Source organism: Amyelois transitella, chromosome 11 (assembly GCF_032362555.1).
Source record: "Amyelois transitella isolate CPQ chromosome 11, ilAmyTran1.1, whole genome shotgun sequence".
Classification (NCBI taxonomy): Eukaryota; Metazoa; Arthropoda; class Insecta; order Lepidoptera; family Pyralidae; genus Amyelois; species Amyelois transitella.
In genome coordinates this window covers 2,470,088-2,542,176 of record NC_083514.1, presented here as the reverse complement: position 1 = coordinate 2,542,176, position 72,089 = coordinate 2,470,088, and the positions used below count along the sequence as shown (strand labels likewise).

Below are 72,089 nucleotides of genomic sequence, written 5' to 3'. Positions count from 1 at the left end.
TGATCAAACTAACAAATCATACACTGATCGTTTTCCTTCATGACTTCTTAGTTCCTAACGACTTTATCATACCCACTATAAATGTAATTATAAAATGCATATAATATGATGTCATTAGACTAGGTCTTTAAAAACAGACCCATTTTATTACTTAGTTTTAGAAAGTACTAAAAATAATAAAGATTTATATAAACCATCAAACTCGACCGTCAACGATCTAACATATGTCGCCAACACTGTAAAATCGTTTGAAAAATCTATAAATACGCAATGATTTAGAGTAGCCGCCATTTTGAAAACTGTAAAATCGTTTTTTAAAATGGCGGCCTCTGTAAATCATTACGAATTTATAGTTTTTTTCACTTTGAAGTTGCGGAGATATCATTCGGAATAAAAATGTTACCACAATTAATGTTATTCATAAGTTACAGATGCCAGTCTACCAAATAGTTTTGGTTTACCAACATTAGTAGATATTTATAATAGTAATAGAGAAATAGTTAATGCAAATGTAAAGGATATAGCTTGTGGATCCAGACATACAGCTATTATCCTAGAGGACAATAGTGTATGGACTTCAGGATGTAATAAATATGGTCAACTAGGTCTTGACCACAGATTATATCCAAAAGTTAGTTATTATAAAAATACTCTTAAAACTGAAGTTAACTGTAAATTAATGTGTGGACCGTGGACCACAGTGCTTCAGAGGTTGTCATTTTAAAGAGCTGTGGTCCATATTTCAGAACACCTTGGATCTGACAAATAATATTTTAATGAAATTTTTGTTTGGCAATTAATCATATACATATAAAAACATAATTGTATTAAAAAGTGCTGTGTGGTTCCCGGCACCAATACAAAAAAGAATAGGACCACTCCATCTCTTTCCCATGGATGTCGTAAAAGGCGATTAAGGGATAGGCTTACAAACTTGGGATTTTTTTAGGCGATGGGCTAGCAACCTGTCACAATTTGAATCTCAATTCTATCATTAAGCCAAATAGCTGAACGTGGCCATTCAGTCTTTTCAAGACTGTTGGCTCTGTCTACCCCGCAAGGGATATAGACGTGACCATATGTATGTATGTATGCATAAGTTACATTTTAATTATATTGTCGAGCATTGGTGGCAGACAAAGAAGTAAACGTATAGAATTTAAGTGAGGTACCAGATTGGATTCAAAATGACCCTGAAAAGGCACAATTGGAAGAATACGCCAGGATAAAAATGATGGCATTTTAATTAGTGTACCTATTTCATTAAGCCATCAAGCTAAACATGGTCTACGAGTCTTGTTACAGACATAATTTTGAAGGCTGGCCCCTGTCTAACAATACTTAACCCTTCATGTTCCCTTCATTAAGGGTTAAGTATTGTTAGACAGGCATTTTATGCATTGTTCAAAGGGCAACATTTAGGGACAATTCGGGTTTTAAGTAACATTTTCCGTCAGTTCATTTTTATTTTATGGATAGATCAAGGACATCAATCGATATGATATGAACTCTATTTTCAAATTTCACTTCTCACCGAACCGAAGCAGCAAAAAAGGCAAAACGTGACAGCGGTTATACTAATTACGAAGAATGCCGGTAGATGTCGTGCACAAGACGACAACAATAAAACGAAATGTCACACTATCTCGAATAGGCAATAAATAGTTATAACCAAAAGATAAATTGTCTTAATTAGCCACCGTTATCATCTTGTCGTTCAGTTATCAAGTAATTACCAGCGAGTTTTGATAAAAACATCTCCATTGGAGTTGTGCCACGTGTAAATAAGAATTCAATGACATTTTTGAACGTTTTCTACTTTATTAAGAATGTTAATAGCAAGGTGCCAATTTGGGATTATATAAAAAGTGGTCAAGTGCGAGTTTGCACCTTCGTGATAACGGTTCCGTGGCAGCAAGTTTTAAATTCCCTAAAACTTAGATAACAAACTATAAATTAATGTAACTATGACTTTTGTATATAAAACTATAATACAGATCGATTGAAATATTCGTAAACATTAATCGGATAGGTCAAACGATCTTTAAAATCTGATAGCGTGCCCAAAATGCTGGCCGCATTGCCCCTTTGAATGACTAAAAAGAAATGTCTTAAAACCAAGAGAAAGATATGTATACCTCTTTGAAACTAAAAACAGAGGAACCTAATCCATCTACCTTGGATATGATTACACATGCAGATGTCGGATCCTTACGATATTTTCTCGTTTGCTTTAGATTTTTTTTTAGTCGCCCAAAGCATTTCGGATATCAATTTGTGATAGGAGAATTTATGTTTTGTATGTTTAACTGCCATTTATTATTTTACAGGAACATGTCCAGTTTTTCGTAATACATTTTTTGGTTCCATGTGTTTTTTTATGATGTTTCAAATACTCATATGTTAAATTGTGGTGTTACCAATTTGCTAGCCTTATAGCTAATATAATACATATCGTGGAAAGTTTTTTAAGGGTTTTATCGTCAGATTAAGATTTTTTTATTATCAACTTATAAATAAATCCAAATTCAATACACTTGGCTCTTGACTGCCCCGTAAGGGATAAAGACGTGACTTTATGTATGTATACATGCATAAAATCACGTCTATATCCCCATTTATGTGTCAACAATTCTTTCCAATAAGACTCATCTACTTATTATATATTAAGATCTTATTGGATTAATTCTTGAAATTGATTAATACTTATTTATTTACATGCACACTTTCTAAACGATAAAATCATATTTAAATCAATCATGAGTCTACCAATCCATCATCCTTTTTTAAACTGTACTTAGTGGTTTCTCTGGTAGTGGCTGAGTCTTTTTGATGTGATTTACTTATATATAGATACTTTGACAGTAGTAAATAAATTCATTGGTTAGCAGTACGTACATTAATTAAAAAAATTCGGCAATACAAAACATCGCACACGTGCGTCACGAAACCCGCATGAGTTATCACAATAAAGATGAAAAAAATAATTGAAAATAAAAATTATTTGCATAAAAGAAAACGAAAGTCTACGCAGGGCGCCGAAACAATTAATCTTTTGTTCTTAAAAATGCTTTAGAACGTTTAAAACAAAAGATCTCAGTGTGCACCACTCTTTATTTTGAGTAGTTGCAGCCATGCGGGTTTCGTTTTGTTTTAACAATTTTTTTTGTCATTATAGGGTTAAGTTTTTTTAGTCATTATGCTATACAATTTAAAAAGTAACTTACAATAAAATAACTATGAAAGTTTCTGAGAATATGTGTGCTAGTTATTCTTTTACGCGATAACTATTGAACAAAAATGGATGAAACTTGCAGAAATATTGACGGCAAAAAATTCATATTATGCTACATTTATTTACGTAAGTGTAACCTAGTACAAATAGCCCAAAGATTTTGTTGTTTTATGGTTTTCAGAAGGTATTTCTATTCGCTTAAAAGCCTTCAACATTTTGAAATCATTATAAAAGCGTAGGTATGCTTTTCTCAAATAAATAAATAAATGCTTTATTGGAAGAGAAAATCTAATACGTTTATTATGAAAAAAAAAGCAAATTAGAAAGAAAAAACTACTTACTGTCGTTTAAATTGGAAATGTATTAAAAGTAATTGAACCCTAAATATAAATATAATCATAGGACAGATAAAAAAAAGTATTGTCAAATAATTACGTACTAAGTAAAATTATAAAGACATTCTGCTAAACATGACCTCTAAGTCAAGTTAAAATTAGTTGTACCTTTTAAGGGACAATGACGTTATGTGTGTGTGTTGAATATTAGTAGAACAACTCATAACATAACATTTAATCACGTTTATATCCTCTGCGGAGTAGACAGAGCCAACAGTCATCAAAGCACTGAAAGGCCACGTACAGCTGTTTGGCTTAATGATAGAATTGAGATTCTAACGTGACAGGTTATTAGAACAACTCATATTGAAATTAAATCAGCATAATATACACAAGAAATTTTCCAATATATTGAATACATTCAGAACCAGTTATATCATACGTTTCTTTGTTGGATATTATGAATACTAAGTATTTACCTACTAAACTTTGTACCTTTAGGTATGACTCAGTCCTATGACTTTTTATATCATAGCGCAAAAAAATTTATAGATGAATATGTATTTTCTCAATCTATTTAACATTTGTTTGCCCAGGGCTAGGCTACCGTGCGCTTTTTTTTTTTTAGGAAAAATGGTGTTGTGTACTTACGTAAGTATGTAATTTGAACTAATTTCCCCTCCGACAACAAAACAAAATTTCATCAGAGCAGACATACAGACATTTGTAATTATATGATGTTGTTATGGTTTTTTTTTTATTTTTTTTTTAAAACGCCCAGCGAGGTTTCTTGTAATGCAAGACATTCCTGTTCCATGGCCATGACTATCCTTGAATTTCTTCGATATACTCAACAAAATATTTACCTCTCACCATGAAGTTAAACTTGGATAAATTCTCAATTTTACGCAAATGTTTTTTACCATAAACAAGCCAGAGATACCATAACGCAAAAAACTTTTTAATTGGATGCAGCATGCAAAACGGTAACGGTTATGAAACCTCTTTGAAAAAAGAACGTGTGCTCAAATTCGACCCCAGTAACCCTCCGAACTTCGCTGCGTTTTTTTTTTAATAAAATATTTCATGCACGGATTCTTTTATCTTATTTGCATACGCACGCATTATTACATCCCACTTTTTTTTCTGGTTAGAACAGATGCAATAAGAAAAAAAAAACAAAACGCAGTGTTACCGTTTCTAAAATAGTATATAAAAAATTAGTTTTATAAAAAAAATTTGCAAAAAAAATGTGCCATCTGCTATTTTTTGCGGATTTATTTTTATTAGTTTATTATGTCCTGAGTATTTGGCGATTCAAGTTGTTAATTTGCATTTTGTTTATCGCATTATTATAATTATTTGAATGTTTAACGCATCTGCCTACCAAGATTTTTTTTCTAATTTTTTGCGTAGAACTCGATGGAAGTTTGTTTGTTTGTAATATCTTTATTGCATAGAAATTTACACAGTAACAAGAAAAAAGTACAAAGTTATAGAATAAACAAATCACTAGCAATGGCGGACTTATCCCATAAAGGGATCTCTTCCAGTCAACCGGTATTTAATTTACAAACAAAAACAAAGTATTTAATTTGATCTTGTACGGTTGACATAAATGGGTCATATTACGCATTATGGGAACGGACTTTTTAAGCACGAAGGGAAATTCGTGCTTAAAACGTCCTCATAACTGCGAGTTGCGATCACTGCTTCAATATAAAACATTCAACAACACATTATTTTTGGTTGCATAAAGATAATTAATAATATATACGCATGGAGATTGGCAAATAAACTATGTATATAACCTATTCTAATATAATATTCATTAAAATATATATTTTATTTTAACTTTACAAGTTTGGATAAAAAATGTTCATCGCATAACAGTTAACTATAAACGAAGCAAGTCGTGGCTATTAACTAGTTTCGTATGAATAATTCATATTTTTAAGAACGCAAGATACGGGCTAAGTCGATTCTTAATCAACATTTATTACCTCTACCGCATAGTGTAGCTATTACAATGCGTAGCATACCAGTTGGAACCGGTCCGACCAAACTTTATAGGTTCCCATCAACTTTATGAATTTTAGTAACCATTTTAGATTTAAATTATAGGTATGAAAAGCCTAAAGTGAGACGCGTTGAGTGATTTACGGGTTAAGATTTTAAAAAATGAATTAGAAAGTGTGGTACGCCTTTAAATTTATTAATATTGAGGTGCACTTTAATTTTTAATACTTAAGGTACCGTTCTGATTCAGAGGTCAGATTACTAGGAGTAAATTCAATAGGATAGGATAAGGAGTCTGATTTTGCTCGAAGGTCGAAGCTGCTGAAGTTATATGGTATTACAATTTACAAATAATGCATGGATACGCTAAGGAAGTACTTTTCCTTTAATTCCCTTTACTATAACATGCAGTTACTAAGCAAATAACAAGAAGTAATTAATGGATTACGAGTTTTTTAGGATCTTTGTGTTTAATCATGTAACAAATTTTTTATTCATATTTTTGCATCCGCGAATTACTAACTTTTCTCTCTGAAATCGGAATAGTACCTTAAAATAATTATAAAATATTAATAACCGTCATTGAAATTTCACAATAATAATAGCAGTTTAACGATTATTACGGCTTAATTATCAGGTAGTAATTTATTCATTTTAAAAGTATAACCATGGATTTATATAGAAGGTAGGTATACCATAGAGTTCGGAACAATATTAAGCGTCTATATCCCTCGCGGGGTTGACGGAGCCAACAGTTTTAAAGAACTCATAGGCCACGTTCATCTGTTTGGCTTAATTGCTAGTCTAAAGTAAAATTTTCAATTTCATTTTAATACTTATTAAAAATCTTTAGAAATATGAAACGGGGTTTGATGCTTTCTTACTATACTTTGCTTACTATATTAATTATTTTTGTACACAACAGGTACCTTCTTTCGCTACCTAAGATTTTCAAAATTATCGTAGTAGGTAGGTATATACTAAAACGGACATGACAAAACAAAAAGAATTCTCCTGCCATTTGCCTAAAAATGAATGCAAAATAAACATTTTCAAAATGAATAAATCTATTGATAGTAGCTTATAAAAAAGAAAAATATTAAAAAAAAATTGTGTTCCAAATTTGAATATCTTAGCTACCGGCGTTGTTCACACTGGGATTCGGTACAAAACGAGATTTGCATACGCCACAGGGACGTGGGAACTTTTGAACAACTGGTAGCGATGGGCTTAAGACGTCAGCAAAAATATATTCCAAATTCAATTGATTACTTGTATTTATGTAAATTTCCGTTATATCAATATTGTAATATATTCAGAATGCAAATACGTCGATACACATAGATTATTCAGAGTCTCTTGGGTTAAAATGTTTCTCTTGAGATGTCCCAAATTCTAGTGATTGTTGTTTGATTTGTGCTATACGTATGGTAATGTGGATTTCCAGTCGACGAATTATTGTAAAAGGCATGACATGTCGAGGAGAATACACCAAAAGGAAGGTCCACTTCTTTTTGTTATGAAGAATATCATGAGAAAAGCATGTCAGTTTATTATTTTTCAAACTGAAATGAAATAACAAATAGTTGCGATTTCTCTTTGTATAAAGGGAGAGAGTTAGTAAGATACAATAAAGTGTAGAATAAAAATCAATGTTTTTCAGATAATTATAGTGCAGTGTGGTTCCCGTCTCCAACAGAAAAAAGTATCCAAGACTACTGCATCTCTTTTCGATGGATGTCGTAAGAGGCGACTAAGGTATAGGTTTATAAACTTGGGATTCTTCTTTCAGGCGAAATGCTAGCGACATGTCACTATTTGAATAATCAATAAGCCAAACAGCTGAACTTGGCCTATCAGTCTTTTAAGACTGTTGGCTCTGTCTACCCCGCATGGGATATAGACGTGATTATATATATGTATGTTTGTATGTTTTTCAGACGACCCGAGTTTGAAATAAAAAATCAACAAAACTAGCTGTTTCCTGCCGTTCCACTTGCGAATATACTGACCGTAGTTTCTCTCTCTCTCTCTTGTCGCATAGGATAAAAATCATCAATTTTCTCAAAGTACAGTAGCATTAAGTGTCACAGCGAATACGCCATTACATTTTTCACCGTCTATCTAATGAAGAAGCATCATAAATCGTGGGTTCCAAGTAACAACGACATTAACACGTGGGAAACCTATCGCAGTGGCGTTTCAATCAGAGAAAGGTGTCCACAGCACAGATTCATATTTTATTCACTAACGGTAGCCGCGTGTGAACTCGCCCTTACCTGCGTGGGCGCGCGCGCAATGAACGCGGCGGCGGCCATTTTCTTTTATAACTGTCAAAATTCACAATTTACGATTTGAAACTTTATTGACAATAAAATAAGGACACGTCTAACTTTAATGAATATCAAAATGTTTTACATGATTGATTGAATAGAACGGATATAAGCTACTGTATGCATATACATATATATATATATTTGTATATTGTACATTGATACTCATTAGTTTTTTTATTGCGTCTGATAATGTTGTGTTGGGTAATTACAATGTTCATTTGTTATTGTTAATTTATTATTCAGTTGATTTAAAGGTCAATGTAATAGAGAAATTGAGTGTGTAGTAATGAATTGAAATAAAAGAGGTTAAAATAAAATAGATCTTATTTACACCACGTTACGTTATTAAGTCCTTTAAATTTATTTAATTTGCCGAATACATTCTATGCAGTAATGGGAAACCCATTTTGACAACAGACCTGTATATTTAAAAATAATACCTTGAACACTCTAATTACAATTTGAATCTCAAAACCACCATAAAGCCTTAGAACTCAACGTGGCCTTTCAGTCTTGCGAGACTGTTGGCTCTGTCTCCCCGTTAGGCATAAAGACGTGATTAAGAATAGAATAAAATAGATTTATTTCAATAATTTTTGTCAATTCCTTATGGAGAATACCTACATAAGAATTTACCTATGAAAAAAATCACATTAAATTCCTACTTGTTCCCCGCAAGTCCCACCCACAAAACATGACAAAAATTGCGAACGCGCCCCCATACGGGACCATTGCCAAATCACCCCATGCCAATCAATCGAGACATCGGCTTACGATTGGTTACCCTACACGTCAGAACATATAACCAACATAGCTCGACCCCTGAACTTATCACATACGGTTTCGATTAGAGCTCACGAAACAATGGACGTCTAACACGTATGACGTAATAAAAGTTTTATTTTCCCCCGATTTCCCCCGATTCGGGGATCCCGCGGGTATTCGGCCAATCAAATTAAACGTCGCGATTGACGTTCTGACATTCCAAATTCGAATTTCATTTTTTTAATGGTACTTACTTTTATTTTGGTAATGACAACTTATTTTTTTTAATGCAAAAGTAGCAATGCAAATATGCATTTTTGTTGCTGTTCACCTAAAAAACTCCTAAAAAGTATAGATTAAAATTTTGCAGAGAATCCAAATAACACCAGCCGCAGTAGAAAGCTAATGTTTCATACAAAACAGAGCTAACGTATTTTCTTCATTAAATATTCTTTACATAGGCCATTAGAGGTTTAACATGATATATTATTATTTTTATGGGTTCAAAGTCATCAAAGACAGAGCCAATAGTCTTCAAAAGACTGATAGGCCACGTTCAGCTGTTTGGCTTAATGATAGAATTGAGATTCAAATAGTGACGGGTTGCTAGCCCATCGCCTAAAAGAAGAAGAAGAAATGTCGCCCTTTACGACATCCATGGGAACAAGATGGAGTGGACCTATTCTTTTTTTTCATTGGTGCCCGGCACCACACGGCACGGTGCTAACTAGCACCATGTAATTTTTCTGTGAATTTATGCTTTTTTTTTTAAGTTTCTTTGTATAAAATTGTTCCACGCGGAAGTATTCTTTGTGAAGCTTCAAAGCTTCAAGTAATTTACGTTTGTACCTAAAAAAAATATTATTAGTATTACCATTTTATAATATTACAGTATACCTAATTTTAGAGAGCAACATACATACATATCACCACGTCTTTATATAACGGTGTAGACAGAGCCAACAATCTCGAACAGACTGAAAGGCCAAGTTCAGGCATTGAGATTCAGATAGCGACAACTTGCTAGCCCATCGCCTAAAAGAAGAATTACAAGTTCAAAGATTTCCCTTAATTGACTTTTACAGCTAGCACACACTATGTTTTTTCATCGCTACCATACCAACATGGAAACTTGCAACACCAACTTCTTTACCGGTCAAAACGGTCCGAAACTTAATAATAGCTGTTGAATTTGTAATTTAGAAATATAAAAAAGAACAATAGAGCAGATCACCTATGATCGCAAGGGGTTGCGCCCCCCATAACATCAAACGGAACCCTTTCGTTTCATTATTTCTAAAACTTATACTACGTGCGTCGGCATCCAACGCTGTTTTTTATTCAACTCCTATTATTTTATAGTGTGAGTGTGACGCGTTGTTTAGTGTAAGCGCGACGAGACCTACTTGAGTGTTGTATCAATTTGCTGATTCACAATTCTGTTGTTTTTTTTAAGTGGTTGGTCATTACAATTCTGATTTGCAAGCGCTACAATTTAGATTACCCTCAATAAAATAAAAATCAATGGAAAAAAGGACCACTCCATCTCTTTTTCAAAGGCGATTAAGGGATAGGCGTATAATCTTGGGATTCTTTTTTTAGGCAATAGGCTAGCAACCTGTCACTAATTCTATCATTGAGCCAAACAGCTGAAGGTGGTCTAGCGGTCTTTTCGAGGGATATAGACGTGATTAATATGTATTAATAAAATAAAAAATATCGTATTAAGTAATAGCCACACATATCCTTACTTAAGTATGATAAAATAGACTAGACCAGACTGAGTGACCTGAACCAGTTAATCATAAGCGTACGTGAAACAGGCCGATATAAAGACTAACCAAATTTTAAAATGCAGTGATATTTGCTTAGATAAAGTCCACCAAATAACAAAACCAATGCTGTATTCATATTAAATAGCAATTCCATTGGTTTCTGAACATTACCAAATAAACGTGGGTAAGTACAGTCTTAGGAGTTCGATTTCTTATAAATTTTATAATTTTATTTACCGGAAAGAATATCGTTACCTTTATGTTAATATGCTCTTTGTGATTTGGAATGCATAAAGTGAGCATTTTTCAATAAGAGAAACCCGATTTGTCATTATAACATCCTAAGTCCGCATTGCGTTCTCTCTTTCTTCTCTAAAGAAGGGATTTGGAGAGGAGTCTGAGATACTTAAGTATATCACCACGATCCTGGATAAGATAATGTAGGTTTTTTTCTATTACATTGTTACTAACAAGTATCGGTAAATAAGTCATCATCTAGAACTTAGGCTGATGAAATTTTGAAGCAATTCAACCAACGATCAACACCTTTCAGTCGCGCTACACAGCCCTTCACTGAGTCGGCCGCTTCCAGCATGACGTATCACCTTTGCATATTAATTCACCGTTTAATGCAGATAATAATAATACCACCTTTGTTTTAGTTCGTGGGCCGTCTGTACGTTTGTTTAAACTCAACGAACTTTTCTACCTTTACAAATTTAGAGCCGTGTGGTTTCCGATAGAGTAGATATAGAACCACAATAAATCTATCCATGCAAAGAAAAACTTAAACCAAATCATACAACAAAAGTCGGTAGGTAGATAACCTTTCTGGGATTTTTTTCGTGATAGTAGTTAAGAAGAAACCAAGAAGGATTCAAAGTTCAAAAACTAAAACTATTTTTACATGTCATCATGATTGACAGAAAAATTAATACAATATAACAAAATTTCAGAAAGATGCAACTAAAATTACCGTAGTTTAGAAAGAAAATACAAAAATGTAACGTACCGTATGCCGAACCTAAAATCAGTATAATTTTTTGACCTCAAGATGTGCGACAGTAAATCAGATTGCCTCAAAATGTATCAACCCATGTTAATTGAAGAACACTCCGACAGCTCAGACTTTGAAGAACCCACACTAGACGTGCCAAAAATAAAGAAAAACAAACTGTTACTGAATAAAGAGTTGCTAAGAAAAATCAGCTTAAGAAGTAAAAATTTGAACTGTAGTAATCATAAGAAGTGTGATGCAAATAAAGGCAAGTATGACAAGATATTTACAGAAAAAAAGGTTCAAGTACCTGATACAGAATACATGATAAACAATATAGAATTGAATGATTTGGGAGAGTTCAATAGACTTAATCAACAAAAATGTAAAGTAGCAAATTATTCTATAAGTGAGCTGTACTTCAGGAATAAGACGCCGTGTTTGTCTAAAATTTTCAGACGCTCAAGTCGTTATGACAAACATTTGTCTGTCATTGAGGAAAATAATGTTAGAAATGATCGGAAGGAAAACGGATGTAATGTTTATAATGTTCTTTGTAACAACAGTTCTAGAAAATTAAGGAAAATGAGAGTCTCCAATTTAGACCAACCTGTTTATGAACTTCAACGTAAAACACATACTTCATTTAACTCCTCAATCATTTTGGATTATGCAGCGCCACGTGTTAATAAACCAAGAAAACCGTCAGGTCAATCTACTTATACAACGTTACCAATATTTTCATCAGTATCTAGTGAACTTGACGTTGTTACATTAGAAGACAAAGAATACTCTAACACTAGATATTATCATAATCAGTACAAGAAAAATACGTCAAAGCCACAAACTGAGAAAAAAATCAGAAGTTCTTACGAAGTAAATTATGCTAACAAACAAAATTATCAAGTATTTTCTTCTCCCAAAAATGACAAGGACGCAAATACATCATTTCACAATGATAACTTAAATCACGATGTTTTAGGATCCGAGATATTTTGGGATTATGTGGCAACTAAAGTTGAACAGAAAAATCGTCAACAAAAGGGTACATGTTCAAAGCCATGTGATTGTTCACACGACTTAAATAATTCTAAACCTAAAGACGCCTGTTGCAATAAAACGAATGCATGCGGGGCTTGCAAGGCGGGTGAATGCTTTGACAATGAAGAGTTTAGCATGTGTCTGCCGCCATCACCAAACTATGTAGTGCCTGAAGGAAAAAAGCCGATTAAAGCTGAATGCCAATGCCCCTCAGCTGAATCACTCCCAAAATCGTATGATAAAAAAATTGATGACGTCAAGACAAGAAGTTCAAAACCCTGTCAGCAAGACCATGAATTAGTCAGCAAATCTTTAGCCAATAAATATAAAGGTAAAATCCTTTGTATCCATAATCCACAATGTATACTCATAAATGGATGTCTTAATGTGCCTCTAAAAGAAAATTCTACTCCAACATGGTACGTTACGCAAGATAAGAGTAATAAATATGAGCAAAATAATATTACAAACATGACTACAAATCACATCACTGATCTAAATAATGACCAATCGCACTCAAGGTATATCGATGTTATGCAATATTATAAGGATGAAGATAGAATAGAAAAGGAAACACAAAGTTTGTGCCATCATTATCCGCCTTGCAAATACGTCAGGATGTGTTACAGGCAAAAGTATTCGCCTAAATTAGACGTCTGTTGCGTCCATGTGCCAATGTGTAGGAAGGTTCCACAGTGTGTATTGGAAACTGAGGATTTTGAATACGGTTTTGCAACTTGTGATCATAAACCGAAATGCACCGAGCTGCCTGTATGTGCGAGAGAATGGATAATGTTTGGTGAGATCTGTAACGTCCAAAGTGAAGTGAAAAATTACAGCGATTTAGTTTGTAAACATAATCCTCCATGCATTAAAATTCCGAGGTGTCTCGGCCATAAAATGTGTGAAGGTCGAATGCCCTGTGCTGCTATACCTGATTGCACCCATCAACCTCCGTGTGATACAATACCAGCATGCTTTAGGAGGACTCGAAAAATGGTTTCAACCTGTTCTCAGTACCCTGCGCCTTGTCGTATAGTCTAGTCACTTCTCCATTATTTAAAACTATCTGTTTATTATAATTGTGAAGGAGATATAAAGAAATACTTCCTAATTCATCACCATTATCAATGATGTAAACATGATTGTTTTGACTGTCAATTATCGTTCCCAGATTGTGAATAACGATTCAAAGTTCGTTTGATAGATGCTAATTTCCCTGTCTATCATTTTTATTTGCAGTTTTTTTTGTTCATTGATTAGACGGATGTTTTTTTATTAGCAAATTCAGACAAATATAGTATTACATACATTGCAAACAGCTGAAACAGTTTTAAACTGAAATATTGTAATATAAATTCTTAATAAAAGAGAAAGTTGCATCAATGTTTTGTTAACAAGCACCAAAATTTTGATTTCTTTAACCATTTGTATGTGATTATCAGTCTTTTAAGACTGTTAGCCCTGTCTACCTCGCAAGGGATAGACGTGATTATAGTTAAGTGGATGTTGTACTCACTATTTGAATCTCAATTCTATCACTAAACCAAACAGCTGAGTGTGGCCTATCAGTCTTTTCAAGACTGGTGGCTCTGTCTACTATGTATGTATTTGTATGTGTAACCTATGCCTACCTTTCCCACATCTCTCGCGTTGGTTAAATTCTCATCATCATTCATAGTTTCGATTTTTCTTTAAACTTTCTTTTCTTCTTTTCTAAACTTTCTTTTCTTTCTTGAAACTTTTTCTTGAAACGAGCCCGGGGTTCACCGGTGACAACGCTCTTGTGGTGAGTCAGATTTCTACACGAAACGACCATCGTCTGACCTCCGAAACCTTGCAACCGAATATTACATTCAGATAAAGATTTCTAGCCCAGCTTAAAACATAAAACCCAAAAAGTTTATAAGTATACGAGCTTGCACGAAGAGAACTAATGAATGTGGATGAAGCGAAAGAAGTATGCAGGGATCGTAGCAGTTGGAAAGATGTAGTATTTTTCCTACCCCTCTGAGTCAGAGGCGTGAGATTTATGTAAGTACTAGCATTTGCCAGCAACTTCGCCCGCGCGAATATAGCGCCAAGTACACGCGAATTAGCGCTACCTACACAATACAGATCTCACGCACATCTCTCGAGAACTATAGTTCTTACCGGGATAAAAAGTATCCTATGTCTTTATCCAGGCTCTTAATTATATATACGCATTTTTTTAAGAAGATTGGTTGTGTAGATAACGCTTGAAGAGGTTACAAACAAAAGATTCGCTTTTAAAGTATTAGTTGGGACATTAATTAGTTTATAAGCATTATTTCCCTTGATTGATTTTTGTAAACTAAAAAGACAGTGCCGTGTGTATCCCGGCACCCATACAAAGAAGAATAGGACCACTGCATCTATTTCCCATGGATCTCGTAAAAGGCGTCTTAGGGCTTACAAACTTGGGATTCTGTTTTAGGCGATGGGCTAGCAATTATGGAATTATCCAAGATATTTTGTGCCGTGTGGTTCCCGGCACCAATACAAAAAAGAATAGGACCACTCCATCTCTTTCCCATGGATGTCGTAAAAGGCGACTAAGGGATAGGCTTACAAACTTGAGATTCTTTTTTTTAGGCGATAGGCTAGCAACTTGTCACTATTCGAATCTCAATTCTATCTTAAAGCCAAATAGCTGAACGTGGCCTATCAGTCCGCTCAGGACTGTTGGCTCTGTCTACCCCACAAGGGATATAGACGTGATTGTATGTATGTATGTATGTATGTATTTTGTGCATAAGTATCCATTTTCTGTCGTACAGCTAATATGTTGAATTGATGAATCTGCCTAATCGACGAATCTGTCGAGTAGCGAATCTGCCGAATTACGAATCTGTCCGATCCAGAATCTGTCGTACACCGAACAAAGGGCTCTGTCTACCCCACAAGGGATATAGACGTGACCATATGTATGTATGTAAAAAAAGACATCAAAAATGTATTCATACATTTGCTTACTTACCTCTCCATACAAAACAGAGTGAACGGAATAATTCATACGAAACACAATTGAATGCTAATGAAATCTTTCGGAACATTCTCTCACGGGCTAAACGCGTTACTTTCATACAAATAACTTCACATTATTAATATTTTTAAACGGTTATATTGAACACGGTACATTCATACAAATAACTTTATTTATTGTTAGTTTTTATATTTTTACCACACACATATGTTTATCTCGGCTTTGTTCCTCACGGGGTACACAGAGCCTACCTGAGATATATATGTATGTATATAGCACTGAAGAAGAATTTGCATTTTGCTAAGTAAACCTTTTGCTAATTAATCTTATTGTTGCGAACGTAAGTAAGTTTGTTACCTCATTGCGCGTTACTTAGCTAATTAAAAAAAAAACCGAGTATCTTTCATCCCGGTAAAAACCATAGTTTCCGTGTTATTTGCGGAAAACCTGAATTATCTATCTTTTAAGACTGTTAGCCCTGTCTACCCCGCAAGGGATAGACGTCATTATTTGTAAGTGGATGTTGTACCTATATAAGTCGGGTTGTTACACGAAGTAAAAAAATCTGGATGACACAACGCTTTGGGCATTTCAGTTGGTCCACGAGGAAAACGTGGGAGTCTTTCCTCAACTTATGCAGGGAAACCTAACCCATTTTGTGAATGTATTCTCTCGTCCACATTCTATTCTAAATTTGGATATATGTGAAGTTGAAGTTGTTGAAGAAAATGCTGCAGTACAGTTTGTTACCGTTTCTTCTGCACTGGCGCCTTGGAAGCGGCAGTAAACTTAGTTTTAAGTAATTTATTTGACGTCAACCAATGTTGTGAAATCAAAAGTTTTGACAATTATTAAGCGATATGAAGTATCCTATAATAATTAATAAATAAAATTTAAATTTGAATTTGGATCGTGGTTTCCTTAATGAGCAGGATTACTCACGATGTCAAACAATGGTTGACTGGTAGATAATGCTTCTAGCATTAAGTCCGCCAATTGTGCTATACATTTGTATTTTATATAATAAATTTAAAATATAAAAATAAGTGTGACCCGTAACAGTATTGGTTATAGCAATCGATTTTATAGAAGACTAGCTGTGCCCGCGTCTTCGTCCACGTGGAATAGTAATTTTGGATATCATTGAAGCCCTGAAGGATAAATAATTTTTCCCGTTTTTTTTTCACATTTTCCATTATTTCTTCGCTCCTAAAAGTTGCAGCCTAAAGCCTTCCTCAATAAAAGGTCTATTCAACACAAAAATATTTATTAGCGCGTTCAAACAAACAAACAAAATCTTCAGCTTTATAATATTAGTATAGGTAACTCAGAAATGAGGTTTCGGAATAATACATTACTTACTTGCATCGCCGTGGTACAATTTTTTAGGCTATGCATCCCCAAAAATATATTTATCGTGCGTGCGATAAATTATAATACAGTCTCCAATTCGAAATAAGGTAGGGCGAAGTATTTCTAATCTGTAGGTATACGTTACCAAAGAATTTTATCATTTCAACCGACTAAAAGTCCAAAACCAGTTGTAAGGTTGTAATAAAAAAATTCTTTACAACTTCAATCAAAATTATACTCTACAATATCAGCTTAAAGTTGGAATTTCTCTACCGAAGTATTCCATCTTGGGACCTTTCGGAATTCGGGTGGCTGTGATCAAAAACTAATGAGAAGGGTGAATGAACCCGACCAGTTTTGGACCCGAAGTAGTTTTGGGCCCATTGGGTCCATAAAACTACAACTTATGGAAATGACGCAATAAAAATACGGGCCTAGAATTATTCTGTAACCTGAGACTACATTTTTGAATAAATTCGAATTGGATTTTTTTATTTTTAAATCTCATGGCATCATCGTAGTATCAAGATTGGTTGTGTTTGTTTCAAATTTTTGAAATAAATCAGCTGAAAAAAGGCTTAGATGAACGTAATTCAAGGTACCATGATTATCGGGACTATCTGGCCAAAGGTCCAGGTCAAGAGTACCATAAACTGACTTGTATTGCATTTAATGAAAAGAATGATGATTAAGGATGAAGCGAAAAAGATTTTGTCTTTGCCTACCCCTCCGGGAAAGTGGTGTGATAGTACCTACTCATTCTATTATTATATCTGATTCCATTCTGGTCTAGTATTGAAGTATCACGTAAATTCCAATCACGTCATTACCTAACTGGAGTAGACCTCATGGTTGTCCCGTGGATTAGTCAAGTCAGGTTTTTACACGAAGAGACTCGGTCTGAACTCCGCAACCTTTTCAGAGGAACCTAAGTACATACAGCCTTGGCCAAAAGTTTTAGGCACCCCTTAAAAATACACAATCCATGTTTACTATTGAAACAATGAATTAATACTTATCTTTAATGTATTGTCAGGGTCATAAAACGTTACCTGGCACAGTAGGTGGCATATTTTGAGGTCATGAAAAACCCTGGTCACCGAAAACAAAAGATTTCAGTTTTTTGTAATCTCATCAGTGATTATATGACCAGTTGTGTTCTAGACTTCAACTAGTAAACGAGCTGTAATTTTTTTTGAGCGACAAATTGACATCATATTAATTCTAAAATGCCCAAAAAAAGTAAAATTACTATTGAAAATCGAGTGAAAATTGCACTTTTACACGAACAAGGGCGATCCCAGAAAGAAATCGCCAAGTTGGTGAAATGTTCGCGTTGCGCTGTACAGTCTGCCATCAAATGGTTTGCCGAGACCGGTACCCACGACGAGAAACCACGAGCAGGCCGAAAACGTGTGACAACGGATCGCGAAGATAGAAAATTGGTTCGAGAGTCACTGAAAAATAGGAAGAAAACTTCATCCGCGCTTGCTGCTGCTTTGTCAGATGAAGCTGGAAAGTCAAAAAGTTCGCGAACCGACAGAAGAAGACTCGGCGAAGCAGGCCTAAAAGGTTGCAAAGCCAGGAAGAAGCCTAGGCTGTCAGAAACTAATTAAAAGAAGCGCCTAGAATAGCTTTGCAGTACCAACATTTCACAGAGGAAGATTGGGCTAATGTGGTGTGGTCTGATGAATCTAACTTTAAGGTGAGTCAATTCTAGTAGTTTTCTTATAATTAAGAACTTTTCCTTTTTAGTTCCACTCTAATATTACAAATTATAATCAATTTCCTAATAGGTATTGTTTTTTCCTCAACCAGGTTTTTGGGACACCGGGTGTGACCTTTGTGAGGCGACGTATGGGCGCAGAATACCATGCAGATTGCGTTGTACATACTGGCAAGCACGGCAGAGGTAGTATTATGATCTGGGGCTGCATGGCTGCCGATGGCGTTGGTGAAATGTTTGTTTGTGAAGGTCGTATGAACAGTGAAAAGTACATCCAAGTACTCAAAACTCGTCTAATACCATCGCTAATAAGCATTTACGGTAACCTCAACCTAGACGGCGTCATTTTTCAGCAAGACAACGCACCGTGTCATAAGTCAGGGATAGTGATGCGTTGGTTGTTGAAAATAATATTGAGGTGCTGGATTGGCCGATGCAGTCTCCAGACCTCAACCCAATTGAGCATCTTTGGGGTATTTTAAAGCAGAGGATCAAGGAGCATAGTATTTCATCAAAAAGTGCATTAAAAATGCATTAGTTTAAGAATGGAACAGTATTTCTAGGAATGAGTGTACAAAGTTAGTACGCAGCATGCCGGCTCGAATCAGTGCAGTAATAAAATCTAAAGGTGGACCTACTAGATTTTAAGCTTTTCTTGTTTATATTAACCTGATTTTTAAGAAATAAATAAATATAGAAAATAAAAGTTGTTTTACTTCATTATTTTAATAAAAGTTGGGGGTGCCTAAGACTTTTGGCCAAGGCTGTATGTTGCTTGAATGTCTAACTTATGAGACACAGGTTTCCTCACGATGTTTTGCTACACTGTAGACTAGAAGCATTGGAAGTTTTAATAGAGCAGAGATTGTAAGCCGCGTGTAAGGTATTTTAGAATGAGATCACTCTATATCTTTCCCATAGATGTCGTAAAAGGCGACTAAGGGAAGGGCTAATGAACTTGGGATTCTGTTTGTAGATACAATCTGAACAATTTACAATTTGAATCTCAATTCCGTCATTGAGCCATGCTGAACGTGGCCTTTCAGTTTTTCCAAGACTGATAGCTCTTTCTACCCCGCAAGGGTAGGCGTAATTATACGTACGTAGAAGTCAAAATAAAAACACCATGTAAGTCACGCTGGACAACTACTATAATAAAGTGTTAGAATTTCAGAAATTGCTTAGAAAGTGTAATGTTCAACGTTAAGAGTCACGTCAACGAGCCTAACTGAACATAGACATTAAACAGATAGATAAATAATAAAAAACTAGGTACCTATGGAAAAAATATGATTTAAGGTAAAAATAACTCCTTACAATGATATTTTTTATACAAACAAATTTAAAGTGTTATTTCCATTGTTTTTTTTAAATACTTAAGCCTTTAAAAAGTATGTATTTCTAAATTATTATGATGAGTTATTATTTCTGCGATAACAGGCAGTTTCAAAGTCAACATCAACATCTGTCAAACATATAAAAAGTACAAACGTTAAAAAAAGAAATAGTGTTAAAATGTTTGTCAAGGTAACACTATTTTTTTAAATCAAAGCTTTGCATATTTTCACAGTCTACAAGCATTTGTGCGAAGCTTCGCTCCCGTGGGAATTTCTACAAAAAAAGGAACCTACGTAACGCCTGATAAAGAAAACTGTAGAATTTATTTTGTTGAAATTAGGCACAGAGGCAGATTAGACCTTCAAGAGTATGAGAGAGAATATGAAAATTTCTTTGAAAGTGTTCCTGCGTACAAAAGTCCTGCACAAAAATGTAAATACATACATACATATAGTCACGTCTATATCCCCCGCGGGATAGATAGAGTCAACAATCTTGAAAAGACTGATAGGCCTAACGTGGCCTATCAGTCTTTTCATCCCCCTTTATATCATGTCATTTTAAATTTCAATTTTATCTGCAGGCATCTATAGGAATTTTTTTGTTTGTTTTTGGTTAAAAAAAGCGAATATCTCGCATTAAAATTGTTATGCAGTCTGTACACAACAAAAAGGCAGATTGACAAGTATGAATACCACCTTAATTGACATTCATTTCGACACAGGTCTAATTAGGATAATTGTTGATTGGAGAGAAAAAAATTGCAAATAGCATTTATAGCTACAAGTGCAGACATTCATAGTATCCGAATACCGAATTTAATTGATTGGCGTTTTTTTTTTTTGCTTCAGTAGCAAGCGCTTGTACAGAGTGCCATATAGAAAAAGATACAACTTTCTCATCTTAAACATAGGCTCGGTATAATAAGAAGTTTAGGTATCAAAGAAAATTTTTAATGGTTAGTAAATTCATCTGTAGATTCATAGATTCATTTATTAAATAGGATTCTTAATTATTATTTAATTCCAAACATACATACAAATTTCCCGGAGGAGGCATTTTGTGTAATTTTTTCGTCGATAAAGGTTGACCTTACATTTTATCAGATCTTAACCGAGTTTTTTTAACTTATAATGCATGTGTTATATATTCTCTCGTATAATAAAGATTTATAAAAAAACCACAATCGAAAGAATAAATGTGCTAGGATCCCAACATTAGCTGTGTTTCCAACTATATATTTAATTATTCCACTTTGTGGTGTTTATGGGGTAATGACGGTTAATTACGGTTTAGAATTTTGAAAATTGCACGAGGAACAGTCTTAAAAAAGTATTTTACAATCCCACACTTTTAATCATAAACTTATTATTAATAGTTTAAAATAATCTCAATTTATCAAAGTAGTGGATACCGTTCTAGCCAGCGGAAACATGCAATAAAAAATTCAAAATTCATATATAATTATCATATTCAACAACTTTTTTAAATATTAACACGGCATAGCCCATTTGTATGTTAATTAATGGAATGCCTACGTTTCTATTTTAGGCCAAATGACTGGTCGATAGTGGGTACATCATAAATATTCTTTAGTAAGATGTTAAGAAATGAAAAGGGTACCTGACAAATACTTCTTAATACCTTTTTTGGACAAAATCAATCTGCGTTTTTTGGAGGTGATAAAAAAAATGTGATTTTTTTTTATTTCATTTCCCATGTCAATACTACATTGTAACAAGCATGTAGATGTTGGTAACATTAACTTTGGCCTGACAACATCGACGATTCCCTCGTTTCCTTGAAAGATATATTAATGCAATGCAATGGCGAGCTCTCTCCTGCATCGACCTATGAGTATAAGGTCACAACATGATATTAATGTATATAATAAACAAATAAAATTGTTTATTTGTTTATTACAAATAAAATTGTTTATTTGTTTATTACATCTCTCGCACACATTCTATTCTAAGTTTGGATATTTGTGAAGTTGACGTTCTTGAGCTGCAGTGCAGTTTGTTACCGCTTCTTCTGCACTGACGCCTTGGAAGCGGCAGTAAACTTAGTTTTAAGTATTTTTTTTGACGTCAACCAACTATTTAGATTTAACAGATTTATATTTGTAAATTGACGTCCGGTGAAAATGTTGCAGTGTAGTTTGTTCCGCCGCTTCTTCTACACATGCGCTTTGGAAGCGGTAGTAGTTATAATTAGATTTAAGTGATGTGACGTCAATAAATGATACTTTGTATCCAATTTTGAAAATAAATCTATTCTATACTGTTGACTCTACCTACCCCGTAAAGGTTGAAGACATGATATATATATGTAAGTAATATGTACTGAATTATGTCTTTCCTCGTTGAAAAACAACCACGTCTAACAGCCAGTATTCTAGTGTATTATTTCCCCTTATTAATGTTGACATGTTTGTTACTAGGAAGAACACGTCGCCTCTAATAATAAGTACATGTCAGAGCCTATTACGGGTGCCAATTATCTTATTTCTATATTTACATGGCATTAAAGATAAATATTACGTGTCATTATGATACCCTCGTGTGTCATAGTGTAGTTGATAACGGGTGATGGTCTACTGTCATTTATTTAGTCTGTTGCTGGTGGCAACTTGCTACAGAATCCATACTATAATCTGTACTAATATTATAAAGCTGAAGAGTTTATTTGTTCGGGTAATATCGGTAAAAATCGGGCAAAATTATTCATCCTTGAGGGCTTCAATGATGCCCAATATAACTATTCCACGCGGACGAAGTCGCGGGCACAGCTAGTAATATTATAATTTCGAAAGTTCTAGACGGCCTCAGCAGTAGTACGCTCGTCTGTGACATCGGAGGTCCCGGGTTCGACTTCTGGCCAGGGCATGATGAGAAAATAACTTTTTCCGATTGGCCTGGGTCTTGGATGTTTATCTATATAAGTATTTATTATAAAATATAGTATCGTTGAGTTAGTATCTCGTAATACAAATTTCGAACTACCTTCGAGGCTAACTTAATCTGTGTAATTTGTTCCGTACCTATACATACATACATACATACATAAACTCACGCCTCTTTCCCGGAGGGGTAGGCAGAGACTACCTCTTTCCACTTGCCACGATCCCTGCCTACCGATCCGTACCTATATATTAATTAATTTATAAGTTTTCACGTGTTATTTACTGAACCAATTGAACTTCTTGAAATTATGCGTAAGTGGTAAGTAAGTGAACAAGATGGAGTGGATGACTATCCTTTATTTGCATTGGTGCCGGGAACCACACCCCCCTTTTGCACACGGCATTCGTTTGAATCACAGGAATTTTAATAAAACGTAGGTACTTACTACACACAAAAGATTTTTTTAAATAATTGTTCGCATTTGGTTATTTTTGTTAATATCATTCTTATATATGTGTACTTGCTTGTTTTGAATTATCCTATAAATAATATATATCCTATACCTAAAGGTGACCGATTGACTACTGGTTAAAAATATTTTTGTGGTGAATAGACTATTTATCGAGGAAGGCTTTAGGCGTACTTATTTGTTTTGAAACATCCTATAACGAATATCTATCCTATAAAGGTGACCGATTGACTATAACCGATCTATGAACGCACTACTCAAACCACTAGACCGATATAGCTGAAGTTTGGCGTGCAGATAGTTGATATAATGTAGGCAACCGCTAAGAAAGGATTTTGGGAAATTCTCGCGGGAACTGAAGATAACAGGGTTTTTTGTTATACGCAAGAGGAGCCGCTGGCGCTCTCTAGTTGTAAAATTAAAAAAAAAAATGTTTGTAACCACAAAACTTTATAATGATTCACTGCCCTTTTTCTTTTATTCTGTAGAATGATACATCATTGAATCATCGGTGAATCATCACAACCTACAGCATTAAATTAAAAAATAAATCATTAATATATCTAACATGCGTTATTCGTGGTTTCTCATTCATTTCATATAAACCATAACCATACGGGTAGCGATAAATATATGATTATATGCTTTTTTTTTAATAAAGTTACAACAATAACTACAAATGAAAAAAATAAAAATATTCTTCTTCCTTATGGCTTTAGGTTCCGGTTGGATTTGAACCTGTGTCTTTCTACGCGTCACGCATCGACTATCGACGCTGCAATACAAAAAATAAACATAATAGGTATCTGGTATTTAAGAAAAAGTTTAATTTTTTCATGTACATAAAATATCAGACAAACTTGGGAACATTTACAGCTTCTTCAATCTTCCTTGTTATTCTTCTTCTTTGGTGTTCTTCTTCGTGTTTTTTTAATCTTCTTTGATGTAATGGTATTCTTCTTTGGAGATGTTTGGCAAACCCAAGAGCACGGTATGAAGTTCCTACGGTGTTACGGTACGTAGGAACTCTATACCTCGCTAGTGGCAGTCACCAGGATATGTTCGTCTTCTGGAATCTTCTAGCACCATATGAAGGCTTCGATAATGGTTTTAATGGTTTAGTTTGGTTATGAGCACGATTTCTTCATTTATCTTCAAGCAAGTAGGCAAAATAAACAGCACTGTCTTAAGTTTCCTAAAAAATATAAATTGAACGAAAATAATGCAGAACAAGAGAATACTGCCAACCTTAAAGAAAAATATAAAATGATACGTTAGAATTCACATGGTTCCAAATTCAAATGTAAAACGCAAAGGAAGACCACATTTAAATTTGAAAAGTAGAATTGCCATGCGATAAAAGCGACCAGGTGGCTAAAGGTAGCGCCATAATTAATTTTGTAGTTTGAAATTACCATATTTTATCCTAAAGAAGGGATTTGCAAGTAGATAAGTTACCAACCCCTTAAAGGTACGAGTATGCAAATAAGTATCGCCGTGGGAAGCGAATTTGCATAAGAAATTCGAGTTAGGCACAATAACAAAGTAAGTACAGTAGCGAATTTTATTATTATTTACGGGAGTCGAGATTCAAGGTCAAGCATTTGCATACCGAAGTGTGGGACAATCAGTTTGCCCTATTGAATGGTTCGCAATGAAAATTTGCGTATAAAAAGAAGTAGGAAGCGATGAAGTTAGTATTATGGGAATATGGATATTAAAGAAATTGTTGACGTGAAGTATGTACTCAGGCTTTTTCAAGTAGTGTAATAATAAGAAATACTAGGAATGAGAAATAAAAACAAAGTTACAGAAATGCTATGATAAAAAGTGATAATAAAATAAATAAACGGAAATAGGTACTAACAGTGCAAGCGTTAAGAACTAAATAAGGTTTTAAATTATAATTATCTGACCGCTTAGATTGACTCTCAGAGATTAATAGCGGAAATTGTTAAAAAATAAATCACTTTTATTTTCTATAGAAATCTATTTTTTAACAAGCGTGTAATCTCTTTAAAATCTCGACTGAATTACGACTTTTTTATTTAAAGTTACGAAGTATAGGTAATTATATATGCATTTTATTTTCAATCTAGATTAAAATGAAGCGAGGTTTCATTGAATAAGCAGAACGAATTACCTGTCTTCATAAATTAAATGTCAGTAACTCATTACACCTCATTAGGGGTATAATCCTCGTAAAATACTTGAACCTATGTTGGTGCTGACGCGACAGCCGTCAGCTACTGGATTTTTATATCTTTATTCCTTTTACGGCTACTTTGAAGTTGTTGAAATGCTTTTTTAATTTTTTTTAAATTTCATATTTATTTTATTCCCGAGACAGTAAAGTTTGAGCAGAAGCTTATAAAATATAGTCTTTATTCAATAATCATTTCAGTTTCCCTTTCTGCCAGAGGTAGGTAGTTGCAGATTTACATACATTTGACGGCCTCTGTGGCTCAGCGGTAGTACGCTTGTCTGTGACACCGGAGGTCCCGAATCCCGGCCAGGGCGAGATTTGAAAAGAACTTTTTCTGATTGTCCTGGGTCTTGGATGTTTATCTATATAAGTATTTATTATAAAATATAGTATCGTTGAGTTGGTATCTCGTAACACAAGTTTCGAACTTACTTCGAGGCTAACTCAATCAGTGTAATTTGTCCCGTAAAAAAAAAAAAAAAAAAAAAAAAAAAAAAAAAAAAAAAAAAAAAAAAAAAAAAAAAAAAAAAAAAAAAAACATAGATAAACAGATTTACAATCATTTTTACTGTATACTTACATACTTAAGTCTTTACTGGTAATAATAACATTTAAAGAATTCCAGTCGAACAAAAAGAAATGTTTTACGATTTGCTTATCACATTACGGCTACTGGTGGCAGTTAATAACAGCTCTCAGTAATAACTTATAAGCTAAACCTGAGCATTAATTGTGTCATATACGTGCTAAATTAATGCTTATTTACTGTCGTCTTAAGGCAACCTACACATGTTCTTTAAAGTTCAATTTTAATGAGCCATTAACATGAACTCGACGACTGACATGTCTACACCCTCTTCATAATTAGGACAGGCGTAGTGTCAACATTAAAATATATATAAAATAGAATGAAAATATTTACAATAACAATTTTACATATTATTGATGTTTAAAAAAAGGTTCTAGGCTAAATTTCGACAGGTATACATTTAAAATAAGAACTGCTTTAATATTAAGTATAATTTGACACAGGCCAGCTTTACCTTTCAATGCGGTTCTAAAATTTAAAAATGTCTATGAGCAATTCCTTTTTTTTATTAAGTTTCTTAAACCAAATTTGACGTTTACATTTTGAAGTGATTATACAGAATACTAAAAATACCTAAATGTATTTTTTTTTCTCTCATGTTATTTATGTGCAAAATAAGATTCGCGTTGTTATATCGCTACATAAAGATGGCGGGTGAGAGACGAGTCAGACAAATCCCTCTCATTTTAAGGATTTGCTGTTGAAATTAGTTCGCAAATCTGAGGCTTACCAAGCCCCTGTTACAGATGTAGATGGGAAAGGGATGTAGATAAATAACCCTAGCAAGGATTTGCGTTAACATTTACATTGCTTATTGTTTCTTAGAAACTTCAGTTATTATTAGTGTTCAGTAATAGAGTTCAATATGGATAGTCAGAGTAAATTATTTTTTAAAAAAGAACTTTCATAAAGATATATGTGCTATAAAAATAAGTTTTGAATTATAATAGTAAGATATGCTAGACAATTTAAAAATAATACTAAAATAGGAAAAACGTGTAAGTACAATAGCAGATTATAAATTAAAAATCGATCCCATTAAGTCTTAATTTTGAAACATATTTTAGTAAATAAATGTGCGTCTTAACCAAGTTTAGGTCTGACTTACCTGCATCTGAATTTATGTGGAACAAATGTGGCGATGGCTAAGTAATTGTTCATATCAATAACATACGTGGAAAGATTTACGTGGGGACTAAAACGAATGAAAGTTACGCGTAGCACGATTAAACCAATTTCCCTAACCTAATTCCAACTAAATATGTATGAACGTCTCAATTGAAAAGCCACGCAACATGGCACAATAAGTGCGGTTACACACGATACATAACATATAACTCAAGTAGCGAAAACGGATTCTTTAGAAACTTGACAAGTGAACGTCGCGTGTTAGCCAGCAGTTTCCTCGCACAAACCACTGACGCGACGCGAATGCCCAATAAATACGAAAGACGCGTAAACAATCTTCAATCTTTGAAAGCGCGTAGCCACTCCTTTTTCAGAATTCAAATTTCGAATGGCAGTATTGCCAAACAAACAACTTTAAAAGCCAGCTACTCACAATGCGACGAAGCGAGAATACTGCTCATGCGATTCGACTGGGTAAATACTCTCCCGCATACCACACATCTTGCGAATGCCTTAAAAGATTAGGTAAGTATTTTAATGCAGCGGATACAAGCCATTTGCCAGGGAAAAAGTAGCCTCTGCCAAAAGCCATTGCATGAATGCGTACGTTTATGGCGACGACATTTCCCGCGCGTTCCATATTCAAATTTTATAGGCGCAATTAAAAAACATTGTAGGGGCTAAATGTCTGGTGCTCCATACATAGACAAAGATATTTTTCGTCTAGAATAAAAAAAAATACAAGTATTTGCAGCCAGTGTGAGCAGAGTTTCATTAATCGGATGTATTCTTAAGTCTAGCACACATGAAATACAATATTGCAACACGAACATACAATATGAAATAATACGTCGAGAACCCTCGTAAGGGCAAGCTAAGCGTTTTGTGTAATTATGTGTTAAGTTGCAGTTTAGACTCTCCGATTGCTTTGTTTCGCCTCGCCATTTTATATTGAATTATGGCGCTGTTTCGTTCGAGAATGCACTTGCTATTTGTCGGGCCGCTAAAATGCAAACAGTCGTTTCAGGGAGGCGTTTAATGGCAGCATTTTAATAGCCATTTCGTACGTTATTCGTTACATTTATGGACGCTAATAAAAGTGTAAAAGTATATAAATTATATTTTTGGATTTTTTTGGTCGACGCACGTTCCAGCTGTGTTGCCAGTCGACGTTAATGTAAGTAGTCATTCTACTGATTCATGGTAAAAATTATACAACGTATTAACTCAAATCTACCCATCAGTTTTAAATCTTATAGATTCTTGTATTTCAATTTTGACATAGACATGCTCTGTCAATCTATCTACTAGAACATTTCCTATTTCAAGAGCTCTCGCACCGCATCGAGAGGGATCTCCTAGACAGGAAATATACCATTATCAGTCCCTCCAACACACCAACACATAATACCGACATGCATACGGTTCACATATAGGGCGCGTACCCCACGAATTACCCCTGAGGGTAATTTTTACCCCATCACCGAATGTCGCCACCCACTCGACTCATCATTCGATATTTGAATTACTTATAAGCAAAACGTAATTCGATTTTTTGTTTTTTTATTGACTTTTGCGGTCTTGCCGGCCAGTTTTAACGTAATTATCTTGTTAACTAGTTTTGCCTCTGGGTTTACTTTTGTACATTTTGTAAAGATGTATAATTATAGTGTAATGATATATCCCTGCTTTGGTTAATTTTTTACTTATGCAATTAGAAGACAAAAGATCTAAAGTTAGACATGAGAAATATTTTCAATTGGAGTTGTGTTAGTAAATGATAAAGGTGTTGTTATACTTATATGAAACTGCGCATAGCATTGAAATAAAATTTCTAAATGTCGTTTTTATTTCGTACAATTAATTTATTCAAGGAATATGCAAGGAATCTGAATAGAATAGGAACTATATAATCGTTCCGACCATAATGATTGCTCACTTTATTCGCTTTTTCGAAGTTGCACTTAATTTAGTTTTGTGGGGTCGCGTGTCGTGTTGATTTGTGGTACAAGTTTCATTATAGAAGATTTGGGGCAATTTATATAACTGCTCTTGTGGGAAAAACAACAAATGTTGATCATTTTCGAAATAATATAAAGATGCTTATCTTTACATTTGAATAATTTAGCCACAATGAAAAGGACTATCAATTGTAAATTTATAATTTGTAGTAAAAATTTGGTGAGATCGTAAACCAAATTTAAAATATCATTCAAAACTCCATATTCGTTGCCCACACATCGATTCAAACGCCTAAGGGGGAAAACTACGCCAATAAATTAGATTCAATATTCGTTGATAACCGCCGTCCTCTTCGCACCTATACAGTTAGAACGAGTCATCAATAGTTGCTGCTCTCATTGTGTGCACATTTGCACACATACAAACATACACACTGCTAATTTGTTTTGACATATCTAAACGAACGACCGCTTTTCCCGCCTACAAGTTGCGTTAAAAAATTCGAAGGGGATTCCAAATTCGAAATCGCATTTTTATAATAATCGTACTGCCAATGATACAAAGTCTAAATTCGGCTTAGTTTTTTTTTTATGGAAGATCATTCAGTTTTATTGTTAAGCGCGATTGAGTTTTCGGTATCTATTATATTCTGGCCAGACCCTTTTCCCATTTTTTGCCCTTTGTAGTTGAATTCGCGCAATGTTCCCCTGTAACGCGTGCCGTTTGAGATATTGCTTTATATCATAAACTCTTAGTCGTTTGGATAAATATTTTGTTCATTATTCATAGCCACTAAACACAGTGCATCGACACGAATATGACGTTTCCTTTTGTCTTGGACAAAAACCTCTTAAATTATGCACGTAATTTTTACACACCTTATGAGGTTTCATGCGGAGGGCAATACGTGTCATTAGCGAGTCGAATAGACGTCGACTAATTATTACAAAATACGTAACACCAGGGTCCCCGGGGCACAATGCACAAAGACATCTATTGTGTAACGCAACAATGGAGTGAGTCACTCATGACGGACAGAAAGACAATGAGACTACGCTCTTCTAGGGCCCGTATAAAGCCGATATGCATAACGGATATCGAGGACACTAAAATCTAAAATATCAATAACCACTAGCATTACAATTACGGTATAAAAACATTTGAATACCCTCACCGCAAAGCACACAGCGCATCGGGGTCAGTAACCTGAAACAAAAGAGTTTATAAAATAAGTATCGTCATCGAGAATTGAATGCAACCGAAAATAATATAAGAATGTATCCTGGCCGCAATAGCGGCCGTGAATGGCTTACAGAAAAAAAAAAGAAAATCAATCGTTCGAAAAGAAAACCCATCAATCAGCGCAGTCATAATGCAACATTTAAATGTGGAATGATTTTTTGTTCGCAGTTCAAAACCCGCACGACCTTGCCTCGGTCAACCGCGGGCGCTGTATCCTAGCCGAAATATTGTTTTCAAACCACGACGCTTTTTGTACCTAGTTTTTGTGGCACTAATTTTACAATGGAGTGGCATAGTTATTTCCATGTATAGCTAACGTTGTTACAATGTTTGACACGCAATATAGAGCGGTGACCGTACAATGTACAGATGTTCAGGTTCTCGCGTGAATGTCAAACCTCTTGTTCAAGGTTAACTGAAGATCGACTATACATGGTATAACAAGTTATCGTAAACAATTTGCTAGGCCGCGCAAATTGAGGTTTTATTTAGTTTTTGGTTGATGTTATTGCCCGATGTGTCAGTGTCACATTGTGAGGTAGCCGCACGGAAAGTGACAAATGGCAATTTGTATTTGGAATGAAATGACTGATTTGAACAGTTTCGAAAAAAGAATCAGAACGCGAAGTCTTTTATAGTAGGGTTCTTTATACGAGCCATAATGAAATGAGTCAGTATGAAGTATGATACTGGCTGTTTTTGCGACGATGATGAATAAGCAATATTTTTTTGTAACTGAGCAATGGCCGATGCGACCTGTATGACCTAACTCTTTGTTGGGCGCGTCCTTTATCATTTTTGAGTGCAAATTGTCCGATACAAATAAATGAGCCACGTCGAGGAATCTCGACAAAGTGTGTCGAAACGGAATAGGCTCGATAAAAAACCTGATTTTTCATTCGTCAAGCAAGAAAAATGTGTTTTGGTCCTCGATATGAAGTAGGCGTGTTTTTGAATCACCAGTTTGTGGAACCGGTATAAGATACACAATAAATACATTATTATGCGGTATTTTTGCTGTTTTTCCTTGAATTATGAGCAAGTAGATATTATTGTTTCAAAACTATGGGTTTATGCGATTAAACTGTTTATTTTAGATAGACCATTACAATCATAAGGACAGTGTTTAAAAGATATGTCAACGCTTACATCTTTAAATTTGTAATATGATAAAATTTTCAGTTTAAAAGAGATTTACATACTAAATAAATAAATATATTTTTTTCTAATACGAAATGTGGAATCATAAAAATTTAAGTTTCTGTAAAATTTACCTGCATTTCGCTCAGTCTGTATAACAATTATATTTTTTAGATGAATTCTAAAATAAATAAATTTCATGAACAAAACTTACTTAGAAAAGGGCCAAAATTTGACAACTGTCAAAAAAAAACATTCGCGACAATAAATTATCACTTTTTTATTTCTTGTCATATACTTTCTAAAAACCAGAACGGCTTCCCGAAATAACATAATCAACGTAAAAATCTACCCATTTTATGCGTTTATCTAAACAGCTATCGCACCTAAATTACAATTTAATTAAATGTTACGAACGGTATGGAAATTTCCTAAGAGTAGTTTTATCTCAAAAAGTAGATAGTATAATGGACAGTAAGGTCTAAAGATAATACTAATAGGCGAAGCACTTTCAAAATAGTTACAGATATCAGTGCGTATCTGAAATGTCATTAAGTCTATAATTGACTATAGGTAAATATCTACAGTAAAGGAAATATAAAGTTACATACACACATACATAAAATTACGCCTCTTTTCCGGAGGGGTAGGCAGAGACTACCTCTTTCCACTTGACACGATTTCTGCATACCTACCTTCTTCCAGAATATAAAGTTAATGTTCCAATATAGGTTAGGTTTCCCTAAACCACATAAAAACAGGACAAATAAGTCGCTTCATGTAAAATCTTGACTTACTCATTCCAGGATCATGGTTAGATGCGCACCCTGGGTTCCTTTCTAGGGATCTCTAACGTCAAAAGTAAAGAATATATAATCTCTTAACAGTATAGATTGGTCTACACCACCTTGTAACGATTAAACCACTAATAATTATCATATTCTGGATTTATCATTTAGCCAATGGACTACAAACCTGTCAGTATCCAAACCTCAATTCCTTCAATATTTCCAGCCCAACTTGGCATTTCAGTTATACATACATACATATGGTTACATCCATATCCCTTGCGGGATAGACAGAGCCAACAGTCTGAAAAAGACTGAATTGCCACGTTCAGCTATTTGGCTTAATGATAGAATTGAGATTCGAATAGTGACAGGTTGCTAGCCTATCGCCTAAAAAAGAATCCCAAGTTTGTGAGCCTATCCCTTAGTCGCCTTTTACGACATCCATGGGAAAGAAATGGAGTGGTTCTATTCTTTTTTGTATTGGTGCCGGGAACCACACGGCATTTCAGTTATTTCGATACTTATACTCTAGGCATTAAGACAATATTAGCAATACTCCTTCCGGACCCATGACTACGCGTATTGACCCATAGTGACTACTGGATTAAAAAAAAAACTTCTTGTCTACACCATAGAAGCTATTAGACCTTTTTTATAAAAAAGAACTGTATCAAATCGGTCTATTTGATGCATTGTGGTCAATTTTCATGGTTTTTAAGATACCGTAGCGACGAGTAAACCTCAGAGTTTCGCTTTATATATTGACTACGGAAAATAAATTGGACAATTTTTTACGAAATTTAGTACAATTAAGTGCCTTGTGATTAGAGGAACGACACCATATCTTTCTCATAAAAGACGTAAAAGGCGACTAAAGGAAAGGCTCACAATCTCAATTCTATCATTAAGCCAAATAGCTGAACGTGGTCGATAGACTAATAACCTGTCACTATTTAAATCTCAATTCCATAATTAAGCGAAGGCGTTTCAGTCGTTCAAGACTGTTGGCTCTTGCCTACCCGCAAGGGATATAGACGTGATTGTATGTAGGTATGTTAGGGTACATGTGTAGAATATTTATAAGGATATGTGGATGTGTATCTGTTTGTTTATCTTTCATGCAAAAAAAATTTAAACTGAATCTAAAGTAAAATGTACTTTGCTGTAATGTGGCTTAGACATTGAATTAACACGACAATTCAAGGCGTACGAAGTCGCGGGCAGGAGCTAGTTAACTATAATTCTTTGGTGTTTCGTAAACTTTGTCGCTGTTTCATCATTGGACCGGTTTTCAAGCAGTCAATAAGTTAGGTACGAGTAAACACTGGCTCGTGTGAAAATCGATACGTATTCGTTATTCGTCACATCTACGGCGGTCTGTGGCGCAGTGTTAATGTGGTCGCCTTTTAGTCACAAGGTCCCGAGTTCTGTCAACGGTCAGGTTTTATTTAGTTGATCTTGCATTAAGGCCTGTTAATGAGCAGATGTGACGTGACGATCAGGTCATGATGGTATAATTTATTGAAATCAGGTTGAATCATAAATGCAAAATGTGCAATTTGGCGTAAATTATAGTAGGTATCGTAGGGTTAGCATATAATATGGATATAAAAAAAAAACAAGTTTAGGGTAACCCTAATTTCTTGCGATTAAATCGAAAAAATATTATGATTGCTCTTTTTTTTATTATTCAAGTTATGTTTAATCCATTCGTTATATAAATAGACAATGGAAAAAGAAATCGTCATACATTTAATAATCTTAAAAAATAACCTAAATGTTTATGTGCTTACAGTAAACCAACACACCACCACAAATAAACACCAATAAACAAATGAATTTACAACGTAAACAATGTGGGGATCCCACGGTGGCTTCATGAAATGTTTTTAAAATAAAAGGGATGTTTTTCCCTTACTGGACCGGTCTAGTAGCAAAACAGGTGTTGTAGAACGGTTTTATGCAAGATAGACCCATCGAGCTGTGCGCTGGCTGACGCAATTTCAAGCCAAAATATATTGATCAATGCCATCATTGTGTCATAGCTGACTGTGGCCCTTCAGCGGACTTTTTAATCTGTTTAACTCGTAAGGGATAAGTCTATGAAAATAATTTTTATTTTCAAACTATAATAGACGCTCCGACTATATCTGCGTTATTCTGAACAATTCCAGATAATTCGATTTTTTTGTAAAAAATAATGGTATCCTTCAAACGTAAGTAATGCCAAATTTTACACCCCGTAGTTTCGATTTTACGTACTTTGTCAAAAGACAATTTACTAATCACTTTTAGTAAAATAATTTTAATACCAGTAAGTAAAGCATAAATTCTTGGTTTAGTACAAAATTATCTTCTTCCACCTAGATAAGGTGAGTCAGGGTTTGTACAAAATTATACATATATATATAAATAAAAAAAAATGTTTCCATCAATTTCTACAGAAAACACGAGAATAAAACTACTTATTAGAACAAGCGGCGGTTCATAATATATCAAAAATCTTTTTTAACAGAACACACATCGTACCGCGACTTGTTGCATAAAACTGTCATCATAGCAGGTAGAGCATTCACACGTATTTCTTTGAAACATTTATCTCAGTCCTCCATAGATGCCTATCTTTAATCTCATACACTTAAGGTCCACATTCGCTTGCAAGCCTAGAAAAATAAGGGCTATAAAGGGATATATAATTTAAACCATATGAAAGAACCGTGATTGTCTGTGCTCGACAAAAACTAATCGAATTACAAAAATTAACCGTCATCTTGGAATCGTAGAAATTACGGCAAAGAAAAAGGTTTGTCTATTTTAACCCTTGTAACATAGTGAGGGGTATTAACGACCGGTGTGGTATGTCGCCGGATGTATTAATTTATTTAGTTATTTTCTTAGTGCCGTGAGGTTCGCGGTACTTAAATAAAGTATATAGATATCGTCAAAGTCGATTAAGGGCATTTCCTTAGTCGCCTTTCATTAATCATTGCTAATAGACTTGGTATTCTTCTTGTAGGCGATGGGCTAGCAACCTGTCACTATTTGAACTGCAATTCCACCACTAAGCCATACAGCTGAATATGGCCTTTCAGTCTTTTTAAGACTGTTGGTTATGTCTAACCCGCAAGGAATATAAACGTGATGTATGCATGTGTGTATTTTCTTAGTAATTTATTTACTAATGAAATCTTAATCACTTGCGTTTCGATAATACAAACTAAATATTAACTTATTTAACTTAATGTTGAGAACTATGATGGAAACAGTTTTAACGTTAAAAGAAAGTTAATAAATTATATTTTCAACGAACTTATGTGTCTAACTATTAAAAGCATCGCGTAGGTAATAACCATATTTTGTAGCCAACTTCAAATTTAAAAATAAAAAGTTAACCCTTCTCATGGCCATCAAATTAAACTATACTATACCCAATTTCAAAAGCAAAATAAATAGGGTTATAACCTATTTTGGGGTCGAAAAAAGATAAAAAATGGATAAGATACCTGCACTTAAAACCAAAACAGAGTGGTCTTGTCAGTCGAAATGAAGTTAAGGCTTGTATACACTGAGATATTTTTTAACTAAAATCACAAAATCCACAATTTTTTTGTTTCAGGTTAGCTGTCATTGTCATCATATAAATCACGTCTTAACTAAAAGTGGCTTGACCTATAAAAGGTATTATTAAATTCCAATTGCATTTCGGTATAAGGCTAATGCAAAAAAAAAGCTCTTCCATTACTGAGCGACTTATTGACTGATAGATAACCTCACAGCCCAAACCGCTGAAATTAGAACTTTGAAATTTAGCATCTCGGTTACTTATGTAGTTTGAGATTGCATTAAGAGAGGATTTCCTAAAATTTCCGCGGGTATTTTCGTTATACCCGGCGAAGTCCAGTTATTATTTCTATTAAATCTTAAATCAATCAGCTTTTGTCTAAAGCAGACTAATTCAACATCAAACAAAATTGTTTCCTAGCTCAGTGTGCACCCAACTTAAACACATTGGTATCCCAACGTTTCAAAGGATCTTATTATTTACATTTTTTTGGGTCGAAGAGTTTAACAAAAAATGTAAAGGATTGCGCACCAAATGTCCCGGCCAGACAGGTTGGGCCGATCTTTTTAGGGTTACTCGATTCTCGTAACACATTTGAAACGATTTTTATCGACCCAGTTTCGAATCGAGTTTATTGCGAGCGACGTATTTTTTTTATTACACGTACAACGTCTTCATTCTTTATGCGGTAGACAGAGCCATGTCACAAGACACGAAGACCTACAGCTGGATGGGTGAATGTTGGAATTGAGATATACATTGTCAGATTTTTTTCTAGCCCATCATCCAGGAATCCCAAATGTTCAAAGCCTCTCCTCTCCCTTGAACGACTTGTGAGAGACTATGAAACAGTTGGCACACGCTGACTTTTTTGTCTTCTTTGTATTTCTACATGAAATTAAAGATTTACAATCAGAATGCACGCCTGGGTATTATTGAATAAATAGTTATTTGCTTATAAGTAGATTAAATAAAATGGAAATTTGGGTAAATATTTAAAATATTTTTACGTCAAAACAGAAAACTTTATTCATAAAAATCAATAAAATTATTTAAAAAAAGGCATTAATTTAAATTACGACTTTCTTTCGAGGTGTCAATATTAGTTGACTTTATCATAAATAGTCACTAAAAGAGCAACAAATTATCAAAAATAATAATGCGCAAGAAAAAAAAAAGACAAGAACAAAGTGAATATCAGTTTACGTAAAGACACAAAAACTTCGTAAACTATATATATTTTCGCCCACACAAGATTCAGAAAGTTCAATGACCGAGGGATCCTTTAAACAAACATGGCCGAAAATCCAAAACATGTGATTCACATATTTTCAGTAATAAAATTACATCGAAATAATTAGCGCTTACCTACAATATAACTCGTTTATATTTCACGGTATCTGAAATTTGCCTCTTATCCATCGTGGAATGCATTCTTAAATATTTTTTCTTCTTTTTATCCATATCACAATACATTATTTGACGTTGATTTTGAGTACAGTTGTACTTATTTTTAAGAAAAAACATAAATATCCCCTGCGTGATAGACAGAGCCAATAGTCATCAAAAGACTTATAAGTTTGATGATTTATTTTATCGGTAGTATCTTGGAATGGACGACAATATTTCTTCGAATAAAACCAAGATAGCCATGTTTCCAGTAACTGATAAAGTGAGATAGCAAGAAAAATTATGAGACATGATCTAGTGGTCTTTCGTGTTTTTCATGCCGTAGAAAAACAATAAATAACTGTACACGAAACGGTGCAATCCAAAATTTCGAGTTTCGGTGAGGAGGCTCACGTTAATACGGTACCGAGTAATGTGATGTCTGGGGCGATACGACCAGGCTTGCACGTAGCCCATTTGTATACCAGTTTATCGTGGCATATCGTGAAAAATAACCCAAAAGAAAAGATCAAAAGACCTCAAAAAGCCGACAGTTTGAAAGCGAGTTAATGATCTTGCAAGATCGAAATCTTGCTCACGCGGTATTTCCTTGAGGCATGCAGTATCAATGACACAGTGCATCGCCAGTCATGCAATAAATAAGATATTCCAACCAACGTAATTAGTAGAGAATAAATTGACGTTGATATCCGAATAAAAAACGGAATAAGCTGATACTGTTGATATGGCCGAAATTGTTCTGATTAAAAATGGATGTGTCGTTTAGCATTTGTAAATTGGCTGGTATTGCAAATTTAAAAGGAATTTATATTCTGTGACAGCAAAAAAGTTTAATTAAAGGCACTGGCTGGATTGCGTTTGCGCACCGGCAGAAAATAAATTTTTAAAAAAGGAAATTCAATATGGCGTCGCATCTATCAGCGGGGGAGCGATTAGTATACGTCGGCGTCATTCGCTCGCTCGCCACGCCTGCGTCATGATGGATCGGGGGAGAGGGTTAGCGTGACTACCATTTTTATTTATTTTAGACAGCAAAACGCGCCAAAATTGAGTGCGGACACCCGCATTGATGACAGTTGATACGCTACATGCAATTAAAATTGGCGCACGAACAATAAGAATGTATTTATATGATAAATTGATTGTGAACCCATTATAATTAATTACACAAGAAATTTAATTTTGAAATGCGATGGTAAATGTGAAGTAAGATACCGATAGCCAATTAAATGCTGGTTAATTAAAAGTGGGAATTATTGGATCCATATTCAGACCAGCACTGCGGTTATGACAGATGGAATTCTGTAATTATTAAACGTGATTCCATATCCATTACCTATTTGCAAAATAAAATCATTATGCAGGAATAAAGAGTGATTGTCAAATATAAATGACCTATTAAGGTATCTACCTTATATTTTTATGTGGCTTGTTATATATGACAGACATAACTGACATTAGAAGAGCCTCAAGTAGCGTCATTCTATTATCCTGTTTATTAAAGTTAATCTCCCGGGTAAATAATTCATTAGATTTTATTTCTCAAATAAGTTTTTGATGTACTTTACCTAATAAACGAAAAAAGTACCTTCTTATCTTAAAGGTAATTGACAACTATTAAAAAAACGTAATAATTACAACAATTGAGATGGAGAGGGATAGAAGCGACGAAGTGAGACGAAGAATTTTAAAACAAAGAGAAGTGTGGCCCGCCATTGACTTTAATTATAACCTATAAAAATTTATTGAGGAAGCAACAGAATTAAAGGACTGAGACATTCTGGGAATTTGACGCGAGAACACATGTAATGCCGCCATGACGCTAATGAGACGCCATGTTTGTAAAGCAACTGTCACTCGAATATTTTGAAATTCGAATTTGGGCGATTCGATATTTCTTTTTAATATCCAATGGTAACGAATGAAGAAGACAAAGTAAGAAATATAATGTTACGACTGCGTTGAAGTCAGTTTAATCAACAAATAACTAAACTTGGGCACAGAGATATATTATCATAAAGGTAAAGCATCAAGCTTATTTTGATTTTTTATATTGTATTTAGGTAATTGATTAAATTTGAATCTCTAATAGCGTGGTCTATGATCACGGCGGAAGACTACGGGTAAGTATAATAATTTTATTTTTAACCTGTTCAATATTATCGCCTGCTTACAAGTAACGAAACGAATGAAGTTACGAAATGAAACCATTATATTAATTAAGGATCTATACCTAACGCAAATGATCAAAATCAATAATCACAATTTTAGTTTACCTCTAATGCAACGAGCGATGAAATACTTCATTAAATACATTTCGCAGTGTAATCTCTACTCGTAAATATTTTATGGAGCTATAAAATACGCGTCCAATGCCATGTTTGTTAGCGTTAATGTTTTAAAGTCTTCGCACATTACGACGTGGATGAGTGTTTTACAACAATGATTTAACCGCTGTGGTCTTTCGAGGCAAAAGCTATAGATATGATAATGGTTTTCCGAATATCTATTTTCATATTAAGAAATCTCGCTTCCAACAACGACATGTAAACTGTAGTTTATATGCGAATTCAATGTATAATAAAAAGTTATGTCCAACTTATTTTAGTACATTTTGCATGCGCTTTCAGAGGCGTAACCTTAACCGACAACAGAAAAAGGGTATTTATCTATATTTTCATACACCATTTTATATATCATTCATTTGCAAACGCACTTATGATAGTACCTACCTTTGGATTTCTTTCAAAAAGCTTTTGATATAAGTATCTTCTAGTCTTCTTGGCATCTTAACATTAATTTACACACGTTTCTATAGGTGTGCATCAATAATTATTGTAAATAACACAAGTAACGAGAAACTGGACGATGACTTCATATTGTTAGATCACAAATTCTTCAATAAAATTATGTAAATCCAAAAAATATATAGGTATTACTTCTATAATTAATTGAACTTCCATCAAAATACTATTGCTTATTGCATACACATTGGATAGATAACTTGATCAGAATGTTAAGTACTAACTGGGTATGTACCAGGTAATTATTAAAATAAACATCTGTGCATAATTTTTCACACGGTCACATCACTACTTAACCCTTCAGCGCTACACTGTGGTCACTTAGTCCCGGCCGACGCGAAACTGACGATGAAATTGAAACGAACAGAGTGAAAAACTTAACCCTGCGAATGTGGTACCCGTTGGGTTATAACTCTATGCAAGGATATCACAATGAAATAATTTGCATAAGAATAGTACGGAACAGCTGTGTACGCCATGTGCCGCCACTGTAAGTACTATGTTTGACTTTAAACGGGAAACAAGTGTCTTGAGATTCTCAGTTGCCCACTAGGTGGTTTGAAAAAAATTGTGTCACCTTGACAGTGGTTATAAATATTAGTATTTTTATTCAGAAAAAATAAAATAAGAATTTGACAGAGATATCCCAAGTAAATCTTTCTATTTTGTTGTCGTTATATTCGATAATAAAAAAAACTCGTATGATGGTGAATTTTTATGTAGTACCGTACAAAACATGTTATTTATTTCGTGCTGATCATATTAAATAATATTAAACACGATATGATTTTACTGTCTTTTGTTCTTCCACGTAAATCATCAAGCTAAATTGTAATTTACAAAGAACAAGGAACTTTTATAATGGTAATGACACTTACTCATGACGATTCAAAAACCCACAAAAAGTTATGCCAAGCATTCTTTTGTAACCCGCTATGGACATTTTATGAGCCGTTGAAAAAATACGCGAAAATTATACACATTTTTCCATCAAGATGTCGGTTATAATTACATAATTTGACGACGGGTTTTCGAGAATCTCGGTAAAGGAAACAAAATTGCAATTTTGGAACATTACAATGCAAGTAACATAACATAAAAACAAACATAATACGTTTATGATTACATTGACCCTCCCTAAAAATGTGACGATAAAATTTACACGTACAAGCATATAAACGTAAACTGTGTCATACAACTGGAAATGTTAGAATTCATTTTTATTGACATAATCCTAAAATTTACGATCAACGAACCAAGTTCTTCAAACGATTCATGTCCTCAGAACCGTGAATGCATTAGAATATTAAAAAATATATCATAGGCATGCTTCTCACATAAATTACAATCTATGCATGCATGCGTGTATGGGAATAACCTAAACAATGGGGTAAATCTTAATAAATGATCACATACAAAGTAGGGTCGCAAGACATTTGAATCTCAACCCTTTCATATCGACACCTGGCCGAGGATGCCAGAGTCAAAAATTTCTTTTATCACATTAGCATAATATTTATAATATTGACAATAGGATGCTTTATTCAAAGTAGTTTTCGGTGTGTTTGATTCACGGTAGCGCTTTGTAAAGGAGATAAGGGGCACAATGGCGCACTTTGTGGTGGCTCGTAAGACGTTTGTTGAAAGGGCAGCATTGGTTGCAACTAACGAGCCGAGTTGAGCAAGTCAATATCAATTTAATGTTTATTCCAACTCGGAATACCGATGTTATCGTTTAAACGCAGGTTTATATCTAGGTAATCGATTACTGTAATTTTATCATTAATTTTATACTTCCAGTAAATTATTTAGTTAAATTGAGTTGGTTTACCTTTTAATAAATACGTTCGCAAAATACGTATTATCTAATTCAAAGAATATTGATTGTTTAAAATATGGGTGAGTGGAACAAAAACGAGAGTAATTTATCTCGGCACGTAAAAAAAAACCCCAAGTTAGCCGTTGCATCTTCCGATCCACTTTCGAAGACGACAAAAAATCCTTTTAACCTCACAATAGATATAGGTCTTTTGTCTAGAAACCGTCAAATGATACGCATTAGTTTTTTTTGTTCTGTTATGAATACATTTAAAACAGGAAGGATGTGAAAGTCGCGGGGTATTAAAACGCCGTATGGCGGTGAAGGGTTAGTAAGGGTGTGTTTAGACCGGCTGTTTTGTATAGAAAGTCATTTAATAGAAGAAGTATTACCTCAAGACGGCTATAAATTATTCTTGCTATTAAAATTTTTGGCGTCTCCATTTTTTCACTTAACTTTCATTATTATTATTTTAGTCCACTTTGAGCGAATAAAAGTTAAATAATTGTATCTTTCTTTGTACCTACTAAAATATTTTATCTGTAATCAGTTGACATTATTATTACATGCCGTCACAGTAGATATCATATCGCATTCAATGCTATCAGGATTTGACTTTAAATAATCAGCTAGGATAACGTATCAGATTAGCGAAGAAAGAAAGTATTGATACCTATCAATTTGACTGATCGGTGAAACCTGCATAATTTTTTTTAAACTAAATTATATTTGGTTATGTTTCACACTATTAAAAAGATTACATATTCCGAAAATTAATGATTAATAAAAACTATTTAGAAACTATTGCAAATCAATAGCATGCAAAACTTAAAAATGAAACGAGTAGGTATTTCTATAAATTTGCACTAAAACCAAAACTAAAATTTCTATTATTTCCTTGAATTCTATTTTTTATTCTAATTAGTCAAACATTTTTTTTATTCTCGTCAACTAAACTGGATATGGCAAAAATATTTTTATTTTTTATTCAAAATTGTAAGCCCCATTGGTAATACGTAGGAGACATAAATCGTCTAAATCGCGACCGATAGGGGTTTATTCATATAGGCCTTAATTTGACTAACACATTCAACAAATAAAATATGCCAGCTTCGATGAAGGCCGAGCTGAGAATCGAACTCATAAACCATTGAAGATTTGAAGAGCCAACGTTCACCGCTAGACTACGGCACGCTGAAGTAGGATGACGAAATTAGTGATATAATGAACAGGTATTTGGTTTATTTTAGTAAATTTCAATTACAGTAAAGTATTTATGCTTCAATACTGAATAATATTGTTATCTTTTTTACTTGTATTAAAAGGAATTGTATAATTAAATATATTTTACCTTTTGAGCAATTCCGATTTTGTGTATTTTGCACATGCCAATTCTGAAACAAACAAAAGGACAATTACGATTTGTTTTTTAAGAAAAAACTTAATAAACGTAGCATTACCTACCTATGTACGATATAAACATCACCATTGTTAATGAATTGAGAAAAAAAAACATTTTAAAAACAAAAACTCGACTGCTGACAATCAGTTTAAAGACAAATTAAAAATTTTATATGCACATAAAAAAACTCAAAAAGGTTTTGTTGCCACTCGAATAAAAATTAAAGTGAATGGTTTTCGAGTATTTTCACTGATAACGCTAACAGATATCGTGACTGGATCACTTTGCGACATTTAGCAGCCACCTGCTGCGGTTTATGTAACTTGTTTTTTTTTTTATTTTCATCGAAACAAGCGGAGTTTAAAAGATTTTGAAAGGATAACCTTTATTTAAGAGTTGTTCGTTTAAATTTGGAAAACTTAAACGAACAATTCTTAAATAAACTCTTTTTTATTTCATTATAGCTTTGATCTGATATAAGAAATACAGCTATATTTAAACAGAACTTAGTTTATTACTTGAATAAAAAAAATCGACTTCCAGGTCATTGACTAGATCAAAGATATGAAAGTTTTAGTGAGGTGTAATTGAATACCTAAATAAATCAACCTCATAAGAACGCGAGCTGGCAGCCAATTAGTCAAGAAAAAAAAACAATATTTAAAACTTAAAAGAAAAAAATACTCCAACATGTTTACGAATAAGTGATGTTAAAGTACAAATCATGAGATAATTTATCAAGAAATTTATCACGGCGAGGTGTCAACAAATCACATTCAGCCATTTGTCTATGTCTAACTGGGCTTATCGTCTGCAAATATCTGTGTCGCTGAAGCCCATATATTATTTATTTATGCAAGAAATTTGCATCGACTTTTCAAGGGTTAAAAGCGGTGAGTGGTGGAAGCGGTTAGAGTCATTGCGCATGCGTTAACAGTTCAGGGGCATATTTTACTAGTGACTTCCTTTAGTTGGCAGAAAATCACTTTGACGCCGCATTTTGTACGCATTTCATTAGTTGCTACTTTGTTTTAGAATATCTTTTTTTTAGTGCACGTTCAAATGTTGAAATGTTCTAATGTTGTTAAGTTGTTGGTATTAAAATTTTTAAATTACCTTTTTTACGTGGCCTTTTAGTCTTTTCAAGATTGTATATTTCAATTATTACTTTGAACAAATTAAGTGGAAATATAAGGCGGCATTGTTTCTATAAGATATTTTTAAAATATTGTGTAACACGAGCCTTGTTAGCAAAATTCCGATCCCTTAATTTGATGTTTAACATACGAACGAACTAACCAACAATGTAGCAGCCAAAATATCAGGTTTCTATGCTTCTTAGAATGGAACGCAAGATGATGGAGTTAAATATAGTCAGGAAGTTTATTATTATTGTGCCTATGTAACTTGTTTTTTCTTTAAAAAAAAAAGAACAATAACAAGTTCTGTGCAACAAAACAACGAAAAAAAAAGTTTGTCTTTGACCTTTTAAAAATAAAACTTGTTATTTATAGCCGATTACAAAGCTAGATCTGTTTTGGAACATAAAAATATATTTGCATCAAATTATTGAAGCTATTACATGTATAAAATAAAAAAAAGTTTACAAGCTACCTAAATATTTTTTTAAATGTTAGCTAATTACTGGCAACCAATAAAAAAAATATACGAAAAGATATTTTTACAATAGGCCAATGCTAAACTTCTTGTACAATGTCCTCTTTTGTTGGAATGGGCTATGAATTTCTATTCATAGTATTGTTGTTCAGAATAGTAATGGATTACGTTGTTACTCTGTGAAGCATGTTTTGACAGCAGTAAATAGTTTGTATGAAGAGTACAAATACCGCAACTGTACCTATACGTACAAAGATGTAACTATGGTAATCAATTTAGAGCTAGGTTTTTAAACTTGTTAATTTTTTTTTATACAACCTTTTCTGGGCAATTTACGCATATTGGATCATGGTAAATGTTGCAGAATTACTTTTCCTTATTTGCCCTGTATGATATACATGAGAAAGAGATGCGAATATTATTCTATCTCGGTATAAAATAAATAAAAATCAATGAATTCGATATTGATAATTGCTGAAAAGATGAAAGCAAAGGCTCTACATACATTGAAGTATCATACTTATAATGTCATTATTCAATCAATGTTTAATAAATTATTTCCTCACCATACGAAAACCAAAGTACATATACTCGTATATGTAGCATTATACAATCAATCCTTTTAAAAACAATATAATAAAATGATGCAATTTATAATCAATAACACAAAGGTCAGAAATCATCAAATATCATTTGTAATTGTCATATTGTGCCCTTCGGTAAAATCGGGGGCAATGCTAAGGTTGGTAATAAATAATAATTTACAAATACTCGACAATACCGTATGTCTTTGTTTAATTACCTGTCAAAAATATGACATCTAACCTTTGGAAGAAAACAGTTTCTTATAAAAGAAAAAAAAAACACACCATCGTTGTTTACAAGCATCGTAACCTTTTTAGTCGAGGGCACTTTTTGCTGCATCTATTACTCATTGTAAGATGAATTTACTCTTCATGGAAAAAAAAAAGTAAACGTTCCAATTTCGAATTAGTTCTTTTTTATTTAGGATGTTTAAAAACAAGTTATTACACAATACTAAATTAAAAATATTTTGAATTCAATTCTGATAAAACTTTTTGGACAATATTTGTACCTTTATTTACCTACTATTTATATAAAAATCACATGATCTGTCCATCACCACGAAACACGGTAAATTTATATTAAGAATTTTATGATTTTCCCAGTTAACAAAAACCCGTACAGAGCCTAGTTAAAAATTATAGTTATACTCAATTCCATACTGCTGAATTGCTGAATTATTGTTCAAGAGCTGGTGTTCATGTCATTTATTCTATTCTTAGCTGTGACCGTGTGACTCACGCCAACATGTTTTGCTACCAATGTGTTTATTGGTCAAATGGGTATTAAGGCATATGGTTATCTTAGCTTGTATGACTGGCAGCTATTCGTGTTATAACATTGAAGCAGCGCATCCACAAATAAGTATAACGACTTTATTCCAGATGGGGTAGACAGCGCCTTCAAGAATACGTGACTTGATAAAAGTAAACCGAGATTCAGAGTGATAGTTACTGGGCCTAAAATTTAAAAGCCTATCAACCCTTGAATAACTTTTATAAGCGCGGGAAGTGAGAGCTATCATATACCTCTATCTACTATATTTTTTATTGCTACCAAATTAGTACATTTTGCCCCAGAAAAAGTACTGATTTTCTGTAATTCGCGGTAAGCAATTAGTATGTGCCGTCAAATAAAAAATCATTTAGGTACAATTTTGTAACAAATTTAATATCAACACGTTTCGTTTTTCCTAAAATTATAAAAACGTAGATAATATTTTTCCAAAAGATTGCTCTCTCAGCTCTTCGTATAATTACGTAATCACCAAATTACATAATAGGCGTCTTAACTGCGTCCGCGAGTACAGATAACAACAAAAATCATATTACTTTAAAAAAACTTCAATAACTTTCCAGACTAAAAGTTGTCTATTTGAAAAATTACAATTTTATTTTTAAACTTTCTCATTATAAATATTGTCAGTAATTTTTTCTTTTTACTTTATCCTTCGTATTTTTTTTATTAATTAATGTTTTATTAAAAAAATATATAAATTTGTATCTAAGGCGAATCTTATATCCCCATAATTTGAACTTCGATCCCTCACCAATTTGCGTCAGGTTATTCATTTAGGTTGTTTTTAGGTAGCATCTTATTATCTAACACTATTCAGCAGTTTTTAAGAACTTATAATAATATTTTTAATAATGGCAATATTTAAAATTTGCACGAAATAAATTATAATTTTTCTCTGTTTCATCATTAAAATTTGTTGCTCAAATTTGGTACCTATAAGTAACTTTTTTTTTCAAAAAATAACTCCATAGATTTTGTCGTTGGCTGTACCAAACTTGATGTTGATAGGGCTTAATAACAGGCCATCATTACAGGCTCCAACACCTTATTAAATAGAACAGGGTATCTAGTTCTAGTTATAATGTGTCTTATTAAGCCAACTTCAAATTTATATATTTACTAGCTTTTGCTTCATTCCCGTGAAAAATTGTATAAAAAAGTAGCCTATGCCACTCCCGCAGGTCTGCGATAAATTTTGTGAAAATCGGTCCAGTAGTTTTCGAGTTTATTCGTTACAAACATACAAAAATACAAATCTTTTATTTTTATTAATAGTGTGGATTTATACATTAATGGGGCGAGTAACTGAACAGGTGGGGTACGATCAAACTTTACATAGCCAACGTGCTATAAGTATTCACGAAACGAATTTTGAATAATTATTAATCTGATTAAATCATTTAGCCCCGTAAGTGATAAAGTCAATCAAGGAAAATACTAATAAAATTGGGATTTTATATATAGGTGATGGGTTAGTAACCTCTTTGAGCCTCCATTCCACCATTAAACCATGCAGCTGAACGTGGCCTTTTAGTCTTGACTGTTGTTTCTGTCTACCCCGCAAGGGATGTAGGTGCGAGTGTGACTATATTTACTATGTACGAGAAATCAAATTCAAACACAGATAACAATATCGGAAACAGATATACAATATTATTATTTTTTTCACAACATAGTTATATCAGTGTCACACATTCAAAAGAAAATTCTATAAAACCGTTCTAAATCTAAAATAATCAGCGTGCAATCAAAGATCAGTGTCGTGATGGTGCGTTTGGGCGGCACCCAGAAATAATTAGCGAAAATTGGCGCCAACCGGTATCATACCACTTTGTACGAGTACATTTTGCATCTCTTTGTTTTTGACTAGCTAGCTTTCGCTTGTGGATTTCCTCGCGTGATATGTAAGAACATACATATGTATACAATAATTACGTCTATATCCCTTGCGGGGTAAACGAAGGCAACGTTCAGGGTTGAAGATAGAATTGAGATTAAAATAGTCTAAAAGAACAATCCCATATTTATTAGCCTATTCTTTAGACGCCTTTTACGACATCCATGGAAGACATGGAGTGGTCCTATACTAAAGCGCAGGGAATCACAATCTTACCCGCATTAGATATAGATGTGACTATTTGTATGTATGTATATTACCTCAGTTGACACCTTATTGTTTTCAGTTAAACATGCGAACTTCCAGCGTTAGTCCTGGTAACTACATACATACATACATATGGTCTATATCCCTTGCGGGGTAGACAGAGCCAACAGTCTTGAAAAGACTGAATGGCCACGTTCAGCTATTTGGCTTAATGATAGAATTGAGATTTAAATAGTGACAGGTTGCTAGCCCATCGCCTAAAAAGAATCCCAATTTTGTAAGCCTATCCCTTTTAGTCGTCGCCTTTTACGACATCCATGGGAAAGAGATGGAGTGGTCCTATTCTTTTTTGTATTGGTGCCGGGAACCACACGACACCCGTCCTGGTAACTGACGTCTCTAAAATGGATACCAGGGTTAATTTATGACCATGATTCTCGAATTGGACTCCCATTTGACATGACCACAACTTAACCCATATTGGATCATGGAGGGAATAGGTACATTTTATTTCTAATTCAGACTACAGTAATAAAATGTTTTGTCAATGCATAAATTTCCTTTAATACACTGAAGGGGTCGTTAATTGCATTCACTGACAAGTTTATTGGACGTAAATCGTTTGGCCGTACGCCATATTTGAGATCAATTTAACTCACATATAAGTACCATTTGTTAATAATAACATTCGTTCCAACGGCCAATTGGAAATTGTGAACAAATTTTCAGGTGCTAATTAAATGTTGTAATAATTGATTACCATTTTATAATGCCAAGTGTAATTTCCTTTATTCATATATACACATTAACAGTGCCGTGTGGTTCCCGGCACCAATACAAAAAAGAATAGAACCACTCCATCTCTTTCCATGGATGTCGTAAAAGGTGACTAAGGTATAGACTTACAAACTTGGGATTCTTTTTTAGGCGATGGGTTAGCAACCTGTCACTATTTGAATCTCAATTCTTATCATTAAGCCAAATAGCCGACCGTGGCCATTCAGTCTTTTCAAGACTGTTGAGACTGTCTACCCCGCAAGCGATATAGACGTGACCATAATGTATGTATGTATGTACAAAACACACATTATCAATTAAAGCTGTTTGACATGGGAGCACACATGTCGATTACGGAAAAAAAAAACACTGACGTTTTTAAAACTACAAACGAACGGACTTGTTACAGAGCGTGAAATAAAAACTATTAAACACCAATCATGAACGAGAATGAGAAATTAAAAGTTGTTAAGAGTAATTCATTTTTAAAATTAGCACCAGCGTCAAACCAATTATGTCTGTAACGAAGCGGCTCAGCGTTCAATATTTTGTAATACTTCCTATTGCCTTACGGCTAAAGATAAGAGGTGGCCATAAATAATAATTAGCAGTTGGGATTCGAACCCGGCGCACTTCGAAACTAACGACCAAACCTGTCGCCCGGGGCGGGGAGAAATTAATAACACGATTAGTACACACGACATCACATCATGTTAAACATATTATCAGTGTACTCAATACATTGACATGTTAAAAAAAAGCTGTATAAAAAATTTAAATTTTTTACAACGTAGGTAGTTTTGATTTTATTTTCAATAGGATTTTTTTTAAAATAAATACTCGTAATAAACATATATAGATACATATTTACGTCTATCTTATTTATGGGATAGACAGAGTCAAGTCTTTAAAAGATATCAAGCTGACTGACTATACGCTAAAAATATTGATTTGGACATCAGCTAAGTTTTTGTACTAAAATTTACAGCGTAAAAGGCGACTAAACAATATGCTTATAAACTTAGGACTCCTCTTTTAGGCGATGAGCTAGTAGCCTGTCACTATTTGAATCTAAATTCCATCATTAAGCCTTACATAAAACTGAACGTGGCCCTTAATTTTTTTCTAGATATAGATGTGATAGTATGAATGTTATAAAGCCAGAAGCTAAAGCTATTTAAAATTAAGAAAGATTTTCCACAAATAGTTGACATAAGATATCACGAAGTACAGTTTGATCTGCAGTCGACTGTACCGCTCTGATTTATATCTTCATATTTTCAAGTAAGATGGTAATGGTTTAAATAGACATGCGTTAATGGTAACGATAGCATTTACTATAATACCATTAGATATATAAAAAAAACAACTATGTAATTGAAAAAAATTGCTGTAATTTTGTATGTAAAAGTTAAATTCCACGATAAAGTCGTAAAAATAAGTTAAATCTAGTCCTCCATATGTCCATACTTCTATAATATGCATACTTTTATACCTATCTATCTACTAATGTCATAAATAGGAAAGTGTGTTTGTTTTTTTGTCCAATCTTCCCGTCCAGACGGAGTTATTAAATGAAATGTTAATATGAAGATGGCCGAAAGTGACAAAAGGCTTTATTTAACAAGACAATTATTGTATTCCCTAGAAAAAACTGTGTAGAGTAAGTTAACTAACGCTTTTCCTGAAGAAAGGGCGCTGTCAAAACTATACTATTCGTTGATAGATGGCGCTCATTCATGCTGCGGGAAAAATCGCAAAAAGCAATGATTTTATATTTTTTATGCAAACCCGAAGTAGCTATGCTATGCTACCTTCAACGTATGAGATTTTAGTCATAGATACTTTGAACGCAAGCAAATTTTAACTGCCATTATAATAGTAAGATGGGACCAAAATCAAATTATTGATTCAATAAACGTACTACTACTTAGGTACTGCTTTTTTCATGCACAACCAAATAATTGCAGACAAAAACTCATTACTAATGGTAAAACTACTTACTTGCATAGGTATGTCAAAATCAAATTACTTCACTAAAAAGTAATAAAAATTCGAAATTCCAAAGAGTTCGAAATTCAAACGTACTCGATTTAAAGTAAAGGTTTATTGGGCGATTCTCAGTGTGCCCGCAATTGAAAAAACATTAAAAGTTTTCATTAAAGGAGTTTCTTTTTTGTTAAAGAGTACCTATGTAGTCAACAAGTAATTATGCTGTCATTAATCTGTTATGGCGCGTGAAAGTGTCGATTCCGTTACGTTAAGACTAATAAATAGCGTTTATTAATAACGATGTATTATAGTTATTTCAGTATTACTGGAGATTAATGTACGTGACATTAGCGCGTTCTTGTTTTTAAATAACTTATAAATAGCAATTATCTATCGTATAGAGCTGCATTGTTGATGACCGTTAAACACAGGTTTGGCCGAGCACTTCCAGTTATTGCTACCAACGATATTTTCCTTCATACTTGAGGTTGCAATAATAAATTCAAATAACTAGTTATGTGGTCGCCATTACAACGACAGTATTTTCTGTTATATGAAATATTATTACATGGAATAGTAAATCAAGTATCTAGATGGTTTTATATCTGCGACCGGCGTTGATTTAAATAAAATCCTCGCCTTATAGATAAACATATTTTATTGTAGCGACAATAATATTTTCCTTTTTTTATTTTTTTTATTTTTGGTTAAATAATAACCAAATTTTATTATTCAATTATAAATAATGCTAATGAATTGAGTACATATGCCATTTAAGTTGAAATACTACCGTAGGATATGAACGAACACGCCTGCTTACATACTATATTTTTAACAATAATATCAACCTACCTACAAACGACATAGCAACGCAAAGATAAGGCACAGCTCAGTGGCAACATAACACACACACACACACATAAAACGCAAATTGTTTTGTCTGATAAAATTAGCGTTTATTATGTACCGTATAAAGAATATTTATGACAACAAAAACTACTTTTCGAAGAAAACAACTCGCCATGTTAAAGGTCATGACATGATAATAGGTTCAACATTACGTAATAATTTTTACATACCTATTTTTATTTTAAGTAGGTAATACAACGTTATTTTTAATTATTCGACCATAAACTCGCCACTTTGACTAATCTTTTAAAAATGTAACATAAAAAAACATATTCTAAGATTTTAATATTTTGCCATTTAGCACGAATTCTAAAAAATATTTTTTTTTCGCGTAATTTATAATAACAGTATTTTTTTTCTTTAAATAAATAAATAAATAATTATTTTATTGAGAAAAAATTAAGTTATTGGTTAAAATTGTTGACATAGTTAATTTGAATATCTGATATAATATATTTATATTGGCTAGACATTTCGTCGGTATTTTTTCTGTTTGCCCTGTAGATAAGAAGTGGCGTATAAATCCTAACATGATAAAACTCATGACTTATGATACGGCTGCTTATCACCAATGTACATTCATATAAGTAGTTCTTGTTGCTAGGTGATCTTTTGTGTGGTGGTGATGGTTTAAGATTTAAAAAAAAATTGGGTTAAGATTTGTATAAATCTTCCTATTTTAAATTTTCTATATCACACTCACAAAATATGATTTGCGATATTATTTCATAGAAACTTGTAATGCCTTTGAAATAGTAGAATGAAACGCCTCAATGTGAAATTTTTTTAAAAACACGTGTATGTAAAAATTAAAAGTATGTTAACTGTACTCTAACACTAAACGCGTAAATATTTTTGTCAAAACCCAGTATTTTCATCCCTTAACAAAAAGTCAGATTGTGTTTTTTTACGGTCATAAAAAGTTTATTCACAAAAAAAAAACAACCTGCTATCGGCATCCATTATGGTGAACCTTTTTTTTATTTTTTTTGGAATTGTGTTTATCAAGACGATAACTTTTTGTCGCAAAATTAATAGATTGTTAAAGGTTTGAATTGAATGAGTAAAGTCATTACTAGTTTCATTTAAAAAAAATCAAGACACTTACCAGTTGATCAACTGAAGCCTCGCAATCTCAATTTTTTAAATTTATGATTTATTTGAAATTCGTTGCTTTCCTTCTTCATTATCACTGTATTTGCGCTCTCTTTTGCTCTATTTATCTATCACTTTTCAAATATCACAGTCTTCACTTGTTTATTAATTTCACATTTTTTTTTAATTAATTTGTTGACCCATTAGGATTTAAATAAATCCAGTAAAAATTCATTAGTAACGTTGCTGATGATAGAGCAGGCAAATATTGTAGTCTTCGGAGCATCTTCAGAATCACTAATTCAAATTCACTATCATCTTTATTTTTTTTTTATAGGTACAGTTAGTTACCAAGAATCTTATAAGAATTCCTAAAACGTCAAGAGCGCGCTGTAGTCGTATGAGTATAAAAAAAAACAGTCGACGAAACGTGTACGCGCGTTGATCGTCGTCGCGAGAAGGGCAAAGCGCAACGAGCATCGTCGGTGCTCCGAACCAACGGATTGTGTAAACGCGAGCCACTCGCTTGGTTGGCGGCGGCGGGCGGGGGCGGCGCGGGGGAGGGTCGCTGGCTCTCTCGCACGCACACATCCACCCCACCGTACACAGCTCCCATCCATTAACGTTCCTATTTTGAATATGCGACGCGCCAATCTAACTCCTATGCGCTAGGTATACGACCTCGAGGGATGTGACGAGCGGACCGCGACCGACATCAGATCGTGCGTATAGAGGGAGAGGACCGAACATGCGCACTCGTGTGAGAGGGACAGACGATTATTGGTAGTTTAGCCGCGTAACGCATGTGTGTCCTCTTCAAGTGTTCACCGATGCCATAGTACCGTAGTGTCAGACTTTGTAAGAACACGCAGATGAGTACTTGGTCTTAAATTTTAATGAAAGGGATTCTGTTTAACACTCTATCCTTACAGACTAATGGGATATTTTAGGAACATGTGGCGTACAGTTGAGGCGCTCTTGTAATCGAAATCGTTAATTGGTAAACACGATTAAATGAATCATGAAAGGCAACTCAATTCTCAGCTAGTTAATGAGAAGTTCAAAATTCTGTCAGAAATGATAAAATTCATTAATTTAATTTATCAAAATCATTTTTTTTTCGAAACACTAGCGAATTAGAAAGTTGCCTCAAAAGATGATCACGATTCTTAAATAGCAAATATCATGACACAACTTACTTATATCTCTCTCAATGCAAGCACTTAGTGCCAGAACAAACATCATTTAGAACGACTTTAGAACCACTAGTTTATTTACTTTCCGAAATGTAAAATATACCTACACTTATGTTGTGCACACTATGCCAAAGTGTATGACTCAATGACAAATACATTCTACCAAAAACATTTTAGTGATTAGCGTTAGTACTTAATGAGAAACGTGGTAAGTTGACATTTGGTGTACGCCAACGTGGTCTCAGATGGCTCGAGAATGAGCGCAGCAAGCTATTCCAAAGAGTTTAAACACCTTTTTCGTGTAAGCTTTGCTTTAGTATTACAACCGTGGACAATGAGCCGGAGTGAAAACCGTTTACACAGTTGGTAATGGAACAACACGAACATACACTCCCACTATATATGAGTCCACGTTCTAAATTCAAAATTTATTCGACATAGGTTAATTTTCCATTCAGTTTGAACCAAGTTTAGTTTGCAAGACTGGTTTTATTATCTTTCTAGTCCTCTAAATGTCACATATCAATGTAATTATACTTGGATATTCTGAATAAATTTACGTCTGTAACGATGTCGAACACAGGTGTTAGTGTCGACTAATTTGCCTTCTCTTACCAGCCAGTCACTCTTTGATTTATTTGTGAGGGACGAGCCACAAGTTGTTAAGGTTTTAATTAATAGAGCATTCTGGAATTTTTCGAAAGTTTTACTTAGGCGTTAACAAACAATTTTATATTGGTCAACATAACTCAAGCTGTTTCCAAATTGATTTATTACTTTAATTAAAATTCTATTCAGTTCCAACAAAGTATTTCTTTTTCGTTCCAAAAAATATTTCTTTTTCATTTTGAATGTTGCTCAAAGTCTTTTATGGTCTTTTTAGTGATATTTATATAGGTAAGTACATAGAAATAACTATATTCATTATTTCAGGACAAATAGCAGCCATTTCTTTATTTAACTCATGTTTTTACGTAGAGTTACAATATGCCGAAAACTTTACTTTTTCGAAAATGTAATCAAGTTATTTCAATTTAAGTACCTTTCTACATATATTAATTTCAATGTCATTGTATTTTTATGGATGACTAGGTATAACATTTATAAATGTTCATACTTTTACGCCGTTTCTAGGTACATACCTTTCGTTCATAACATGTTCGGTTAAAAAAATCTCTAAAATCTTTTTTTTATCCACTAATTATATTTTATCTTGAACGAAGCCAAATAAAATGAAAAATTTGAATAATTAGTTTAAAAAGTATTTCATACATACCAATGTGAATTATGTATAATACAACGTATCCTATGTACATTACCAGCCTTTAAAAAACTTTCACATTAATACTCTTTAAAATTTTGGTTATTTCAAATATTTAATTTAATAATCTTTCACAATAGACTCATCACTTGCTATGCTATCTCCATTATTTTGCTTACTATAGATATTACTATAATTTAATAATTTCATTGCTACTTAATTTTTACTTACATAATTATATTAGGGCTCATGTCAATCACGAGTCACAGATGAATCTCAATTTATTGTGTTTAATATTTTGAATTTTATCAAACAAAAGAAACGTCTTCAAAATGTTGTCTGAAATGCCTTCGGTAAAGGTTTTAAATTGATAACAGTTTATTTGCCACCTGTTATCGCCAAGATAAGTACGACTTTGACATTCGTGATGATAAAAAAATACTTCAACCCACTAAGTTTTGATAGCAAATAGGTAAATTTTTTACTTCGAATTTTCCTTCAAGTAAACTATTTTCTATTTTATCAATCAAAAAAATGTTTATTACACCTGTCTTCTCAACTATCTCAAACGCTTTTTTTAATGTTTCTCTCATACTACTTCTACTCAATTAATTTTGTATTTTTCTTTTGATTTCTATATTTAACATTTTTCAATATACTGAGAGACGAAATATTTAGGCCTAAATAGTGTGTTATTTAAATTCACCTACCTACGTACCTAAGCAAAACAAGAATGGTTTGTTCTATTTTAAAATTATATTTTTTTTTTGGGATTTTTATTTGTATCTAACAAAAATTATTTATTTTGTTAGAATTCTAGACGTTTCACTAAGTTGTACTGAGTGGTTAATTTCCAATAAGAACATATTTCTTGTTAGAAATTGAAATACCTATTACTTTCAATATCTACCTATTTTTCTTTTTATGAGTCATTTAATAATATTTTTGCACTTTAGTTTCACAATAATAATTAAATGTAAGATTTATTTTTACACTGTAATATGTCACACTAGGATATTTCGTCGAAACCATTTTGTACTAAACAATTTGAGCGGGAAAACAACAGAATCACCCTTTATTTAAATTGAAACAAACACTCCGCTTGGTTGTTTAAATCAAAATAAAGACTTCTGACTGAATCACCCGATTATTTACATCGATTGTTTTATTATCCGAATTCGAATTTAGAACGCACACACAGGGTTTAAATTTTCAATTTTCGAACTCGCTGTCACTGGGCGCGCTCGATTCGCCTCGCATGTAATGTAACAAACGGTATCGCTCATTACTCGCAATAATTAGCAGTTATTGTTTTTGTTGGTCGCGTCAGTGGCGGTCGCTCGCGGCGCAAGTTGGCACTGCAACTCTTCGCATAACACTACCAATACTAACCTCTCTTTCCCCCTTTACTTCCGCACCGGCTCTTGCTGAGGGCGCAGGCGCCCCTGTTATTTTTTAAACCGCGCCCATGACTCTATAATTTCTATCGCGGTGCGCACCTTTAGTGAAAAACAGCTTTTTTCGGGCATTTTTTCTCCGCGTCTCTTTCTAGCGTCAACGTTCGCTAATTCGCCATCCCCCTCCATCTAACGGTGGTTCGCGAGACCTGCTCTAACGCTGGCGCTAAAAGCGTCTTACCCTCTCTTTCTAGTGACGCCGCGACGCCGGTGACGCCAATTATTGTGATATGCTTTAGTTCCAAAATGCAAATGAAAAACACAAAAGTTTCATTTTCAACCTTAGTGCTAACTAATAGAGTTGAAATAGTTCTACATCTATTGCAGTTACGACGTTCTTGTCTAACGCTCGCTGTGTAAAGTTCCGGCCATTTTTGCGATAAAAAAAAATCGCTTGCATGCAAGTAACCACGCCTTGGTATAACACATATTGCTGTCTATTTTACTCCTTTTTTATTTTTCACTTGCGTTCTCTCTCTACCACGCACACATTCACGCGTTCGAATGTTGCGGGACGCTCGGTTGAGCGCCACCTAGCGGGGAGTAGTGGAACTTTTTTTAGGAGAAAAGAAAGGGTTTGAACTTTCCCTTGCGAAGAAAGGGGTTGTTTTTAGCGTTCCAAAATGTTTAGTACGCGATTTTTCCGTTTGCAAGTGGCGCCATTGAATTGAAACAAGTTATGGACATTAATTGATTTAAATAAAGATTCGATTACATGACCGGTTCGGTCGGGCGAGGGAAACTATTAAGTGTCTATTTACAATTTAATCAAAACAGATTTTGTCTTATATTAGCATTTTATTTGCTCGTTTTATCGCGTTTGCCGGCAGGGGGCGCTAAGCCGGTCGCGACACGGGATTATTACCCGGAGCCCGGACCAGGAATTAAGTAAAATTTGGCTTTATAATGATTTTTGTTATTTCACTCAATTTTTTAAAAGGAAAGGTCGCAATAATTGACGCACATATTTAATTAACCACAAAACTGATTTTGCCAAAATTCACACGAATCACGTTAGCTAGGAAATGAGGAATGATCTTTGGGAATTCCTAAAAATTCAACCGGAGATAAGCACTCAAATAAACATTCTTTTTTGAGGTGAATCCTCAATAAAAAAGTCAACTCAAGTCAATAAAATACCTACGCGTTATGTGTGAGAAAACCGGCACATTCAGGCAACTGGATGTGTAACCATGATCGATCCAATACGGGTTAGGTTCCCCTGCAAAGGTTGCGGAGGTCAGATGGGAGTCGTTTCGTGTAAAAAATACAGTTACTCACCCAATTCAGGATTCATGCTTAAAAGCTTACCCCGGGCTCCTCTCCAGAGTGGTGAGGATGCAACCGGGACTAAAGCCAGGAGGAAGAAGAATTATCCCATCCCGTTAATTTACATACATACCTACATACATATGGTCACGTCTATATCCCTTGCGGGGTAGACAAAGCCAACAGTCTTGAAAAGACTGAATGGCCACGTTCAGCTATTTGGCTTAATGATAGAATTGAGATTCAAATAGTGACAGGTTGCTAACACATCGCCTTAAAAAAAGAATCCCAAGTTTGTAAGCCTATCCCTTAGTCGCCTTTTACGACATCCATAGGAGAGAGATGGGGTGGTCCTATTCTTTTTTATATTGGTGCCGGGAACCACACGGCCCGTTAATTTACACGTGATGTTACGTTTGCGCGCGCGCAGAGCCGCGAGCTACTCTATTAAAAATACGACAACTCAAACCTGTCCTAGGTCCAAATTCTAGATAGAAACCTAGACCTAATTATACAATGGCAGCTTTAAGCATGATTTGTAAGACAATTTGTTATAATCTATAACATTGTTCGCGTTTAGATCAGCATGCCGCCGACGCGTGTCAAATTTAAATTCAATTGTCTTTAACAATAGTTTCTTACTAGAAAAAGTTGTTGAGTATTAATTTGAAAAAAATGTCACAGTAGGAGTCATAATTAGAATTGACTTGCATCTTGCCACTTGCAACGATCCCTTCATACTTATTTTGCTTCATCGATTTTCATCAATCTTCTCATGCCAGCTTATCGGCTTAGGGTTTAGTTTAATCTCGTAAGTATTAATTTATTTTTTCGGATATAAATAAACTAGTCTATGCAGTCTTAAATCGCAACTTGATTAACATGTGCTCATTCTGATTGATATGTTATCGTTCAAAGGCGTTCTTCATACAAAATCTATTGTATTGAATTTGTATGGATAAGGGCGTGTACACACGCATTCCGACCGGATCATCATAACTCAATTGGTGAACTGGGATCCTGATTGCGATGGTAGGGTTGGCACATTAAATATTTATTTTTAGTTTAAAAAAAAAAAAGATTTGTATTTTGTAGGCAACCTTCTTGGTAAACGCCATAGCAACGGTTGTGTCATATTAGTGTCAATGTCATTGTCAAGAGAGAACTAACAGTTTGTAACGGCCACACAAGACAATAAATCAGTTGGGCATTGCGTCATCATGCAAGCGAAGCTCGAATGTGTTTTATTTATAAATATCCTAAACAATCATAAATTCCTATATGAAACAACGGTTGCCATGATGTTGTTTGTTAGAGATATGTCAAAAATAATTTTTATTGTTAGATGTTCTTAATTTTATTTTGAATAATATAGTGATTTATAACTGATTATTTCTCTCCTCCTTTCTCCTTCTATCTTCTGTAGGAATAAATAACTTTATAACTATACTTCCTACACGGTCAAACCTTTAAGGTACTCCGTGTTACAACCTGACTTACTCCAGGATCATGGATAACGGTGCACGAAGCACGCAGGTGCCGTGTGGTTCCCGGCACCATTACAAAAAAGAATAGGACCACTCCATCTCTTTCCCACGGATGTCGTAAAAGGCGACTTAGGGATAGGCTTATCAACTTGAGATTCCTCTTTTAGGCGATGGGCTAGCAACCTTTCACTATTTGAATCTCAATTCTATCACTAAGCCAAACAGCTGAGCGTGGCCTATCAGTCTTTTCAAGACTGTTGGCTCTGTCTACCCCGCTAGGGATATAGACGTGATCATATATATGTATGAAAGCACACAGGTTCTCTATATGGGTGCACTAAGAGGGGAGTTTCCGGAATTTCCACGGAAACGGGAATAAATGGGACTTACGCGGGTGAAGTCGCTAGCGTTTTTGAATTTGAGATAAAGATAATAAATTTCATATTAAAGGCATTTTTTAATACCAACAAGAACCAACGTAAACGCATACCATACATACATACAGTCACGTCTATATCCCTTGCGGGGTAGACAGAGCCAACAGTCTTGAAAAGACTGATAGGCCACGTTCAGCTAACACCACCAGAATATAATAAATAGGTCCTAGACGTGTACCGTGAATTAAAATATATTTTTTCGTTTTTTTGCTAACCGTACTTCAGCTAGGAACTAGCTACACGCCCGATTTCTGTCTCGCAAATCTAGGAACTATTGAACGAATTTCAGGTAATTGTATCAAATTGTTTGCGAAGCGAATTAAATTGGCCGGTTCAAGTAAAAAGCTCATTTGGTCGGGAAATTAACAAAAAACTAAACCAATGACTCGTAAATAAGTATTGATTTAGTTTTCAAAATAGTCTTTTAGAATTTTTAGAAAGCCGCTCTCTACATTTTATTTGGGTTTGCAACACCGAATTATTAAAATATGGTTCACACTGTAACATACATACATTACATACATATGGTCACGTCTATATCCCTTGCGGGGTAGACAGAGCCAACAGTCTTGAAAAGACTGAATGGCCGCATTTAGCTTAATGATAGAATTGAGATTTAAATAGTGACAGGTTGCTAACCCATCGCCTAAAAAAGAATACCAAGTTTGTAAGCCTATCACTTAGTTGCCTTTTACGGCATCCGTGGGAAAGAGATGGAGTGTTCCTATTCTTTTTTGTATTGGTGCCGGGAACCACACGGCACAAAACACTGTAACATTTAAATTTACATCTCGTATCTGCTAACAAGGTCCAATTAAGTTCTTGGTGTGCGACCCTAATCGGTATTAAACTGTTTGTTTAAAGCGGGTGTTAGATTATTGTGACCCTAATTGACCATAATGGTTTTAGGTTATGAGCATGCAGACAAACATACATACATTATATCAATCGTACATAATTTTGTTGATAATTTATTTATACATTTTCGCTTACTGATGCTTTACGTGGGCAATACAATTATATAATCTTTAATAGGCATACAAATCGCAATGTCGTGCCGTGTGGTTCTCGGAATTAATAGAAAAAACAATAGGACCACTTCTCAGTGGATAACGTAAAATACGACTAAGGGATAGGCTTATAAACTTGGGATTCCTCTTGTAGACGATGGGCTAGTAACCTGTCATTACCTACTTGAATTTCAATTCTATCACTAGGACAAACAGCTGATAGTGGCCTATCAGTCTTTTTAAGACTGTTTCCGTTACCTCTGTCTACCCCACAAGGGATATAGACGTGAATAATCACGACCTATAAAGGTATGTATGTAGATTACTACATGCCATAACAATAATAAAAAGAATTATTTCCGTCAGTAGGCCAACACAATTATACTTACCATTAAGCTAAAATTCTAACTAATCTGAAACCTTCAAAAGTGAGTGATACCTCGTCAAAGCTGGAATGTCATTAAAGTCATAGTAATGAACTGGCAATAAGTATTTCACGTCCAAAAGGCACTAAAAGCAAGAAAAATAAGTAATGTTCCTTATGTCAATTCAAAAAGATTGCAAATTGATTGAATTTGCAGCTTAGATATGATATTTGTAAGTTTGTAGGGTAATAGAGTAAATCTTGAATTCGTGATCGTGGAATTAATATAGTATAATGCAATCAGTATGACAAGATCCGCAAATTTCTAAACTCCTTAGGAAAGTTTTATACTCTCGTAATATTCTAAACGAGAGATGAATTACATGATGTGACGTCCAGATTTTACATATTTATGGAAAATACATTTTTCCGAATTTGAATCGTGGACATAAGATGGTCACAAGTGTCAGATGAAATAAATCACATAATTACTTTCAACCTCATCATATAATTATGCTCGCTAACTGAAATGTAATAAATACTAATTCACTTAATTATCTAGCTCCTTTATTGTTTGCCGGTTGACTGGAAGAGATCCCTTAATGGGATAAGTCCGCCATTGCATGTGATTTGTTTCTTTTATAACTATGTACTTTTATTTCTTGATACTGTGTAAATGTATATGCAATAAAGATATTACAAACAAAGAAACTAATATTGCTAAAATATTTTTTTTTTCGTTTTCAGATTGTTATAAAAAAAATTAAGGCCGTATTTTGAATTTAATATACATTAACGAATGCACTGTTGCCTCGAAATATTTAAATCTGTCTACCATTCAAATTTACTTACTGTGTTCATTTTGCTAGGTATTTCACAATGCACCGCTTTAAGTGCGATATTGACATTTATTTGAAATTTACTTTTGCCCATGGCTGTGCCCGAAATTAGGTATTTTGTATAAATTATAATAGGTACCTTCCTATAATATACTAGGTATTGTTAAATAGTTGTAGTTATTTCTTTTTTCAAACTTTAAATAAAGAGGATTCTTAATTCGACTGAAGATTTTTTTTGTACATTTCTTAACGGTAATAATCACATCTTTATCTCTTACGGGGTCGACATATAATTACGGTATATTTCGTGGCAAGTGGAAAGAGGTAGTCTCTGCCTACCCCTCCGGGTAAGAGGCGTGATTTATGTATATATGTATTTCTTAATGGTTACTCGGTCAATGAAAAAATGATTTTTATATTTTTTTTGAGTTGAAATGTTGACCAGAACACTTTCTACACCAGAATTGGTCCCATATGGTGATTGTTGTAATATGATGGCATAAAATTCGAATAGTCTTACGTATTATTCCGATTTAAATGTACGTATTCTATGTGCCGTGTAGTTTCCCAAAGATATCGTAAAAGGCGACTAAGGTATAGGCTAATAAAATTTGTATTGTATTCTTCTGATAGGCGATGGGCTAGCAGGTAACCTGTCACTATTTGAATCTCAATTCCACCATAAAACCAAACCGACAGATGAACGTTGCCTATCAGTCTTTTCAAGATTGTTGGCTCTGTCTGCCCCGTAAGAGATAAAGATGTGATTATGTATCTACCAACATAGTCAAGAGTACTGAGAAGAACTTTCATCACCAAATATTCTCTTAGGATTTAAAGGAATCCTTGCAGGAGCGAAATCGCGGTTAAAAGTCAGTTTATTATAAAAATATCAGACCACAGACCTAAACGAGCTGGATTTCAATTTATTATTATATTTCTACAAATAACTGTTTCTTAGACTACAATTATAATAGGTTCTTGAAATGCATTAACTACATGACTCGTGGGAGGTTATCAATTATGTCATGACCATGCAATTGGCTAAGTTAAGAATAAAATAATATTTAGCTTAATAATATAGGTTCTAGAGTAAGGTAGGTATGTTCAAATAATAATAACAATAATGTTTTAGAATTTATTAGTAATCGATCTGTGATGTAATGAAATAAATGAAATTGTTCTTTTATTTGTTACAAGACATTATAGGAAATATATTTTTTTAGATAAAAATAATTATTAAAATTTATTAATAACTCCAAAGTACTTAGAATATAAAACTAAATTTACACCTAAAAGAAATACTGAATTGTATATCCACAAATGTATCTTTAGAAAATCACATCATAGGTAGGTAAAATCTTGTTTTATTTAAATATGTAAGAAAATTAAGTTGTAGGTAGGTACTTATTACGAAAATTAATTCTTAAAAAAACTGTTAACTTTCAAAAGAAAAAAAAAGCATAACATACATACATACAATCGCGTCTATATCACTTGCGGGGTAGACAGAGCCAACAGTCTTGAAAAGACCGACGGGCCACGTTCAGCTGTTTGGCTTAATGACAGAATTGAGATTCAAATAGTGAGAGTATTTCTAAGAAAAGAACTCCAAGTTATAAACCAAAAAAAACACACATAAAATAAAACATAAATTGACTGTTGGCTCTGTCTACCCCGCAAGAGATTTAGACGTGACCCTATGTATGTATGTATGTAAAACATAAAATTGACATAGCGAATTGGAAAACGAATTGACCGACTTAACATAAGTGTGGGACTTTAAAGTCACCGCAGCGAGTGGGTTTCCTATTAAAATTAATTATTCTTTGGCTTTTAATTTTTATTATATTTCCATTGCAGTTTCATGGACGATAATGTCATTGTAGAATTAACATAACAGAACATATAATCACGTCTATATCCCTTGCGGGGTAGACAGAGCCAACAGTCTTAAAATGACTGATGATAGGCTACGTTCAGCTGTTTGGCTTTATGATGGAATTGAGATTCAAATAGTGACAGGTTGCTAGCCCATCGCTTAAAAGAAGAATCCCATGTAATTATATAAGCCTATTCCTTAGTCGCCTTTTACGACATCCATGGGAACGAGATGGAGTGGTCCTATTCTTTTTTTTATTGGTGCCGGGAACCACACGGCACGATAAAGTCATTGCAAAATTAACATAACATAATAATATATAATCACGTCTATATCCCTTACGGGGCAGACAGAGACAACAGTCATCAAAGACTGCAAGGCCTTGGCAAGCTACTTGGCCCAATTATAGAATTGAGATTAAAACAGTGACAGGTTGCCAGCCTATCGCCCAAAGAGGAATCCCAAGCTTATAAGCCCATTCCTCAGTAGCCTTTTACGACATCCATAGGATTGAGATGGAGTGGTCCTATTATTTTTTCTATTGGTGCCGGAAACCACACGGCAAAATTAACATGGTAATAAGTATACACAACTTGCTTTAGCCTGCCACTTCTTTCACTATATAATCACGTCTTTATCCTTACGAGGTAGACGGAGCCGACAGTATTGAAAAGGATTAAATGTCACATTACAAACATACTTTTAGTCTGGTCTATTAGATATCCCTTGCGGGGTAAACAGGGCCCACACTTTCGACATTCGTTTGGATTTGTGATTCAAATTGTGACAGGTTGCCAGCCCATCGCCTACAAGAGAAATTCTTAGTTTTTAAGTAAATCCATTAGTCGTCTTTTACGACATTCATGGAAAAGTACTAACTATTGAGTATCATATTAAATAATTTAATTTAAAATACGTATCTATTCTTGTTAAAGATTTCAAAGCACTAAATAATGTCTAATTCTAAGTTCTAGGCCCTGCATTGTTTGTATCTAAACATTCAGCCATTGACATTCTCATTTTGTATTCATTTGTATAAATGACAGGCTTATTAGCATTCTAACAATCCGACATGCCTTTCCAGGTCTTATTTCTATCCTGCCTCACTAAATCTTAAACTGAATTCCAATGTTTCATCCTGTCCCATTTACTTATACTCTTTTCTTCTTCCTAGAGTATGTCCCGAGAGTCAGGAGGCTCTTCGAATTGGCTCACCGAGGTGGAAGAATAGATACATTTTACAACAGTTAATATTTTGAAATCCACGCAATCTCTTTTTAGAAGGCTTGATGCAGGTGAATAATGCTTAGATATTAAAACCTAAAGGTTCGATGTGCTTCTGGAAATCAGACGTGTACGTTTGTAAGATAAATCGTGATAACATCCTGACTTCTCTTAGGTGGAGCCAGAATTGAGTTAATACATTTAATAAACTAGTTGTTTTTAGTTTCTGGTGTATTTTTTTTAAATTTAATTTTAAGTAACATCGACTGATATTTTTTAGAAAATTATTTGTTGTATTTGATAGATACGTATGTTCAAATTGAAAAAGCAATTGAAAATGACTTCCCTCACAATTTTTTGAGTTCTGGTTTAAAAACAGACAAGCGTACTTTCTTGTGAAATGGACTTAATTCTTCTTTTAAATGTATCCAGTAGAATTCAAGGCAGACCATAGTATACCAAACTCGTAAACATGAGGTAAATATTTATTATTTGCTCAATACTTACGTTATGATTGCAGTTCTTGACAGTTACATTGTGTCCTAAAGGGACATGATTTTGGGGCAGGATGTAAAAGTATAATTCTAGGACAGAGACCTTGCAAGTACAGTTATTTCAATTGTGTCTACTATTCACACCAATCTATACAATATCTTCGATTTCATTTTCTGAACAGGAAGTTATCTATAGATTAACTGGTGTCGGAAATACCTCTGTTTTATTTTTGTCTGTCGAATGACTGTTTCTATTCTAAGCTTAAATTTTAATACGGTTTTAATTATTTTCAATTAGATTGAGGTTCTTATTTTCTCAGTCAAATTTAACGATACCTTTCCATTACACAGAGATGGAATGAATTCTATAGAATGTAAAATAAGTTGCAACTATGTTACAACAACCTTCGTCAATTTGTTTTAAATAATATCGATCATAATCATTATCTCCGTTTAAGATTTAAATTACTTTCAAAGTACTGTATCATTACCAGTAATATCAAACCATTGTGCAAAGAAACTTGATTCATCTGCACCCTGTATACATTAGTCTGGGAGATTAGTTGCTAAAATCTAAAATCTTGTTTTTCTTTATTGAAGTTCCTGGCTGACTACAACTTAAGGTTCTTTCAAGGCAAAAGTAAATAGGCATTATTTGGGCTTCCGTGTACCAAAGACAACTACCTCCAATCTTCTTCACACTCTCTCCAAACAATTGGAAAATTCGTATGTACAAGATTAGACGCAGATAATGCCAGATATATAGATAGAAGAACCACATTAGATAACGTAATAAAGGTTCCGTCACGAAAATAATCTGCACCAAATATAGGTAGGCAGTAACTATTCCAATTTCAAAGTGGCCTTTCAGCCTTTTTAAGTCTGTGGGCTCTATCTGCAAGGATAGAATAGAATAGACGTGATTATATGTAATGTATATAGTAATTATTTCAATTTAAGTCGATAATGCTTTAATTCATTGCCAAAAAATAAATATAAGCTTGTATTATTTAATAAATTTCTGACCGGGAAGAGCAAAGTAAGCAAAAAACTTTATGAAAGTTATAAACATGTTGTTAATATTTTCCACTAAGCCTTTTCGATACCTGCCTCCCGTCCTATACGAGTGACTGGACACAAGTCCATAAGCGTATAAATTTTAATGAGCTGCACTAATGTTGAGAATCATGATCATATTCAATTCATGTCTCATTCTGAACAGTTCTGCAAGTAATCTTGCTGTGATCAAGACTAGCGTTTCCGCGCGATGATCGCTATAGTGGGAATTCCTGAAAATCTTTTAAGTAGACGTCGACTAAGGGATCGTCAGGAATTCATTTATTTTATAGTTGAGTCAGTCACTTGTCAGAAAATTTTATATGTAGTTTTTCTGTAAGTCATAAAAGTAATGACGTTGATTGGTGCAAATATTTACACTTATACAATGCAATAGTTACTAACCACTTAAAGTTTACAAGTTGAGGAACCATGAGCTGGCAAACTGTCGTTATTTGAATCTCGATTCCATTATTGAGCCTTAAGGCTGGCCTTTAATTCTTTCAAGACTAATGGCCCTGTCTACCCCGCAAGGGATATAGACATGATTGTACGTATGAATGTCCTTGATGTTAAAAAGTTCTTGATGCAGGCAATTAAAATAAACTGCATGTGCAATGCAGTAATGCGTCAAGAATGCGTCAACATGTTGTTCTGTGGGCGGGTGACCATTCTTGATGGAATCCATTAGTTAGGTATATCTACACCATATCCAGCAGATTGTTTTAAGTTTCATGAGAGACAATAAAAAGCTTTATCCAAAATACGTTACTTAAAAAGGAAAGTTCAAGAGTTAATTATACTATCATTCTAAGGAAATAAAACGCTAATTGTACGATTTTGGATTGTTAGACTATATAATAAGAGCTAAACTTCTGCAAAAAATTCAATAGGTTAAGTAATAATGTGATTCTTATGCAAAACATTATAATTTTCATAATTTCGACTCTGCTGAAAGAGATTTCTTTAGAAACATACAGAAGTTTTATACTATAGTTTTCTGTGTCAATAAATCTATAGTCTGCCTACCCTAATGGTAAACAGTAGTATGTTTGTATGTATGTACTTGTAAGTTTAATAATATTATGTTAAAATAATAAATTGAACGTTACTGATGTCTATGTATCTAAAAACATACATTATAATCATCTTTAACCCCTAGACAGAGCCCACAATCCCTAAAAGAGATTTCCTTTGAAAGAACTCAATTCAACTGCATGGCAGGAATTGAAATACCTAACCTAAATATACTACATATTGCCAAATATTATTCTATTCTATTACATTTTATTTATTCGTTTACACGTTAACTACAATTTCAAAGTCAGAGAATTATAAGAATGTTAGAGTGATGCAATTGTTGATCGTGGTTCTTGTTTGTGCTGATTCAGAGCGGCTGACTCATTTTGTATTTCCTTTGTTTAAATGTTTCTTGAATGTGAGAGAAATTATTGATGTCGTCCTGCCAACTTTTACGAAGTCGTCCACAAGCCTTCTGGAACCCTTCTGGAACCCTAAGTTGACATCGGCATCTTTTTCTGAGACCCATCGAGTTGACATCGACATATTTCTTCTGGGACCCATTAAGTTGCAGCAACATCTTTCTCAGCGAATGGCAAAATATTGCTTAAGATATAAAAAAAATTAAATTAAATACGTGATTGTATGTATGTATGTATGTTAATTAATTGCTCATTCTTCACGTGCCGTCTAGGTACTCATTTCCTCTTAATAAGATTGATGTCTATAGATTGTAACATTGTTGTGACAGAAATGCGCATTTAACCTTCAATTGTATCGTGGGCATTTAAATTATTACTAGCCTTCGTCCTAGGATACGCTCGTATGAAAATCTTGTGACTATTCATTTTGTCTACCTCGAATACGATATTGTGTGTGTAGTTCTAGAAATAATAGTCTTCTCCCTCCTGGAGTAGGTCCCGGTGACATCTTCTCTTTAAAGAGGAGCCTGGGTGTGGCTTTGACCATAATATCATAAATATAGTGTCAGCAAATAAATATCAATCAATTATTAGAATTATGTACTTCAATTAAAAAAATAAATAAAAGTGGTCCCAGTATGACTCCTTGCGGTCGCCATTATGATAGCGTACTTTAAATGCAAACTTAATCACGTATAGACGCTTGCATTGTATTATTACATACACGTGCCAAGTATCTGTGACGTAGAATACAAATGACTCAAGTCCTTGTAAGATAGCAGCCACATAAAAGCAAAACGTATAGCCGTTGCTTCTGTAAGGTAAGAACATAGATTCACTATTATCTTAGACAGAGTGCGCAATGGACAAAAATAAGTCTTGTATATTTTCAGATCTAATTTTACGTAGTCAAATTCTGGGCAATTTAGAATAGGAACACTCCCATGGATGTCGTTAAAGGTGACTAAGAGTAAGGGTAATAAAATTGGGATTCTTGTTGTAGGTAAAGAGCAACTAGCAACCTATCACTATTTGAATCTCAATTTCATGATTTAGCTATACAACTGAACGTGGTCTATCAGTCTTTTCAAATCTGACTCTGTCTAGCCCGCTATTATTATTGGTGACATTGATTAAACACATTTTTATTTCACTGTTAATACTTTACCAACGCTTAGTTAATAAAAAAATCACACATTTCAGATTGCGCACTCCAAAAGAGTTTCAATTCTAACTCTGAGTTAGTAACATCGAACAATAGATTGATAATTGTTTTCCCTGCTTGCCGTGACTCGACTAGATTCATTGGAATTCCTAGGACTTTTCTAAAAACTCGATCTGACAGACAGCTCTAATTGGAGCAGGAAATCTAATAGGAAAATGGCATTTTTCTTTCCTTTAAACGGCATTACGCATTTTTTAAATTCTATTTAAATAATTAATAATTCTATTTAAATAAATAATTAAAGAGGTCAGACGGGAGTCACTTCGTGTAAAAACCTGACTCATCCAATCCAGAATCCATGGTCAAGGACATACCCGGGCTCCTCTCCAGAGTGGTGAGGATGCGACTGAAACTAAAACTAGAAGAAAGAAGATTACTGATGTTTAAGTCGTGTTTTCACAGTAAATTTTCTCTATAGTAATTTAAAGCGTCCCAGATATAATAGATGGTGTAATCAATAAGCAAATTAATTCTAAACAATCTTCACTTTAATAAACCTACGTCTACTCATAATCCGAATCTCTAAAACTTTAAATACAAATAAAAGAAAAATATGTTTCAATGTAAGTTAACTAGATGGCGTTACTGTCTTTAAAATGGGGATGCTAACGGATAAAATCCTGTGGGTTCTTTTCGAGATTCGCAAAGTTCGAAACTTACCTCGCAAAATGTAGATGGCGCTGTTCGAAAATTATCTGAAACGAGTGAAATAGATTGTAAGTTGTAAGTTTTTCAAGTAACTACAAATTATTCAATACGGTAAAATGTAAGTATTTTTTTTTTACATTTGTATCAATAAAAATAACTTAACAATTGGAGTTAACACCTTGTATTCTTTTGTACCTACTAACTAACCCGTATTGTAACCAAAAAATAATTTACTGGACGAATGTGGATTTAATACAATAAAAGCGTTATATAGCTTGTACATGAGAATTAAATAATATTAAATTGTTAACATTTCACAAAAATATATAATAAGTACATAAACTTAACAACTGGTATACAAAAAGTTCTCACCCCACTTTTAGAGGGTCAGTTTTTTTTATTAAGATTGTCAGTATCACTTTAAGACGAACGAAGTCGCGGGGAACAACCTGTTATTTTATAAAATTGCACTGCACTGATCAGTATGTATGGAACGCAATGATTTCCTTCTCATGCCATAGACAATCACTTAGCTATTGACAAAGTTATTAATGATTGTGACTAATCCAGCCTCAGTCAACATGCGCTGCATGTTAAAGTGACTATTATAATAGAATCTTGCGCATGTAACCATTATTTTGTTTGTCTGTAACCTTTATTGCACAGAAAACCAAATAAAGATTAATTACTGTGAATTGCATAGAGCCATGGCTGTAATTAACGTCAGTGAACAATTTAATTAAATCATAATAAATTTCATTTAGAAGATTTTGCAGTTATTTATTTATTTAGTTATTTCGATAGATAGATAGATAGTTTGATAGATTTTTGAAGTTTGCCTAACTTAAACATACATATAGTATATGTCTGTCGTGACTGAACATAGACATGATGAGCCAAAGATCTTGAAAAGAATGAAAGGCCACGTTCTGCTGTATGTTTTTTTAATGAAATTGATATTTAAACAGTGACAGGCCGCTAGCCGAACGCCTACAAAAGGAATCCTAAGTTCATAAGCCTAATCATTAGTCGACTTCTACGACACCCATGGGAAAGATATCTAGTGGTTTTATTCTAAAGTGCCGGATACCACACGGGACAACTTACTTATACGAGTAGTTTGATGGGTTACATAAAATTAAGGTTTCCATGCCTTAAAATTAGTTTATAATTAAAAAAATTTTTGTTCTTGGAAATTGTATTTTTCGCAGCACACATTGTAGTTAAGTTATAACTGCCTTATAGATTAATAAAATTTTAACTTCATACGAAAAAAAAGCTTATTTAAACGCGAGAAACAATTCCAATAGGATACTTACAGTTTTAAAAGAAAATCAAAATAGGAATTCTTGCCGCTTGCCAAAAAAAAAATCTTATAAGACCAGCTGTCACCCCACAAACTATCGGAGGGGATCGATTTACCCCCTCCATTTAAAAAAAATCGATGGGCGTCTACCGCGTATGGTGGGGTAGCGCCCTCCTGGGGTCAAACCGTAACTGCAACTTTTTGGTTCAAAAATTACTAGGCTTGCCCTTAGGTAGGTAGTACCAATATTTTTTTTAA

At 33.8% G+C, this 72,089-nt stretch overlaps 1 protein-coding gene and 1 long non-coding RNA gene across 2 annotated transcripts; one reads left to right on the top strand and one right to left on the bottom strand.

The window, feature by feature from the left end:
- Nucleotides 1–18,092: 18,092 nt before the first annotated feature.
- On the top strand, nucleotides 18,093–24,435 carry LOC132902261 (uncharacterized). The gene is made up of 3 exons (XM_060946637.1): nucleotides 18,093–18,463; nucleotides 18,660–18,857; nucleotides 24,270–24,435. Exons 1-3 carry the CDS (start codon nucleotides 18,093–18,095, stop codon nucleotides 24,433–24,435), a joined length of 735 nt encoding a protein of 244 aa, XP_060802620.1.
- Nucleotides 24,436–30,040: 5,605 nt separating this feature from the next.
- LOC132902256 (uncharacterized) lies at nucleotides 30,041–53,717 on the bottom strand. The gene is made up of 3 exons (XR_009657070.1): nucleotides 53,248–53,717; nucleotides 43,307–43,349; nucleotides 30,041–30,393 (listed from the first exon to the last, which is right to left on the bottom strand). It is a non-coding gene; the product is annotated as an uncharacterized LOC132902256 (long non-coding RNA).
- Between the last annotated feature and the right edge of the window lie 18,372 nt (nucleotides 53,718–72,089).

Coding starts and splice junctions, on each gene's coding strand:
- LOC132902261 (XM_060946637.1), top strand. CDS start 18,093: ATGCCCAAAAAAAGTAAAATTACTATTGAAAATCGAGTGAAAATTGCA. Junction 18,464..18,659: donor GCCAGGAAGAAGCCTAGGCT/GTCAGAAACTAA, acceptor ATTTCCTAATAG/GTATTGTTTTTTCCTCAACC. Junction 18,858..24,269: donor GGTCGTATGAACAGTGAAAA/GTACATCCAAGT, acceptor TCTTCTTTGGAG/ATGTTTGGCAAACCCAAGAG.